This window comes from Dama dama, chromosome 26 (assembly GCF_033118175.1).
Source record: "Dama dama isolate Ldn47 chromosome 26, ASM3311817v1, whole genome shotgun sequence".
Classification (NCBI taxonomy): domain Eukaryota; kingdom Metazoa; phylum Chordata; class Mammalia; order Artiodactyla; family Cervidae; genus Dama; species Dama dama.
In genome coordinates, this window is record NC_083706.1 from 53,475,181 (window position 1) to 53,547,269 (window position 72,089).

Below are 72,089 nucleotides of genomic sequence, written 5' to 3' on the forward strand. Positions count from 1 at the left end.
GTGAGATGTCTGCAGGAACTTTGATAAGCTTTCAGATTATGCTGAAAGTCTGGAAGGCTATGTGCACACCCAGGGCTGCGCTCAGGCACAGAGCAGGGTGCCTGCTAAGGAGAGTCCTGAGTGGGATCTAAGCTCCCGCCTCGGGTCGATCCTGAGGTTGCACAGGCAGGAGGCTAAGCCTAAGGCAGAGGTGGAGACTCCAGGTTGCACCTGGAAGACCGGCCCCAGCACCCACTCAGAGCTGCCCAATGGAGAAAGGAAGACTTACTGGTTAGACGCCTTTAAGGGAATCTCTGTCTCACCATTAACTGACCACTAAGGCGACTGAGTAGAGACTTTAAGGGCCACACATGACAAACGATACAGATTTCTTTATTTCTTTAAAACCCTGTGCTTATTTATTGGGCTGGGGCAGGTCTCAGCTGTGACATGCGGGATCTTCAGTCTTGGATGCAGCATGCCGGATCTTTAGTTGTGGCACTCGGGATCTGGATCACTGATCAAGGAATGAACTTGGGCTCCTGACATCAAGAGCTTGGAGTCTTAGCCCCTGGACCACCAGGGAAGTCCCAAGAATACAGATTTAGACATTAGTTCACCAAGTCCCCTAGGACTATAACAACTACAACAAACAGCTAAAACAAAAAACTGGGGAGATGGTGAAATTTGATTTCCAAAGTTTTCACATTATATTATTTAAGCTACCCAGTTTTGAATAAAAAATATGAGGCATACAAGGACGCAGGAATGTGTGAACCACACATGCGTCTTGCACTGTCACGTCAGTCCTGTCCGACTCTTCGCAACTCCATGGACTGTAGCCTCCAGGCTCCTCTGTCCATGGGATTCTCCAGGCAAGAATACTGGAGTGGGTTGTCATGCCCTCCTCCAGGGGATCTTCCTGACCCAGGGATCTAACCTGCATCCTTTATGTCTTCTACAAGAAAAGCAACAATCAATAGAAAGTGTTCTTGAGGAAATGTATAAGGTGGACTTTATCAGCTATTTTAAATGTGCTCAAAATGCTACAGTAAAATAAGCCATGTCTAAAAATATTAAAGATAGTAGGAGATGATGTGTCAACAAATGGAGAATATAAATAATGACATAGCAATTATTTAAAAAAAAAAAACTAAATAGAATTTCTGGAGTTAAAATGTGTAATCACTGAAAGGAAACATTCACTATAGGGGCTCAAAAATTGATTGCTTCAGAGAGAAGAGAGAACCAACAAACTTAGTGATAGCTCAAAGGAGATTATCCAGTCTGATGAGCAGAAAGAAAAACAACAAAGCAGAATGAACCAAGCTAAGGGACCTACATAAAGGGAGCCCCAGAAGGAAAGGAAAGAGAGATACAGTGAAAAAGCATATTTGAGAAGTAATGGCATAATCTTCCCAAATTTAATGACAATATTAAACTTTACATTCAAGAAGCTCAATAAACTCCAAATAGAATGAATTAAAGAAATCTACATTTGGGAATTTCATAATTCAGCCTTTGAAAGTCAAAAATAGAATCATGAAAGTGGTAAGAGAGAAGTGACTCATTACAGACAAAGAAATGAGTATTTTACTCCACTTCTTAAAACTTAAAACTTCTGATGTGATTTATAATTTTACATTTGCCAAAGTCTACCTATGTTGCTTTCACTTAAATGTGGAATTTCTTCCTCACATAGATTTTCAGCAAGTAAGAGCCCCTGTTCCTACCTATGCAGCACAGAGAAGGTGGTCCTCACGTTTCTACTCAGATAATATAGTTCAGAAAGGAAACAAACTGATGTCGGGGTCCTCTGTGAAATACCATCCTATTTTGCATACACAGGGGTATGCAACGGCATTTTATATAAATGCTATTTCACCAATACCAATTACTTGTCAGATATTCCATTTCTTTATGGGCCTTATAAGATCATAGTGATTAAAATAGCAATTGGCTGGAGTTTTCATGATGCTGCCAAAAGTATAAATCTTGATAACCTAATGAATGCATTTGCAGAAAAAGGAGCCAGAAGAAGCTTATGATCATTTTAAGGAATCCGTTAATAAGTCTTTTTATATTACAAAAATTAAGACAGTTTATATTCATGTATTGCTATTACTCTCTTCTATTTTATAAATGACAACATATTTTCAAGGAAAAATTTTTACATTTTAACACCTCTAATTGCACTCTGCCCCCCCTGCTTTTTAAACAAGGAGCCTCAGATTTTATTTTCCTTGAGCCTTGCCCAACATATAGTTGACATTGTACATGAAGCCACGGTTTAGAACCTGGTTTTAAAATAGCTATTGTTGTTGGTTAGTTGCTAACTCATGTCCAACTCTTTTGTGAACCCATGGACTGTAGCCTGCCAGGCTCCACTTCATGGGATTTCTCAAGCAAGAATACTGGAGTGGGTTGCCATTTCCTTCTCTAGGGGATCTTCCCAACCCAAGGATTGAACATGGGTTTCCTGCATATCAGGTAGATAATAGGGCACCTCTTTTAACTTAATCTTACCTCTAAAGAAAGAAATAAATAAAAATGCTACACATGTCTAAATAGATTGGATCCTTATAGACTTGATACGATTTGACTTTTGGAAGAAAAGTCCTATTTGTGTTGTCTAGGTAGTAGCTGCAAATGCTGTAGGGAATGGCTCCTGGTGCTGGGAGGTCTCATCAGTCAAGGCCCTTAAGTTCTCAACCAGCTAGGATGCTGGCACTGCCCACAGGGAAAAGTTGGGAACTATGAACCTGGGGGCACTCCAGGCGTGTAGTGATGGAGACCAGTGAAGCTATCATTTCTAAATGTTCAGAACCGTGTTCAGCACTTCCCAATAAAAATGCATCTTATTGACACTAAATGCCAATAATGCAGATGAGAAAATTTATTTCCTGTTTTGTTTTTTCGTGGCCCAGCACTACCTCCGCTCTCCCTGCCATTCAGTACCTCCACATGGTGCAAACCACACCCCAAAAGATCCATTACACGGATTACGGATTTCTGTCTTTCAATCAAATATGAGGAATGAACTGAGACAACTTTGATAGGACACGTAATGTCACAAGGGCATTTCAGTGTGAACTGGTTAAGAGAACCTAATTTTCCTCATGCCCAACAGGGTCTTCACTGTTTCTGAAGCTTGTGCGAGGTGGAAGAACAGATCAAGGGCTTTTAATGCCATTCTATGCAATTTGCTATGTGTGAAAGTGAAAACGTTAGTCGCTCAGCCATGTCAGACTCTTTGCAACCCCACCAGGCTCCTCTGTCCATGGGATTCTCTAGGCAAGAATACTTGAGTGAGTAGCCATTCCCATCTCCAGGGGATCTTCCGGACCTAGGGATCAAACCTGGGTCTCCTGCATTGCAGGCAGATTCTTTAACCTCTGAGTCACCAGAGAAGCCCTATCTAAAGATGCTTTTCATTAACTATGACCTGATACAGCAAGGGTACACTAGAAACATATGCTTCCGAAGTGCTGGTGCCATCTGGTATACCAACTTTTCATGTAGTCAGCTGTTTCATTTTTCTTCTTGAATATAGCTGTTTGCTATTCTACTATTGTTATCCCAATAGACAAAGCTGTACATACTTATACACCATTATCTATAAAGCTAGGATTGGCCAGATATGGCAGCATAATCTTACAAAACTATCTAATGCTACCAGGATGGCATAGATGTCTACAATTATGACATTTACTACTTGTAAACATTTCCTTCAGAATCATACAGATTGTTCCAATCTTCAAACAGATGAGCAAAACAAATTGGAAGGGCAAACATGAAAAAATCAGTTATTTTCTCTGTGTGCGAAATTACTCTAGATTGTTAAAATTTAGCATCCATTTGCAATTTATTATAAAGACTATTTCTTTCCTCTTCTCTCCAGTAAGATGCATCTTATGGGTTTCTTTTTTTTTCCAATAAATTCAATGCATTTGGAAAAATACCCAGATGGTTTAATTTCTTTAGGGAAGTGTATGTCTCTAGAATAGCATTCACAGCTGCTAGAGAATATATTTCTCCATTGTGGCTACCACCTGATGTTCGTAACATAAAACTGGAACAAAAAGTAGAGAAGCAAAGAATTTTAAAAAATGAAATGGATTACAGAAAACCTAAGATGATCACTATGTTCTCTTAGAGAAAAGTAGAATAATCTAAGATTGAAGCACATCATTAGTGCCAAATCAATGCAACTGAGAAAGTGCCCAATAAACCTCAAATTCAATGGACTGAAGAGAGGGTGATTATGCATTTGCATTTAAAGAAGTGGTTTTTGAAGCTCTATTTTTTGGCCTTAAATAGCACTAGGCACTCTCCTACCAGCCAATGGAGTTGGAAAAATCTTCAAAAAATCAATGCACATAGAAGCCATTCATATTTTAACTTAAAGATTCACCAGGCACAGTAATTATGTAAAGATCTTAATTTTCTAGGTAGTCAACATTATTTAACACCTACTTTGTGTTTTATGTTGAACTTGATATGAAAGACGTGCAAAACAGGCATAGTAGCTGTTACCTACTATTGTCCCTTCTTTCTCCAATTTTTTGTGTGTCTGTGATAGAGAATTTTTCTGGACTGCACAGTCTTTCACTTCTTTGTATATGGAGAGAAATATATATTATATAATATAGAGAAAAATATATTCTCTAGCAGCTGTGAATGCTATGCTATATATATATGAATGCCGCTTATCATTCATTGGGCAATTCAAACACCCAGTATCCTACACAAGCATCTGTGGCCAGAAGTTATCTTTTTACTTTCTGAACCAACATTTTCTATGTTACTTCCCTGGTGGCTCAGCTGGTAAAGAATCTGCCTGCAATCGAGGAGACTTGGGTTTGATCCCTGGATTGGGAAGATCCCCTGGAGAAGGGAAAGGTTACCCACTCCAGTATTCTGGCCTGGCAAGGTCCATGAACTATATACAGTCCATGGGGTCGCAAAAAGCCAGACATGATTGAGTGACTTTCTCGTCACTTCACTTCAAGCAAGTATGTATCTATGAATCTATGTATGTATGTATGCATATATACCTACTTTCTGTTTGTCTGTCTGTCTTTAATATCATTCATTGCAAACCAGTTAGGTGAAAATTTCTTTCTCAGAGCCTTATAGAAAACACAGATACAGTACATAAGAAATAGTCTTAGAGCTTTTAACACTCGGAACACTATGAGGTTGGTAATATTATTACCCAGCCACATTTTACTTATGACTAACTTGAAGCACAGAGACATAAAGTGTCTTGCCCAAAGTAATTTAGTTGGTAAATGGTAAGCGGGAATTTAAATCTAGGCTATTAGACTCTGGGGTCCAAGTTCTCAATTTTAGTATGTTGTATTTTTTGACAGGATCTTCTTTCATTTCTACAACAATCCTGTAAAGAACAAAGCACAATCATACAATCTTTATTTAAAAGGTGAGGAAAATCAGGCTTATGGTCATGCATGCTAAAAAATTATACTGCCATATTTCACAGATACTGAGGGAAGACATGAGACTCCTAGGTTAGAAACAAAGGACTTTATTACTCTCAGGAATAGTATTAGCCAGAATATTGGTATTTTTATTTATATGCCAGTTTTCTGAGCCCCAATTCTAACAGAATGAAATGAAGAAAAAGGGGTGACTATTTCACATGCATTTTAAGAGGGGGACCCTGAGCTTAGGAATCGAAATCTTCTATAACAGGAAGTAAGCTTGTCTGTCCTTTGCCTCAGAGGAAGACATCATTTCTGTCTATAAACATCTGTGGAACGAAAGTACAGACCAGAGAAAGAAGTGCCTCTGCTCATAAGACATGAGAACATTTGAGACCCATAGAGAATTTATTCTCAACAAAGGTCACACAGCTAGTGAATAGAGGAATTCAAATTTGAACATGGGTTATAGAATTCTTTTATTTTCCCCAATGATTTAAAAGCCATTGACCTATTTTCTCCAGAATGTAGTCCTTTCATAAGAAGATGGAATCTGAAACATACTATAACAATTTTAAAATTCATAGTTATAAATAATAAATGAATAAATCTAGTTTTCCTTGTTTATAAAGGAATTAATAACAGTTTATGTGCTCTTATTCCACATTATAGTTGAAGAATTTAATATGATAATCAGGGTGGCTTAGCCATTTTCACTTTTAAAGCTGGTTCTTTTGGGTAATAATCAGATTCAGAATTCCACTCTTCCCACTGTTCTTCACTCCTCTCTGGAGGATAAGTTTTCAGTTGATTTATCTATTGTCCTTACATCTGGGAAGGGATGCTCTATCCATGAGTCATCCTTTTCCCTTGCTGACCTTCTCGCAGTGAATCTCAGCCCAACTATCCTTGTAGACATAAGCTAACAGTCCCTGAAGTCTTGCTGGGCATTCCCGCAGAGACCAAGACTCTGCTGTTGCTGTCCTTAGTTCTGACCTGACTTCCATCAGGACCTCTTTGAGTCTTCCAGCACTGACATTCTAGCCTCCTTTCATGGCTGAAGTGGCATGTGGGACTTGGGATTCCTTTTCAAGACTTGTAGTCTCCCCCAAATACATACTGCCAAATGTGAGAAATCCCTGCTCTGCTCAGATTTTCCATTAGTCTATCTGGATTTCTATTGGTGTATTCTAACACTCCTTCAACTCTGCTTTGTAGCCAGAACCTAGCAATTCCAGGAATTAAGGAACTGAAATCTTTCTCTAGAATCCAGACTGGGTCCTATCTCCCTCTTCTAGTTTATTGTGAAACTCTTATTCCTCTTTTAGTCAGAAGATGGTTGTTACTTTTTTAAAAACTCTGTGGCTTATGATGTAAATGCTCAGTGCAATTTTGTAAGAATTTTATTCTTGAAACCCATAGTTTTTTTTTTTTAATCTCAGCAAAAGTTTGGCTTTTCCAAATAAAAAACATGCTTTTAATATTATTCATTTGTCATTTATCATTTATTCACCTATTCATGTATCCAATTATTTGGTATAGATTTGCCAAAACTATGTTCGGTATTTCAATTATCTTCCTTGTTCAGTGTTTTATCTGTCTTCCCTCGAGTCATTATTTTAGAAAATACTCAACAATGCATCAGTAATAGGTGCTGAGAAAGGAGTAAACAGGGTAAAACAAATTAAAAAATGTTAATTATTAACCTAATACAGTATTTTTAAACACAAATTAAAGACCAAAAGTTTTAAATAAACATTCTAAAAAGAGACATTAAATAAGGTATTTAATATACTTAGCCATGAATGAATAGCAACAAAATTTTCTCTGGTCTTTTTCTCTTTTCTTTGAAAACATGCTGTTTTCCGTTTAGCCTGAACATTTATGCACTAGAGGTTTTCTCCCCTTTCTATGCTATTTAAAAAGCTAAGCACCAAGAACTGCTTCAAGGACATTTAAATCCTCCTTCCATGACTACTCAAGGTGAAAGAGATTGATTCTCCTGGGGTCTCCTTCACCACAGCTTTCCAGCCAGTATTGGGAAATACAGTGTGTGCCAGGAATGCACACAGTTTTGACTCCTTCAACACTTTGGATGTTCAGATGTGAAGCAGATTGCTGAACCCACAGCCTGGTCACCTCTGGACGTGCAGGACTCTCTGCTCACACAGAGGTGCCCTATAAACACTTCTCCCGTGTGGACCACGGAGTCAAAAGGTTGGGAAGGCTTCTTTGTTCCAGGTCTTATTCATAACACACAGTGTAATTGTGTGGTTACATTTTTCATAGCAACATTTATTAGTATCCCAGCTGCATTAAACATAGTAATGGCTCTGTCAGTATCTTTCGTGTGGAAAATTTCCAACAATACTTTTAATGGGAATGAGGTCTATTTGTGGATAAAAATAAGCCTCAAAAATTAAAAGGAAGACAGTCTATTTTCCAGACAAGTAACTATCTATCTATCTATATCTATATCTATATCTGGGATGCAACTACATTTCAATGTAGTCTGCTAGGCTAGATCTACTAGAAAATGTCTTGGTTGAAGTACAGAATCTCTGTTAAAAATGTTACTGAAATTTGGAAGCCTATTTATGAAAAGCCTTAGATACTAGACTAAAGGGTTTATTTTATTTGTTAATAAAGTCTAATTAACTGAGAGTCTTTTGCATAATTGTAGAACTATCTTAGTAGATGACTGTAAAGTATATAGGAAGGAGAGGTCAGTCGCAATTTGGAGATCTATATGATATATTCTGAGTGTTTGATGAAAGAAACCATGTCATATTCAACTTTCTATGACCAGATCTCTACATAGGACTACAGATATATAAATATAGATAGTGGCTATAGAGGTGAAAACATGAAAATGCAATGGAGGAATACTTGGCAACAGTCCAAGAATAAACAAACAAAAAAAAAAAAATAAGAGTAGACAGTAGTGTAAGTTTAAGAGACTGGAAAAGGGAAAATTATAATATAATTGAATGGCAAATAACTCAGCTTCAGCCTTGAGAGATGAATGTCTTTGGTGGGTGAGCAGGAAGAAAGCAAGGAATAGAGACAAGTAGGATAAATAAGAAGAGAAAACTTGAGTAATCTCTGGTATGTGTGTTAAAGAACCCACACTAGTAGTCATTTTGGAGAGAAAGCCCATAGAATAAAGTAAGAAAATTGCATTAAACTTCCTCTTTAAGAGCCCATTAATTATCTAACAGAGAGCAGTGAAAGGATAGAAGCACTTATTATTCTCTTTGACATTTCAAGGATGAATGACATTATATGGTGTAGCTGAAGAAGCATCAAGGCCAAGCAAAAGTTTTTCTCAAGAGGTGTTACCTCCATTAGTAAAATGGTTGAAAGGAAATAGTGATTCAGTTTTAAGAGAAGGAGAGATTCAGAGAAACATCAGTGGACCTTCTGAGTAGAAAGTTTATTAAAATGACCCTTTTGATTAGTTGGATGAATATGGAAAATAAGTAATATCTTGTTTTCAGGCTGGTTCTCATTGTAGAGTTTAAGTTTTTTGTCTTCTTCCCATTTGACGTGGTAGAAGGTTATAAGGATTAAGTGATTTTTTTTGTGAGTCTAGGTTATATATTCAATAATGATGAATATTTCTCTTTTATCATCGCTTATTCAATAGTGTTAAAATGCTTAGTAACTCACCCACATCCACTGGAAAAAAAAAGTAAAACTCAAGATATATCAATAAAACCATCTAGGACTTAAATAGAGGACTATATTAAAACTACAAACTTTGTATGCAAAAGTTATCTTGGCGTATCACAATAAGACAAATATCTGCATAGTACCTCAGGAATTGTACACAAACGCTAATAAATGTCTTCCAGGAGAGAAAAACCAAAGAACAAATTTTGTCAGTGACACACAGAATACCCTTTATTTATAGTTCTTTTTTTAAAAAATTCTAGATCATGCTGGTTGTGCATCTCCTCCGGTATATGGATTTTTTTGTATTTCATCAGTACCAGTGTGTCCTATGTAGATGTTCATTCAGCTATGTCAGTTTTCAAGTTGTTCACAAGGAAAAAACTATGAGCAAAGAATTCCTACATTTTTAAAAAATGTAAGTTAAATAGTCTTGTTTTGAAACTAAGCATGAAGCTAGAAGCTATGTAGTTATCTCCAAATCATAGGGCAACAGAGACTATTTATTCCTAAAAAGAAATAGCCTCATTTTTGTAGTTTGTGTTATGCTGTGATTCATCTATTTTTCAAGTTAATAATGGTACAAAGCTATTCAAAAGAATTCCAGATCAACATGAATAGTATTATAAATCCAGGCAGGAGTTCAGAGGTTCCTACAAGAGATATCTATAATTATTGCTTAGACTGCCAAGAGCACAATAAAAGAAACTACAAGTGAATAGCAGACATAAAACTCATATTAGCCTCATGGAATATACACAGATTAAATTCTGAAATTCAATTAATTCAAGGTTAAAGCTACATCCACATTTGAGAAAATTGTGAAGTGAGGCTCTTTCTTATTTTGTACATCATTGAACACTATACTGGACTGTTAAAATATTACACTTAGTATAACACACCATAGCCTGTGAAAGATATGAAAGCATGATTTTTGTTAATGCTTTATTATTTTTAAAAAGAGGAATCCTAAATATGAAATAGTCAATCTCTTAAAAATGTGCCGGGTGGAAAGCAAAAAAAAAAAAAAAAAAAATCACTGCAAGTCCCACCACCAGCAATAAACCTACTTCCACTTCAGCATCTCAATGGCTGTATACTATTCCATTTATATATTTGTACTGTTTTTCACTTAAACCAATTCCTGTTGATGGCATAGCTATATATAAATTTTTTGCTATTATGAAAATAGTCAAGGATAGCCTCTGCATATATCCCATTTGTGGTATTTTTTTCCTGAGATATCTCAAAATAGTGATGACTGAACTTTTTGTATCTAGGTGAATCTTTCAAAGTTTCTCACTGGAAAGATTTTACCCACTTAAAGTCTCTTCACTATACATGAGCATGTTCATTTCCATGAGAACTTTGACAAGGTGTGGCAAATTTTTAATCCTTTTTCACACAGAGTCTTTCTACTGTTTATTTTTTTTAATATTTTATTTTCCTGTTTGGATTTATTTTCAAACGCTTGCTGGTAGTTGTGTCTCTTAACAAGTTATCTTTAGCGTCAGCTCTTGGCGGAAGTCAATACCTACTGATGTTTAGTACAGGCAGCTTATTTATTGGAATCCAGATGTCTATGGTACTGATTCACTCATTCAGCAAGCTTTCATCAAGCAACTAGCACATGCCAAATACTGAATAGATACGAAGAATTCATCATAAAGTAGAAGAGAGCCCTAGCTGTTGTTTTCAGAGAACAAGAAAGGGGACAGAAGCAATAAAAGTAATAGCAAACAATAGGGATTGAAACATACATACTATTGGTACTGTGTACAAAATGGATAACTAGCAAGAACCTATGGTACCGAGAAGGGAACTCTACTCCAGGTTCCCTGGTGACCTTACTGGAAGGAAATGCAACACGGAGCAGATATAAGTGCACGGACAGTGATTCACTTTACTGTACAGAAGAAAGTAACACAACATTATAAAGCAACTGGACTCCAGTATAACTTGATTAAAAATTAAAATAAGAAACATTAAAATACCAGTTAACAAATTCTAGGTACTGGCGTGATTTGGAAGAGGCTAGGGCAATAGAGAAGGGGCGGTGTGTCAACAATGGATCGAGTTGTCATAAAATTAAAAGACTGAGGACGTGGAGCTCAAACATGACTCATGAGGAGGAATCAGTCCCTGAAGGTCTGGGAGAAGGTCACGACAGGCAGCAGGAATGCAGAGCTCTGTGGTCCTGGAGAAAAGCACAAGTCTTGTTCTTGTTGTGATGGGAAGACACTGCAGGCTTTTTGTCATTTCTTTCTTTAATATTTTTGAAGTAGTAGATATCTGTCTATTTTATGTTGTCAGTTGACACAGACATCCGTGTCCATGGTGTATCACTGGATGGTAATGTTCTTGGCTATGTCTGAACAGTGTTGTTTTAGCAATAGAAACAGAACAGAAATTAAATCTTACATGGGCTTGTTTACATGTTTTTGAAGACTTCTTTGAGTGGCCTTTTATTGTCAAATGAGGGAATGATGTGTGTAATAGAATGTTAAAATTGAAAGACATTTGACTTAGTTTCAGCAAACAAAAGAAAAATAAATGGATATCAGGTATGACTGCATTGCAGCATAATTAAACATAAGGAATTAGGTCATTTGTGGAGAATTTGGAAAAGAGGAGCCCCAACTAGTCTCTTCTTTGTTTAAACTTTTGACTCTAACTTATCATAAGTGAGTATTTACAGAGTTGGAGAAACCAGAAAAGAAAGCTCTTATTGCACAGAATTTCTTTTCTTCTTTCCTTCTTTCATAAATTGTTCTATTTATGTTATTGCTGTACTCAAATATAGTATTGAAAGTTAGATAATAAGACAAGCAAGAATGGCAAAGGGAATATTATATTTCTACCATGAAAAGATCACCACTATCTGTACCTTGATATATATATTGTATTACATATATTCTTCCTCATATGTATGCAATTTTTAGTTTATGTAAGATCATATTGCGTATTGTATTTTGTACTTCTTTTCAGTCACGCTCCAACTTTCCATTTTGATACACTTATTTCATTTAAAGTCTACACCATGCTCAAATGTCTTCATTTACCACAGAAATGTCTTTTATATCTGGCTTGTTCAAACTCTGTTGAACTACAGCACCCATTTTTTCTAGGTGTTAAATCTGTGTCAGTAGTTCCATCCTGTGTATGCTATTGTTTTTCAGTTGCTCAGTCACGTCTAACTCTTTGTGACCCCATGGACTGCAGCATGCCAGACTTTTCTGCCCTTCACTATCTCCCAGAACTTGCTGAGGCTCATGTCCCTGGAGTTGATAATGCCATCCAACCATCTCATCCTCTGTCACCCCCTTCTCCTCCTGCCCTCAATCTTTCCCAGCATCAGGGTCTTTTCCAATGAACTGGCTCTTCCCATCAGGTGGCCAAAGTATTGAAGCTTCAGTTTCAATATTATATATGTATATACATATATATATTTATATCATATATACACACATATATGTATGTAACATATATAATATATACAATAATATAATACATATATATACATAAAATATACATATATATATAATGGGATTATTTATACAATTTACATTGTAATAATACGATTATGATATAAAATATATGTATATATCACTAACTTGTTGAGGAGTATAGGCCTTTGCATAATGTGGTGAAAGAATCTCTTTTGATGGAGCTGTTTAAGCGTTGTGTCACAATCTCTCTCCTTAGGACACAGGGAGAAACGTGATTTCCTCATTCCTTTGCCCCGAGCCTGGAGAGGGCCAGTCCAGAGTCAATATGCATTTCTTGGAGTTTGTGGGCGCAGTGAAATGGCATCTGAATTATGCTTGGGAATATTCCAAAGTATGAGATTAACCAACTAGCCACCTTGTAACTGCAGAGGAAAGATGGCAGAAGTGAGTGTAGTTTGTGTTGTTTGTGGCTGTGGGTCCAAGGGGTAACTTGTCTCCATAGCAACTGTAGAACCTACGATGAGATTGAGGGGTGTCATGGGCTAAGGGGAGGGTCAGTCATAGGAGACGCAGTGTCCACACCGCGGGAAGCACAGTTGCATGTTTCCGGTAGATTTCCGAGGAGTCAACATCAAATGTTCACTTGTAGCACATCATAACATTATAGTCAGGTAATATTTTTCTGTACTTTACATTTCCTTTCCACCCCAATCCTGGTGGGAATGGCCAAGGTTTGAAAGAGGGAGGGAGCTGGCATTTCACGTTCATCTCTGCAGAGTGTCTGTCTGAATGAAACCAACCTGACTGGGCAAGAAGGAAGCTTTGCTGATAATGAAATTCAGAGTTTTCATTATTATAGATTAATTACAGGAATCATACAGCCTGTGTGACTTCAATTCTGAGAATGATTTGTTATCTAGCGGGTGACCAGAATTGCAAATGGACCTACTTGAGATTACTTCATCACGAAGGTTTAAAGGGCTGGTGAGAGGAATTAAAAATTTTCTTGTGGTTGTCCCCAACTATATACATCCCACTTGTTCAAAGCCTTACTTATGGACAATAGTTGCTTCATTCTTAGAAAAATAATGAGAAAATTGGATGTGTTCCATTAGATCTCTTGGCATCTTATATGGGTGTATCCCCTTGTGGTAAATGTCTCCTTGGAGAGTGAGCTTCTTAACTGAAACTATTAATTTTTATTGTCGTCATGCAAGCTGATATTTATACAGCACTCAACAGTTTATAAGGCAGTCTCATATTTGTTACATTTATTACCACACATTTACTGACTATGTGCTCTCCCACTTTCCTGAGTTACGACTCTATTAAACGGAATTCTCTGTGTTTTCAATGAACCTCATTATGTTGCCTTCAAAGTCACATGATTGTATGTTTCTGTCATCATGCCGTGTTCAACACTTTTGTGACCCGGTGGAGTGTAGCCCGCCAGGTTCCTCTGTCCATGGGATTTCCCAGGCAAGAGTACTGGAGCGGCTTGCTATTTCCTATTCCGGGGAGTCATCCTCATCCAGGATAGAACCTGTGTCTCTTCCGTCCCCTACACTGAGCCACCTGGGAAGCTCTGTGATTGTATAGCGTTTCCAAAATTAAAGCCACGTCATCACATATTTTTAGGAGTGAAAAAGAGGCCATCAGATCCTAGAATATTTCACCTGTGTATTTGGAAATCAGACTCTTCCATGAGATAGAGTTCTTTTGGTCATTAACAAAGAGGGAAAAATCACTAGAATAAAATAAAAAAAATGAAACAGACCAATATCAAAAGCTTTCATAAACCATAAGACGTTTTCTTAGGGAAACCTTCAGCTTCTTCTAGTCTGTTCAGCAGATCACACAAGCAGCACTCTGAAAATGAAGATCAATGAAATGAAGAAAGAAGGGAAATTGATAAGTAGCAGATTTCAGTAAGAAATATAGGAAGGAGGAGAAGGGGACGACAGGGGGCAGGAGGGGGCAGGAGGAGAGGAGAAGAGGATGGGATGGTTGAATGGCATCACCGAAGCAATCGACCTGAGTTTGAGTAGGCTCTGGGACTTGGTGATGGACAGGGAAGCCTGGCGTGCTGTAGTCCTTGGGGTCGCAAAGACTCAGACATGACTGAGTGACTGAACTGAGCGGAATATTCATAGAATAGCAGTTCACATTAGACATGTAAAAATTATGACATGATAAGAATTCTATAAGAAGTAAAGCAACACTCAAAAATTCTATCTTTAAAAAAATGACAAAGGATATGCTATTGTCAGTGTTAGTGACAGCTTACCTCTATTTCTTTGCACTGATCACTGAGGAAGGCTTTCTTATCTCTCCTTGCTATTCTTTGAACTCTTCATTCAGATAAATATATCTTTCCTTTTCTCCTTTGCCTTTCACTTCTCTTTTTTTCTCAGCTATTTGTAAGACCTCCTCAGACAAACATTTTGGCTGTTTGCATTTCTTTTTCTTGGTAATGGTTTTGATCACGGCCTCCTGTACAATGTCACAAGCCTCCATTCATAGTTCTTCAGGGACTCTGAAAAGATGTATCCATCTGAATGCAGAGATCCAAAGAATTTCCATGAGAGACAAGAAAGACTTTCTAAGCAATCAATTCAAAGAAATAGAGGAAAACAATAGAGTGGGAAAGACTAGAGATCTCTTCAGGAAAATTAAAGATCCCAAAGAATGTTTCATGCAAAGATGGGTACAATAAAGGGCAGAAATGAAGAACCTAACAGAAGCAGAAGATATTAAGAAGAGGTGGCAAGAATACCCAGAAGAACTGTACAAAAAAGATCTTCATGACCCAGATAACCACGAGGGTGTGATCACTCCCATAGAGTCAGACATCCTGGAATGTGAAGTCAAGTGGGCCTGAGGAAGCATCACAATGAACAACGCTAATGGAAGTGATGGAATTCCAATGAGTTATTTCAAATCCTAAAATAAGATGCTGTTGAAATGCTGCACTCAATACACCAGCAAATTTGGAAAACACAGCAGTGGCCACAGGATTGGAAAAGGTCAGTTTTCATTTCAATCCCAAAGAAAAGCAATGCCAAAGAATGTTCAAACTACTGCACAATTAGCACACACTAGCAAAGTAATGCTCAAAATTCTCTAAGCTAGGCTTCAACAGTCCATGTACTAAGAACTTCCAGATGTTCAAGCTGGATTTAGAAAAAGGAGAGGGACCAGAGATCAAATTGTCAACATCCATTGGAACATAGAAAAAACAAGATAATTCAAGGAAATCATATACTTCTGCTTTGTTGATGATGCCAAAGCCTTTGACTGTGTGAATCACAACAAATTGTGGAAAATTCTTCAAGAGATGGGAATACCAGGCCACCTTACCTGCCTCCTGAGAAATCTATATGTGGGTCAAGAAGCAACAGTTAGAATAGGACATGGAAAAACAGACTGGTTCAAAATTGGGAAAGGGGTATATCAAGGCTATATATTGTCACCCTGTTTATTTAACTTATATGCACAGTACATCATGATAAATGCTGGACTGGATGAAGCACAAGCTGGACTCAAGATTGCTGGGAGAAATATCTATAATCTCAGATAGGCAGATGACACCACCCTTATGGCAGAAAGCAAAGAAGAACTAAAGAGCCTCTTGATGAAAGTGAAAGAGGAGAGTGAAAAAGTTGGCTTGAAACTCAACATTCAGAAAACTAAGATCGTGGCATCTGGTCCTATCACTTCATGGCAAATAGATGGGGAAACAATGGAAAGACTAAAAGACTTTATTTTTTTGGGCTCCAAAATCACTGCAGATGGTGATTTCAGCCATGAAATTAAAAGGCACTTACTCCTTGAAAGAAAAGTTATGACCAACTTAGACAGCATATTATATAGCAAAGTATTGCCAACAAAGTTCCGTCTAATCAAAGCTGTGGTCTTTCCAGTAGTCATGCATGGATGTGAGAGTTGGACTATAAAGAAAGCTGAGTACCAAAGAATTGATGTTTTTGAACTGTGGTGTTGGAGAAGACTCTTGAGAGTCCCTTGGACTGCAAGGAGATCCAACCAGTCCTTCCTAAAGGAGGTCAGTCCTGAGTGTTCATTGGAAGGACTGATTTTGAAGCTGAAACTCCAATACTTTGGCCACCTGATGCAAAGAGCTGACTCACTGGAAAAGACCCTGACGCTGGGAAAGACTGAGGGCAGGAGGAGAAGGGGATGACAGAGGATGAGATGGTGGGATGGCATCACTGACTCAGTGGACATGAGTTTGAGTAAACTCTGGGAGTTGGTGATGGACAGGGAAGCCTGGCGTGCTGCGATTCATGGGGTCGGAAAGAGTCGGACCCGACTGAGCGACTGAACTGACTGAACTTAGTTTAAGAAAACTACATTCTTTCTCTTGACAAAGATACTGAATAGAAAGTGGAGAGTGTGCAGTGGTAGTTTCGGGTCAGAATGTTAGATATTTCAAGAGAGGAAGTATGACTTTTTTTCATTGCAACAGAAAAAATCACTTCAGACAAGTGGTCTTTAGCAACTCAATTGGGAGAGGCATAAGGCAAGAGCTATTGTGAAATACCATGTTTTTATTTAAAGACAGTCTGTGTCTATTAGGAGCTAATAGATACAACAAAGTTAGCTCTATATAGGATTTGAAAAACCTCTCTATTCAATGTCTGTTGGGAGAGTGGCAGGTGCTTCAACCAACAATGGCTGGTTTGAAGGGGTCAGGAGTAGAAAGCCCTTCCAGAGGCTTGGTGCTTATTGAAGCTAAGAGAGCACGTTAAGTGTTCAGATGCCTCTTCAAGCATTTATTTAAAAAAAAAATGCCTGTGATTGAACAGAGTTTCTTGGACTTATATCTCAGTCCTTTAGTCTCAGGTGTCAAAATCACGTAAAGCTCACCTATAAATGTCTCTTCAAGAAGTCAAGGCTATTTTCCATGTAAGTAATTGACAGTTTTCGGGAATACACGAACAGTTCCCATCGCTGCTGCACATACACTGTAGCTGAACACTGGGTTGATGGTAGTAGGAATCCGGATACCTAAAAGAGTGCATTTGTATCTATCAGTGTCTGACTAAAGTAGGCACTGAGCAGAAGATGGGGGACGGGATACTTAGAAAGTTTGGGATGGACATGTACACGCTGTCATATTTAAAATGGGTAACTAGCAAGGGCCTCCTGGACAGCGCAGGGGACTCTGCTCAATGCTATGTGTCAACCTTGACGGGAGGGGGTTTGAGTGAGGACGGATACCTGCGAATGTGTGGGTGGGTCCCTTTGATGTCCACATGAAGCTATCACAGCCTTGTTTGTTAATTGTCTGTACCCCGATACAAAATAAGAAAAAAGTTAAAAATGTCTCCCGTCTTTAGATTTTTACAAATCTATGCCAATCCAATAGCTACCAAAATGTTAAAAATCTAGATTACCTTTAAATTTTGTAACTAAGCTTCAGGTAATGATTTCATTATTTCACAATGCCAATGCTCTTCTAAACAAAAAGATGTTATAAATACATTTAGGAAATAATGGACCTCTTGTTTCTGGTCTCACTCATGCAACAGAGAAACTATGACAAACTATGAAGATATTTTCTACTTTCCAGCCTTTTGTGAAATATCTGTTCACTGAGATGATGTGTACAACAGGTTGTGTTTTCCAAAAATCTTTGTAAAAATACGCTGCATGTGTATCTAGAATTTTGCACTTCCTGAACAAAAGATGAGGTGTATTTCCTTCCCCTTAAAAGTAGGTTGAGCATCGTGACTGCCTTGAACATTAGAGGACACCAGAATCGACGCCAAGTGACTTTCGAGGCTAGGTCGTGAAAGTACCGTGCCCCTGACTCTCTTAGGATGTTGACCTTGGAAATCCAGCAGCCATGCTGTGAGGAAGCCTGAAGAATCCACGGGGGAGATCAGGTGAAAATATGAAAACAAATTAAATGTTCCCCAAAGTTTTAGAGCATGTATTGATGGGGTTAAAATAAAATAAAATGCAGAGCAGGCTTGACAGTCTCCCAAGGAGACAAATCCATTTGAACCACATGAGCAAAAATAAATATACATATTTCATGAACATAAACTAACTTAACTTACTTCATTTCTTGTAAATGCCTCTGGTAATCATACAGAAAAGTGAATTCGTCTTTCTCAAATGGTAGAAGATAATTATTTTTAAACAGTTCCCTGCTGTCTGGAAACTGCGCTGTGATAACCAATCCCTGCTAATGTTGAACAACACCCTCCTTTTACTTTACAAGCCATCTTGTAATGTCATGCCCTTCGTATCAGGAGTTTCCTATCAGTTTTGGATTTGAAAGCTCCCAGGTTGCAAACTTTCCTTTGTACACAGTAAACTCTTGCTAATTACTGTTTTATCCACCAGGTGGTTTAATTTGGGATTTTGACAATAGAAATAGAGACAGGTTATGCAGAAATCTCCACACACGGACCTTCAGATTCCACAAGGAAAAAATTTGGTCCGAGAAACAAAATTGCTTTTCTCTTCTGGTTCTTTACCGTCTTAAATTCAGTGTAAAATTCTTGCTCTATAAATTAAAACACTTATACAGACATGACTTTTTAATAATAATCTAATTTTATACACACCCAATAATTTTTTCTTAAATTGTTTCTTCCACTCTTCTACTGCCTAACCTTAACAACATTTGCATCTGAACTCTCCAAACCCTATATCTGTGTCTATGAGAATACAAATTACTGTTAAATAGAAAAATGTATTTATAGAACATAGCTCTAATCTACACATCTCTGTTTCTATTTTTATGTGAAAAAGTGAAAGTTTTAGTTACTCAGTGGTGTCTGACTCCACACTACTACCTGGACGGTAGCTCACCAGGCTTCTCTGTCCATGGAATTCTCCAGGCAAGAATACTGCAGTGGGTTGCCATCCCCTTCTCCAGGGGATCTTCTTGACCCAAGAATGGAACAGTTTCCTGCATTGCAGGTGGATTCTATAGGTATAGATAGATAGATAGACAGACAGACAGATAGACACCATAAAATGGAACAATATGTAATGATTTAAAATGTTGAGAAAATTCTGCATTTGTTTCCCAGAAAATGGTGGCTGTGTGCTACATATTTTCAAGTTAAAATAAAAGGCAGGCTATAAAACAGGATATCTAATATGGCTTTCTTTTTATGAGAGATAGGCAGATGGGGGTATATGTAGATATTTAAATATCTTAATAAAAAATAAATAAATATCTTAATAGATGCATATGAAAATCTGGAATAAGAGACATCAAACTATCAACAATAGTTCTAAGTGGTATTGTTACAAGTAATTTTGATTTATTTGTATTTCTTTTATCTTTGTATTCTAATTTCTCTTCCAAGTAGCAAGTCTTCTTAAAAATGTTCTAAAATGATACAACCCAAGATTTATTTCAAATGCTGCAAACATTTTCTTTGCTCATCCTTTTGCCCAATTCTGTGTCTCTGACGCCACAAAGCAAGAAGTGCAGCCCTCTTACCGTAACCGGAATCCGGTAATACGCTTTAAAAAATATGCTTCTCTCAAATGTCTATAAATACTTTTCGCAGGAGGCAGAGAACGGAAAGTGGAAGCCTCTTCTTGGCTAAACTGAAAAAGGACTGCAGATTCCTTCCTGCCTGGAAAATGTGCCCCGCTGGCCCTGACTCTGGAGGTCTTTCTGTGTATTTCCCGAGTGACGGTATCAGTGATGTCGCAACAGCGGTGGCTGTCGTTCAGTCCGTACACCTTAAACTTTATGGGGATTTAAAGAAAAATCTGATGCTCCCTTGAAGGTTTGCTACGTAACTGCTATGTTCATTGGTTTTGGTGTGTAAATATGTGTGATTTACTTATCTCCTGAAATCGTTACTTTCTAATATTTTCTAAAGAACACTGCAGAAGGAGACAAAAAATGAACAGTGAAGTCTTCCTCTGCTTTTAGGGGGACCATCATTTAGTATCAAAGACTTCCCATGGATATTTCTCAACCCCAAGTGGGATAATCAATGGAAAATACAACTTCTGTTCTGCCCTTTACCTTGGAGTCCTCTCCTCCGTTACCCAGAAGTTGCACACATAGGAAAAATGTGCGTTCCTCCCTAGATTTGTGAGGTATATCTCCAAGGTTGGTGCCATTTTAAGGAACAGATTTCTAAAGGGCAGGAATTTAATTAAATGTGTTCTGGAACAAAACGGGGCACCTTTTTTTCTGTTTCATTGGATTTATGGGGTCTATAGAAAGTCAACCAGTTGCCATCTCAAAAAGCCAGTGGATGTTGTGATCTCACTGGATGTAACTTTTTAGAATTTCTTTATGAATAAGATTACAATACCCAATAGCTACTAGAGAGCATTTGTTATGTCAGCATGGAGAAGATGTATTAAAACTGACACAGAATGAAGAATTTAAATGGAAAAACAGTAACTTTTAAATTTCCTTTTTCATAGAAAGATCTATGGGATTAAAACATAATGAAAATCATACTTAATTTACATTTTGCTTACATCTATTTGTGTCATTTAGCAAAACCATAACACAGGTATTTTATCTAAAACGTATAAACACATTTTTTCCTATATGATGAGTAAACAAAATCATAAACAGAGCTCATGCTATTTAAAATTACTGGTTCAGTATTTAAATTTTGAAATGGGAGTTCAAGAACAGCCAGGGCTTCTGGTCAAGAAATACTAATTTGAAGAGGAAAATAAATACCTCATATTCCAAGAAACACTTACTTTGCAGGCTTGACACTTTTTATTTCTTTAAACGTATTTATTTATGTTTTGGCCACATAGGGCAGCTTGCAGGATCCTGGTTCCCCGTTGTTATGGCTCAGTCACACAGCCGTGTCTGAGTCTCTGAGACCCCATGGACTGCAGCATGCCAGGCTCCCCTGTCCTTCACCGTCTCTCAGAGCTTGTTCAAACTCATGTTCATTGAGTCAGTGATGCCATCCAACCATCTCATCCTCTGTCATCCCCTTCTCCTCCTGCCTTCAATCTTTCCCAGCATCAGGGTCTTTTCTAATGAATTGGCTCTTCACATCAGGTGGCCAAAGTATTCAGCCTCAGCATCAGATGTTCCAATGAATATTCAGAATTGGTTTCCTTTAGGACTGACTGGTTTGATCTCCTTGCAGTTCAAGGGACTCTCAAGAGTCTTCTCCAACACCACAGTTCAAAAGCATCAGTTCTTTGGCATTCAGCCTTCTTTATGGTCCAACTCTCACATCCATACATGACTACTGGAAAAATCATAGCTTTGACTATGTGAACCTTTGTCTTTGCTTTTTAATACACTGTCTAGGTTTGTCATAGCTTTTCTTCTAAGGAGCAAGAGTCTTTTAATTTCATGGCTGCAGTCACCATCTGCAGTGATTTTGAAGCTCAAGAAAATAAAGTCCATCACTGCTTTCATTGTTTCTCCATCTATTTGCCATAATGTGATGGGACTGGATGCCATGATCTTAGTTTCTGAATGTTGAGTTTTAAGCCAACTTTTTAATCCCTGGGTCGGGAAGATTCCCTTGAGGAGCAAATGCAACTCACTCTAGTATTCTTGCCTGGGAAATTCTATAGCCAGAGGAACGTGGTGGGTTATAGTCCTTGAGGTCACAAAGAGTCAGACACAAGTGAGTGACTGAGTACACATGACCAAGCCTAAGTATTTTATTAAAATAAAGTTTTTTCTAAAAGTAATTAAGGAAACTTTTATTTCTGGAAATATGATGAAGAAAACATATTGGTTCATAACAGCTAAACATACAAAATTAAAAAAAAAAATTAAAATACAGATCTGAACTGATACAAATCCCCAGAGAAGACTTGTTGTACATACTGGAATTATCCAATAGAAAATATATAATAAATATTTAAACATTCAGAAGGGAATGAAAAGGGAATAAAAATAGAATAAAAAAATAAAATATTGTCTTAGGTGAGCAGGTGTATTTTATAAAGAAATAAATACAGGTCTTCGGAATAAATTGCACATGCATGAACATTACCTTAAATCAGAAACTCAGTGGATGGACTAAATAGCAGTTTAGACAAATCAGAAGAAAGACGATGTACTAGGCTGAAGATGTACTAGGCTCCAATACTTTGGCCTTCTGATGTGAAGAGCTGACTCATTTGAAAAGACCCTGAATGAGTCTGGGAAAAGATTGAAGGCAGGAGGAGAAGGGGACGACAGAGGATGAGATGGCTGGATGGCATCACCGATTCAATAGACATGAGTTTGAGTAAACTCCGGGAGTTTGAGTGAACTCCAGTGATGGAGAGGGAGGCCTGGCCTGCTGCAGTCCATGGGGTCTCAAAGTGTCGGACACGACTGAGCGACTGAACTGAACTGAACTAGGCTGAAGTAGTGAGTCTGAATAAGTCCTTTATAAAAAAGTAAGATGAAGCATAAAAAGATTTTAGTGACATAGAAGAATACAATTAAGTATATGTCTTATTCCAGATCTAGGAAAAAAGAGATAATAAGAGAAGGGCTGAACAAAACGATGAGACACAGGCTGATCATTTTTAATATGATAAAAGACAAAAGGTTCAAGTTGTGCACCTAAAACTATCATAATCAAACAGCTGAACTCCAAACAGAAAGAAAAGGAATTTAAAAATAGAGAAAAAAATAAATTGTCTGCCAAAAACCGGCCAGAAGACTGATAATGAAATACCGACAGTAGCAACAAAAGCCAAAAAGAATAGTGCTCTCTTCAGTATGATAACGGTGAAGAGATCTCAACTCAGAATTCTAAATTTAGCAAATCTAACTTTTAAGACACAACTGAGCGACTGCACTGAACTGAACTTTCAAGAGTAAAAAGTAATTTTAATTTCAAGCAAAAATTTAAAAAGTTATACTTACCGCTTTCTGATAAAATTCTAAAAGATATGTTTTAAGAGGAGGAAAATTATCCCAGAGGAAGGTCTGAGGCATAATAAAGAATTTTGGTCAGAGAAATATGAGGATAAGTATATTATTTGTAAAACAATAAGAATGCCATGTGTATGTCTGACTGCGTCTGTACCACCCAGGAAACAACATCATTTAAAATTTCAGGCTAAACTCACTCAGTTATGAGCATGAATACCAAAGTCTTTAAAATATTTTAATAAATAAAATCTAATAACATAATAAAAAGATAAATTCTATCTTCTGGATAGTTTATATTACCAAGGTAATTATCCTTCTGATTTTAATAAACTTTTCCTGTTATAAATCTCTTTTATACTCTATAGCCAATTAAATTTTATTTAATAAAAAAAAAGATAGCATTTTGACCAAGTTGGGTGAATTTTAGGAAAAATAGGTTGATTCAGCATTAGAAAATAATCAAATATATTAATGCAGTAAAAAAGTATTAGATATTTTTAAGCATCCACTAATGATTTAAAACAAGGCAAAAAAAAAAAAAATAGTTTAGAAATAGAAGAAAAAATTTATCCCTGTGTAAATCTTTCTTGCCACTACACCTTAGTTAATGGTAAAATATTAAACATATTTCCATATAACCAGGGACAAAACTGATTGCCTCTGACTACTGCATCTATTCAACACAGTTCAGAAAATTCCAGTAGGACAATAAAAGGAAAAAGAATTAACGGTTTAAGGTTTGCAAAATAAGAGGCGTTACTAAGACTACATCAGTGCTGTTAAGTAGAAGTATGATACAGGCCACGTACATAATTTAAAATTTCCTAGTAGTCACATTTTTAAAAGGTATGCAAATTAAGACATTACAGTATTTATGCAGAGATAGAGACGTAAAGCAGAAATAAATCAGAAACAGTTCAGAAACAGGTCCATACTTATGTGGAGATTAGCTGCATGTTAAAGAGTCCCTTGGACAGCAAAGAGATCAAACCAGTCAATCCTAAAGGAAATTAACCCTGAATAGTCAGGGAAGGACTGATGCGGAAGCTGAAACTTCGATACTTTGGCCACATGATTCAAACAGCCGACTTACTGACAAGACCCTGATGCTGGGAAAGATTGAAGGCAGGAGGAGAAGAAGGCAGCAGAGACTGAGGTGGTTGGATGGCATCACAGATTCAATGGACACGAATTTAGGTGAATTCTGGTAGATAGTGAGGGATGAGGAAGCCTGGCATGCTGCAGTCCATGAGGTCGCAAAGAGTCAGACACAGCTTAGCGAATGAACAACAGAGGCACTAATGGGGCTTTCCAGGTGGCTCAGTGGTAAAGAATCCGCCAACACAGGAGATGTGGTTTGATATCTGGGTTGGGAAGATTCCCTGGAGAAGGAAATGACAACCCACTCCAGTATTCCTGTCAAGGAAATCCTGTGGACAGAGGGGCCTGGTGGGTTACAGGCCATGGAGTCACAAAGAGTCAGGCACACTTAGGAACTAAACAGCCACAAGAGTCACTATTATACTTCAGGCAGAAAGGGGAGATATTCAGTAAATAATGCTGAAAATTAATTATCTATATGGGAAATGAAACTATGTTCTTACCTTATATGTTAAGCAAAAATAAATGACATGTAGTAACTTAAAATTTAAAGTCAGTATTTTCAAAATGTGAAACATAGCTTAAGGAAATCTTGATGAATATACAATAAAAAATACATCTTGAAAGCACTGAATATTAACGGAAAGATAATTCCATTGTATCACAGATACTTGTACATTGAAAGGTACCATGAAGAGAGTTAGAGAACAAGCCACAAGCTAACAGAAAATATTTACCTAACTATGACTGAAAAGATTTTTAAATCAGGAATATTTAAAGGGATTTCTATGGCTCAGAAAGAAAAAACAAATCACCCAGTTGAGGAAAGAGCAAATAACTTGTTGGCATCTCACAGGAGAAAAACAAATAAAGAGCAAAAATATGAGTATTTGTTCAACCTTTTTAGTAATCAGAAAAATGTAAATTAAAACCACAAGAAGATAACTTTTCATGCTCACCATATTGGCAAGCTTTACTTTACATTTTTCGCTTTCTTCTTTAGAATGTCTTTCTAACTTTGGCCATTTGTTCAGCTTATTAAATTACACAAAATCCTTTACTGAAATTTTTATTGGAGTAATGGATCAAGTTGGGGAGAAATGAAATTTTTTATGATAGGCTTTATATGCAATCATATGGTATGTCTATTTAATTAGGTATTCTTAAATGAATTTCAATTGAGTCTTAAAATTTCCTTGGAAAAAGACTTGCATTAAAAAAATTATTTCAGGTTACCTTAAAATTTTTATAGCTACTGTACATGGCACCTTTCCAATTATTAATTTTTCTATTTTATTAACAGGAAACTGAATTCTAATCATCTCCCTCTCCAGGAATTACAAATATGGCAGCAGCTACATGAATGAGTTTGACAGTTTCCAAACATCTGCATCTCCATTTGCTGATGTCTGAAACCCAGTCCTTCCTAAATACCCTCGAGTGTCTTCCACAGATCTCCTTAGGTTCTGAATTTGAGGGATCCTAAGTCAAGGACCCATCTCTTCAGTGGGCGTCTCCATCACTCGCTGGAGTGGGGTGTGTGGGCTCACACTCATTGGGAGCCCCTACCAGTGTCCGTGTGTGTGTGTGTGTGCACGCGCACATGTGTGTATGTGTGCACATGTGTGCACTCAGTTGCTAAGCTGTGTTCTCTTTGCGACCCCACAGACTGTAGCCCACCAGGCTCCTCTGTCTATGGGATTTTCCAGGGGAGAATGACCGCAGTGGGTGCCAGTTACTTCTCCAGATCTGTGTCCCTTTGACATCTCGTCTCTTGTCGTCCTCCTCGGCCATTACTCATATCCATGTGTTGCCTGGAGCCACTAACCAAGCTTTGACTCACTTTCTGAACACTTTTCCATGAGCTTCTATCCAGCGGGTATCTGACGTCCAGGCCTCTCACGAGCAGCTGTTGTGCCTGTTCCCACGGCTCCTGCCTCCTAACTGCTGATGTTGCTCATCTTCTGGTTTATGTGAAGCTGCCTTTACCTGAGGGTTCTGACAAAGCTCTTTGGGTCCTGCTTTGCTCCTCGCGTCCCCCGACTCATTCCGCCGTGATTTCTCCTGAGACCTAAAGGGGATTCCAGAAGGCAGAGGAAGGGTCTAAAGCATACAGCTCTTTCCTGTGTGTCTAAAGACTTTCCCCACAACATAGGCTCATGAATATCTTGAAAACAGCACTTCATTTAGATGGTTTTATATAACATGACAGGGCTTCCCTGGAGGCTCAGAAGGTAAAGAATCTATTTGCAATGCAGGAGACACGGGTTTGATCTCTGGGTTAGGAGGATCCCCTGGAGAAGGGAAAGGTTACCTACTCCAGTATTCTTGCCTGGAGAATTCCACGGACAGAGGAGCCTGGCAGACTGCAGTCCTTGGGGTCGCTGATGGTCAGACACTACTGTGTGACTAACACACATACGCACACACATACATAAACTGACATGAATTCCAAAGCTGTCACTTAGAAATAAATTCAGGGAACATGTGGATGTGGATGTTATAGGTTGGGGATGATGACACTCCTCCCTGGCTAATGAATTCATAACTTAAAGATAAACAGGATCATAACAGCTGCTCCATTAATGCCTGGAGCATATACACAATTACTGAAAATTTTAGAGCTTCTGGTAAATCGCATGACATTTTAGCTTAGACCTGAGGTCTAGCCAGGTCTCCTCCACCTCAAGGCTGCCCTCGAGTCATACTTGTGGGGAGAGCTGTGTCTGCAATTCGGGGTTCAGTCCGCTCACCTGGTCCCCTGAGAGGAACACAGGATGCCTCCTCTGATAAGATGGATGGAAGGTTGTCCCACGAGGAGAAGGGCCTTCTCTCAGGTCTTCACTGTAAGAGACCTAGAAGCAAATGGGGAGCTCAGCTCAAGATTCCAGAATGCACCTCAAAGGTCAAAGACCTCAAACTCACCGAGCATATGCCATGCCAGTTGTGAAAATACTAAAATATTTCCAAAGTGGTTTATTAGTCTAACTCAGCTCAGATGGTAAAGAATTTGCCTGCAATGCAGCAGACCCAGGTTTGATCCCTGGGTTGGGAAGATCCCCTGGAGAAGGGAATGGCAACCCACTCTAGTATTCTTGCCTGGGAAATCCCATGGACAGAGGAGCCTGGTGGGCTGCAATCCATGACATAACAAAGAGTTGGACACAACTGAGTGACTAACACTTTCACTTTTCCTTTTCCCTCCCAGATTTCCCCACGATCCAGGAAATAAGAGTTAATGTCAGGAAGGCCAGGGGCTTCCAGAATTCTGAGATCTGTTTTGTTCCTGACAGCAGGCATTGCAGAGGCCTGCTCCTCTTTCTACATCTCTACCTCAAGCTTCTCAGGAGGGTTATGAGACAGGTGACTTGTAAATATGTTCTCCCCTTCCGTATGTTGTCTTTTCATTTTATTTATGCTTTATTTTGCTGTGCAGAGGTGTTTAGTTTTTGGTTGTATTTTTCATAAAGAGAAGAAAAACAGTCCTTACATACAATTTCTTATCCAGAAAATAGTCTGTACTGGAAAGAAGTGTTACGTGCTTAATTATTTCCCTTTATTGATTTTCCCGATTGATGAGTTCTTGCCCTAAAAACCTGTGATAGGGAGCATTCTTGATGTTCAAATCATCTCAACTTCAACTGCTTGAAGTCAAACTCTGTCTTCTCCCTTTGCTCTCTGGCAAGACCCTATTAATCATTCATTCTTTTCTTATTTCTGAAGGAATGTGATGTCCGGGCTCATCTGTGTTTTCCTGACAAGAAATCAGACATTCCTTCAAATACTCCTGGTTCTCTCTAATGGAAAATGTCATCTGGAGATCATGATCAAGTGCTAGAAGTGTTTGAGTTGTCACTACCTATATGCCTTTTCAGTACACATTTTAACAGCAGATAACTCATGAGTTTATATAATATTAGTTTGTCCTGCTCTGGAATGTTTACTTATGTTTTGATTTTAGATTTTTATCTATTTTTATATGACCTGAAAAATCATTGTGTCTACTAATACTGCACACTTACCTATTTGTTTCATCATAAAATAATCATTTTAAGAATGGTAATGCTAATGTTACTACAAAATGAACACTGTTACATGAAATTTACAGGCATTGTATTCACTGAACCCCTAAATATGACAGTGAGAAATAGCAAGAACAAAAATATTTTTATAAAACCACAGTTTAATGATCAACAATTTAAATTAGGTCTTTATCTGGTTTTGAGCTCTCATTAAAATTTCAGTAATATTTTAGAGCTAATTTTTTATGTGTGTGCTCAGTTGTTCAGCCGTGTCTGACTGTTTGTGACCCTTTGGACTGTAGCCTGTCACACACCCCTGAGCATGGGATTTTCCAGGCAAGAATGCCAGAGTGGATCGGCATTTCCTTCTCTAGGGGATCCTCCCTACTCAGGGATGGAAACTGTGTCTCCTTTGTCTCCTGCATTGCAGGCAAATTCTTTACTGCTGAGTCGTTGGGGAAATCCCATTTTTTTCATAATAGATGCATTAACAAAAGCACTTGATAGAACTAACCATTCATTCTTGATAAACACTCTCAATAAATTAGAAATAGAAGGAACTTACTTTGCTTCATAAATGTCATATACAAAAATTCTTATAGCTAACATTAAACTTGTTGACAAGTCATTAAATAATTTCCCTTAAAGATTCTCTGGTAAAAGTGTCGAGTGACACATGCACAGGCTATTCTTTGCAGCATCTTTGTTTCTGTTATAGCAAAAGACAGAAGGAAAAATAACACAATTTCTTATAAAGAGGAAACTGTTGAAGTAAACAGCGTCAATCACGTGATGTGTTCTGTAGATATAAAAGATAAAACAAAAGACCTCCTTCCTATGTCCGATATATGGTTGCTCTCTAGTCCTCTCAAATCATTAAATTTTTTTATCCAGGTTTATAATTGTCATCTGCTGGAATATTAGTTCAACTGGAAGGCAGAAAGTGGAATTTTGTTCATTGCCAAATATATATTTGTATACATTAGTGAAAGTATTGTGTCAAAGGGTAAATGCCTATGCAATTTTAATAGATTTATTTTTATTTATTATAGTTATCTATTTATTCCATCAATACTTGTTTCTTCTCTAAAATTCAAGCTTCAACTGAACACAGATTATTTGTTTTTCCTCAATATTCTCTCCCCATTATATGGACAGAGTAAATATTTGCTATGACATTGTTATTAAAAGAGTGAGGGTTCTTATTATGATAGAAAGTATATCAAAAACAGTTGCAATAGTTTTGTATCCAGCTCATCACAAATAATTTTCATATTATCAATAAAGAAGTAAAATTTTGTTTTCCATTTCAATATATGGTTAGTTTTGATTTGAATTCTGTAAAAACTGTATAGTAAAGAATGGATTCATGTTTTTTTTTTTTTTCAACTAGAGTTTATTTTTCTGTAGCATTATTCATTGAAATATTTTTCCTTTCCTCATTTAATTGCCTTGGCATTTTGGAATTTCTGGGAGAAAACACAAGAAAATTTTAATGGCCTTGGATAAGACAAATATTTTTGCTCTTCCAAAGATATTGTTACAGAAATAAAAATGCAAGTGTCAGACTGGGAGAAATATTTGCAAAACACATATCTGGTGGGGGATTTGTATCTGGAACAGATTAAGAAGTTTTATAATTTAATAATCGGAAGACAAACTGTTACAAGAAACATAATTTGGCTGAACAGATTCCCCCTCTTGTCTGTGGTGCACATACCCTGCATGTTTCCCTCTGGGTGTAGGCAGAACCTGCGAATACAGTGGATTTCACTCTCATAATTAAGCTAATTATCAGCTGATTTTGAGTTAATCCGAAAGGGCTGTTGTCCTGCATGACCTTAGTTGCAGGAGCAGGAGGCCTGCTGGCCTGGAAGAAAGCAAACCATCCTGTGTGAATGGCCTCTGGTGGGGCCATAGAGCTAGATTTTGAGGCATCCTTAGAGCTCAGGGCAATCTCTGGGCAATAGCCAGCAAGAATGTGGAGATGTCAGTCCTACAACCACAAAGACCTGAATTCAGCCAACCACCTGAACGGGCTTGGAAGAAACACTAGCTCTATCTGATTCCACGGTATTGAAAACACCTAGACTCAGTCAATTGCATCCATTGAGAGCCAAAGTCTTGGCTGAGCCACGCAGGCTCCTGAGCACTGAGACCCGAGAGGTGACAAGCCTGTGCTGCTATAAGCCGTTCAGATTGTGCTCATTTGTTACACACAAGGAAACACTATTGTACAACCTCATCTTAAAATGTGAAAAATCCCCTTTTGCACGTGAGATGGATTTACTAATTCATGTCCAAAAATAGAGTATGAAAAAAGGGAAGTAGTAACTTTGTTATGACCTTAAGTGATCCAAGTTAATATCCAGTATTAATTCACATTGGTTTTATGCAGCCCTGATAGAGGATGATTAGAAGAGAGTCTGAATGGTATTTGTCTCTAAAGCCCACAATCCCAGCCTAGTGTTGAAGAATATATCAGACAAAATCATAACTCACAGACATTTTATAAACTACTTGGTATAGAATTCTTGAGATAATCTAGGTCATGAAAGAAAAGGGGAACTATTATAGATCAAAAGAAACTAGTGTATTTGTTGCTTAAATGAAATGTGATATCCTGGATTTAATTTTGTTGTTCAGTTGCTAAATTCTGTGGAGAGCCCAGGGACTATAACACTCCAGGCTCCCCTGTTCTTCACTGTCTCTCAGAGTTTCCTCAAATTTATGCCTATTGAGTCTATGATGCTAACTAACCATCTCATCCTCTACTGTCCTCTTCTCCTCCTACCCTTAATCTCCCCAAATCAGGGCCTTTTCCAATGAGTCACTCTGCATCAAGTGGCCAAAGTATTATTTATAATAGCCAAAAAGAGAAACAAACCAAATGTCGAGTTGCTAGTGAACATATTTTGGTATACCCACACAATGGAATAAGAATTCAGCAATAATAAAATCTTCCTGATGGGAGAGACTAACTGAGGGGTAAACTGGGTCTTGTTCAGATGGTCAATACCGAAATCAGATTGATTATATTCTTTGCAGCCAAAGATAGAGAAGCTCTATACAGTCAGCAAAAACAAGACTGTGAGCTGACTGTGGCTCAGATCATTAACTCGTTATTGCCAAATTCAGACTTAAATTGAAGAAAACAGGAAAAACCACTCAACCATTCAGGTATGACCTAAATCAAATCCCTTACAATTATACAATAGTAGTGACAAATAGATTCAAAAGATTAGATCTGATAGACAGAGTACCTGAAGAACTGTGGACAGAGGTTTGTGACATTGGACAGGAGACAGGAATCAAGACCATCCCCAAGAAAAAGAAATGCAAAAAGGCAAAATGCTTGTCTGACGAGGCCTTACAAATAGCTGAGAAAAGACAAGAAGATAACGGCAAAGGAGAAAAGGAAAGATATACCCATTTGAATGCAGAGGTCCAAAGAATAGCAAGGCTTCATGGAAGCCTTCCTCAGTGATCACTGCAGAGAAATAGAGGAAAACAATAGACTGGGAAAGACTAGAGATCTCTTCAAGGGAAAATCTCATGTAAAGATGAAAACAATAAAGGACAGAAATGGTATGGACCTAACAGAAGCAGAAGACATTAAGTAGAGGCTTCAGGAATACACAAAAGAACTATACAAAAAAGATCTTCACGACCCAGATAACAACGAAGGTATGATCATTCACCTAGAGCCAGACATCCTGGAATGTGAAGTCAAGTGGGCCTTAGGAAGCATCACTACAAGCAAAGCTAGTGGAGGTGATGGAATTCCAGTTGAGTTATTTCAATCCTAAAAGATGACGCTGTGAAAGTGCTGCACTCAATATGCCAGCAAATCTGGAAAACTCAGCAGTGGCCACAGGACCGGAAAAGGTCAGTTTTCATTCCAGTCCCAAAGAAAGGCAATGCCAAAGAATCCTCAAATGCACAATTGCACTCATCTCACATGATAGTAAAGTAATGCTCAAAATTCTCCAAGCCAGTCTTCAAAAATACATGAACTGTGAACCTCCAGATGTTCAAGCTGGATTTAGGAAAGGCATTGGAATCAGAGATCAAATCGCCAACATCTCGTGGATCATAGAAAAAACAAGAGAGTTCCAGAAAAACATCCTCTTCTGCTTTATTGACTATACCAAAGACTTTAACTGTGTGGATCACAACAAACTGTGGAAAATTCTTCAAGAGATGGAAATATCAGACCACCTGACCTGCCTCTTGAGAAATCTGTATGCAGGTCAGGAAGCAACAATTAGAACTGGACATGGAACAACAGACTGGGTCCAAATAGGAAAGGGAGTACATCAAGGCTATATATTGTCACCCTGTTTATTTAACTTATATGCAGAGTACATCATGAGAAATGCCAGGCAGATGAAGCACAAGCTGGAATCAAGATTGCCGGGAGAAATATCAATAACCTCAGATATGTAGATGACACCACCCTTATGGCGGAAATCGAAGAAGAACTAAAGAGTCTCTTGATGACAGTGAAAGAGGAGAGTGGAAATGTTGCTCAACATTCAGAAAACTAAGATCATGGCATCTGGTTCCATCACTTCATGGCAAATAGATGGGGAAACAATGGAAACAGTGAGAGACTTTATTTATTGTGTGTGTGTGTGCTCCCAAATACTGCAGATGGTGACTGCAGCCATAAAATTAAAAGATGCTTGCTCCTTGGAAGAAAAACTATGACCAACTTAGATAGCTTATTAAAAAGCAAAGACATTATTTTGCCAACAAAGTTCCATCTAGTCAAAGCTATGGTTTTTCCAGTAGTCATGTATGGATGTGAGAATTGGACTATAAATAAAGCTGAGTGCCAAAGAATTGATGCTTTTGAACTGTGATGTCAAAGAAGACTCTTGAGAGTCTCTTGAACTGCAAGGAGATCCAACCAGTCCATTCTAAAGGAAATCAGTCTGAATATTCATGGGGAAGACTGATGCTGAAGCTGAAACTCTAATACTTAGGCCTCCAGATGCAAAGAATGACTCATTTGAAAAGACTCTGATGCTGGGAAAGATTGAAGGTGAAGGAGAAGGGGACGACAGAGGATGAGACGGTTGGATGGCATCACTGACTCGATGGACGTGAGTTTGAGTAACCTCAAGGAGTGATGGACAGGGAAGCCTGGCGTCCTGCAGTCCATGGGGTTACAAAGAGCTGGACACGACTGAGCGAATGAATTGAACTGAACTGAATAATAAAAGGGTAAACTATTGATACATATATTAAACAATTATGCCGAGTGAAAGAACCCAGACTAAAAATAGTGCAAACTGTCTGATTTCACTTATTTAAACTCTAGAAAATGGAGACCAATCACTGAGGACAGGTAGTGGAATGGTGGTTATCTGCATATGGGGCAGAGTGGGTTAGTGGGGTGGGATTATGATGGGATAAGAGAAAATTATGAAGGTGATGGAGATGTGTATCTCAATTGTGATCATTTCACAAATTTATGCATAAGGCAGAACTCATCAAATTGTCTCATTAAATATGCACCATTAATAGTATATCTGTTACACTTGAATACAGTTGTAAACAGAAGAAGATATGATAAAAATAAAGTCATAACCTAGCTCCAGCCTATCTTAACCCCCCCTCTGCCCACAACTGTGTTTGAACTGTTCCAGACAACTGGCTCTTTGGAAGTGGCTGATGCATAGTGTAAAAATAGAGAACCGGTAAAAGCAATTTTGCTAAATTAATATGTTAATATTTTTTGTATCTATAGTCGAATTCTAAGCAAAAATCAGTAAAATTTGAGTGTGTATTTTTAAACTACTCTTGTTTTTAAAAATCTTTAAACTGCATTTTATCACAAGATATCCATTCCATCTTTATAGTACATTTTCTTTAGCTGTAAGTGAAACTCCCCACTAAACTGCCAGCTGCTAATAGGTTTCTCCAGACACTGCTATTACTAGCAAATTAACGTGACCAACACTTAAGGAGGAGGAGGGGGAGGGTTCATGTGAGGGAATCTTCTCTCATATCTTTAATAATGCATATTTGAAGAAAAGATTTCAGTCTTCTGATGTGTTAATCTAACATCTTCCCCTCCTACTCATCAGCATTAGAGTTATTAATAAAGTATTCAAGAATAAGGAAATAGGTGCAGCAATTGAAATTCACTGTTATATCCAAATAGAAGAAAGGGCAGTAAATGGCAGGCTGGCTTTGAAGAAAAAAAATGAGCAGGAGGTTTGAAAAGTGAGAAAGATCTAGGAAGACAGAAGCAGAAGAGAATAAACACAAACAAATCACATTCGGATACATAGGAAACTTTTCAATGTTTAAATTCAGAATCCAAGCTATGATTTCTTCTACCAGCTAAACTAGAATATAAGCAAAAGGAAAGAGATAAATTTGGTCAAGTAAATGAAATTAGAAGTTTCTTGGAGTGTTGGGAGCCAATGACAGTGCTATATTCCAGGTGTCTTTTACACATTTGTTTTGGTTTTATTTTTTTGTTTGTTTTACCTAAGCAATCCAGCCAGACAAATATGGTGACTGTCTTACAGATACAGTATTGATACTTAGAGAATTTAAATGAATTGCCCAAATTCAAAGAATTGTTATACATTAAAATCAAGACTCAAGCTAATCAATTTACTATATATTATACTGATTTATAAATTCTATGGCTGATGGACATTTGATTTGTTGATACTTTTTTTTTTTGCTGTTGTCATCATGACTTGTGTTGCTATGAATACAGGGACATATACACTCATCGTTCTGAGTACGTACTGTGGAAGCAGAACTGATGATAAGGCTAAGTGTGAAGCCGCTTTAGTAGGTGTTGCCAAACAGTGACCCTGGGCAGCTCTGGTAATTACATCTCTATCATCAGTGCATGCGGTTTCTGTTGCTCTGTATCCTAGCCAACCATTGGTGTTTTCTGTCTTTCCCTATGTAACAATTCTGTTCTTTTTTCATTCTTATCTCACATGGTATTAATTTTTTTTTCTATTGGGATTGGATACCTTTGTCTTATTGAGTGAGATTAGTCTTTATGTATTCTGGGTACAAGTTCTTACTGAATATATATATACCACAGATTTCATCTCAAAGTTTGCATCTCACCAGTGTACTCTTCCAAAGTCATATTTTAATGAACAACACTTTAGTGTTGTCTAAAACATCCCTTTTTGCCCTTTTGTGCTAGGAATATTTTGTCCTGTAAGATTTCACATATCCCACACTCATATAAATATACTGTCATCCTAGAAAAGCATTTCAAGAGCTTTATTGCTTTATTTTTTTATATATCAGGGTAAAATCATTCTGCAATTGATTTTGGTGTATTCTGTGAGGTAAGGATTAAGATTTATTTTTTTCCATATGACTGCACAAGTGTTCCAGGAAAACCTAATGAAAAGCCATGCCTTCCAAACTATAGTTCCATCTTCATCAAAATTCAAGAGTATGAGCTGCTTCTGGATTTCCTTTTACATTATATCGGTCTATTCATCTAATATTTGCATCAATAACATACTGTCTTGGTCATTGCCTTGTTATCTGATACCAAAAATCATGTTTGTTTGTTTTTTAATTAAGGTAATAGCTTTATTTTCCTTCTCAAGTTTATTGGTGCTTTGCATTTCATATAAATGTATGGTGCTGCAGGAGAGAATTCTTTTGATTGCTAACTTTATGTAAGTTCTGAAAATTGTTCTTATTACACCTCTCCCTGTGGCTCAGTGGTAAATAATCTGCCTGCAATGCTGGAGATGCAGGAGACCCGGGTTCGATCCCTGGGTCAGGAAGATCTTCTGGAGGAGAAAATCGCAACCCACTCCAGTATTCTTGCCTGGATAATCCCATGAACAGAGGGGTCTGGCAAGCTACAGTCCATAAGGTCCCGAAGAGTCAGACAGGACTGAGCACACATACACAGCATTTCTTTTTAATAAAGAGCTCAGAAGTTTTTCTCGTCCATCTCTGTGAAGATTTACCTACGCATACACAGACTGATACTCTGCTGAAGACTAATTAGGACTATTATATAGATATCTAGATATCTTCCTCTGCATGACTCCTTACTTTCTGAAATTAGCCTCAAGTCTTATAGGCTCTCCGTCTTTTCAAATTCTACTTTTTGTCCTCACATCTGTAAGATTGTCAGGCTCTGTTTGAGGTCCTCCTCCCTCTGCTGCATTTTGGAAATTGCTTCTTGGCAAAAAGCCCTGAGTGATGTTCTCTTTCTCCCAGGGATCAGTCAGAGTTGCCTGTTTTGTAAAGCCTGAAAAATAGCTGTGTCTGTAATTTGCTCAGTTTCTAGATGCTAATGATAGAAGGCTAATTCTGGATCATCTTACTATCTCTGGGCCAAAAGTAGAACTCTAAATGTATTTATTTTGAACTCACAAATATATCCCATATATATTTATTACCAGTTGTCCAATCTAATTTGCCTTAAAACTACTACTTCATGTTCTTAGACGTACACTAGCAACCAACAGAGACACTTTTGCAGCTTTAGTAAATTTTTTCTGGGGCATAGTGAATCAAACTTACACAATAAATGGTAGAAATGTGATGTTTACATGTTCCAAGCACTAATACAAGTAAATTCCTCCTTGGTAATTGGACAGGAAACAAGTTATGTTATCAGTTATTAGTTGTCCTGTAGGTAAAGGCAAATGCTTACTATCAAAATTTTTTTCCAGATAAACCTGTATCTTTCAACAAGACTAGCAACTATCTTGCAAGACGAGTAAATCAGCTACTTTAGGTTGTAACTATAAAGGCTAAAAAGTACCCATATTAGAAATAAAACCCATATACCTAATAGAAACACAATTCTACAATGTGTAATATTCCCTTGAAATAATCAGTTCAGCTAAATTGGAATTTCACTAGAATGCTAAAACTGGCTCTGAGCTTGCCTTGTATGTACTCAGTGAATTTTTGCATTTAAAACAAATTAAAACGTCAAGTAATCTTTGAGATATTGGCTCATTGTCACCCTAATGTATTAATCATTTTCCATGTGCCTATAAATTCAAATATTCAGTATTAAATTTAAAAAAATATTTTCTTATTCAATTGTTGTGACTTTTTTCAATGAACGTAACGATTTTCTATAAATAATACATTGAAATCTATCAAAGATATTTTTATGAGAAAAATCACTTTAAATGTATAGGTTGATCTAAGAGCTATTGTTTTAAGAAACAGGTATGTGGTAAGAACAGTGCAGTGCAATGCAGCCTATGTGCATTCAGTCATGTCCAACTCTTTTTGACCCCATGGACTGTAGCTCTCCAGGCTCCTGGGTTCATGGGATTTCCCAGGCAAGAATACTGGGGTGGATTGCCACTTTCTTCTCCAGGGATTGAACTCATGTTTCTTGTGTCTCCTGATTGACAGGTGGATTCTTCACCACTGGCGCCACCTGGATGCTGAAACAAACCAAGGGCTCTATATTTTGATGTTTTCTACCAGGTTGCATGGATATTTAACCACATTACAACCTAGTTTAGGAAAAATCTACATTCTTAAATAATATTGCAGAAGAGCTTAGTTAAAGAGTTGCAGTTCTTCAACTAGTCCTCAAAATACACATTGCGCTTATATGTTGCAGGAACATTGCCATTTTGAAAGAATCACAAAACAAAGTATACATTTCATTTCTGTTTTGTCTAGAATAAAGATGAAGGTTTCTTCCTGATCACTGAGCCTTTGCTATTTGCTTCTGACTTTATTCTCCAACTGACAGCAAGTGTAAATATGATGTCAGAGAGATGATAATAAGCATTTAATTAGAGCACTATCAAAGTACTAAAGTATTCAAGCAATGTGAATAGGCATGTTTTTATCATCTTTTAGATGCTTGTGATCATTTGGGAAATTTTACTTGTCATTATTAAATAACTAATTGTAGAGAAAATGATTATCTAGAGACTGTTAATAAAAAAATAGATTTGACTAAATGAGGTGATTCACTTGAAGATGATATTCATGTATGCCATATTTTTATATTCTCTCTGTATATCTACATTATGCATAGAAACAGAAAATTAAATTTGACTCTGAAAATGTGTGTGTGTGTGTGTGTGTGTGTGGGCTTTCCAAATGGCTCAGTGGTAAAGAATTTGCCAACCAATGCAGGAGATGTGAGTTTGATCCTTGCATTGAGAAGATCCCTTGGAGGAGGAAATGGCCATCCACTCCCGTATTCTTGCCTGGAAAATCCCTTGGAAAGAGGAGCCTGGTAGGCTGCCGTCCATGGGGCTACAAAAGACATGGACACAAACGTAGCGACCAAGCATAGCATATTGCGCGCGCACACACACACACACACACACACACACACACACACACACACACAACTATAATTTGTGCGTGCATGCTAAGTCGCTTCAGTTGTGTCTGACTCTTTGTGACCTCATGGACTTTAGCCCTCCAGGCTCCTTGTCCATGGGATTCTCCAGGCAAGAATACTGGAGTGGGTTGCCATTCCCTCCTCCAGAGGATCTTCCCAATGCAGGGTTTGAACTCACATCTCTTACGTCTTCTGCATTAGCAGGCAGGTTCTTTATCACTAGCGCCACCTGGGAAGCCCAACTATAGTTCGGTAGACCTCAACAGCACACAGAGATATTTGGGGCAACACTGGCATTTAACATAGAAGCTTAGAGCTCAAAAACGGCTCTGTGCAAACATTAATACAGCCTGCCATTTGCCAAGGGAAATACTTCTGTGAGGCTCATTAATTTAATTGGTCCCTGTCATCTAGTTAAAAAGGAAAGTGTAGAGCATTTTCTGACAAAACCAAAGATGGCTGAAAGTTCTATTAGGTTGTGCAGCACTTGAGAAATTTTGAAGTTAAGAAGGAAATTGAATTGAGAAAATGGAATTCAGCCCTTGGTACCACCTGCTCCTCTCCCTACCCCATCTCTTACGTGGTGAATCATACAGCTTTTAAATAAAACAGAACAGGAACTCTTAAATAGCAAATTGCTTTTGTTCAGTCACTAAGTCATGTCTGACTCTTCGTGACCCCATGAACACCTGCCAGGTGCTTGCTCAAACTCATGTCTATGAGTCAGTGATGCCATCCAACCATCTCATCCTCTGCTGCCCTCTTCTCCTCCTGCCTTCAATCTTTCCCCTCATCAGGGTGTTTTCCAATGAGTCAGTTCTCCACATCAGGGGGCCAAAATATTGGCTCTTCAGTTTCATCATCAGCCCTTCCAATGGCTATTCAGGGCTGATTTCCTAACCTGCCAGCCTCCTCTGACCACAGAAATTCCCAGGTAACAATACTAGAGTGGACTGGCATTTCCTTCTCCAGGAGATCTTCCTGACTCAGGGACGAAACTGTGTCTCCTGTTTGGCAGGTGGATTCTTTACCAATGAGCCACCAAGGAGACACTTAAATATCAAGATCTTGCACTATTCATATCTTCCTTTTAATTGCATGGAAGCATATTTTATATCTTGAAGTATAGCTGTGGTTTGTGTCAGATCCACTGTGATGTTCCTCTAACCTGTCTCCATCCTCCTAACTCAAGAATCAGCACGGGGGCCTCCCTCTCTCAGTGGGTCTTCTGAACACTCAGATGTCTTTTCTTCACTCACTGTGTTCTCAGTAGACATTGTATCCTCCCCACCCCTACATGGAAGAGCCTAGGAAAGCCTAATAAACCTTTTCCTCTCCTTCTGCCCCCACTCATTAAAGTCCTATGCACGTTGCAAACAGGTGTTTGGGTGCTTTGAGGAAGCTCACTTTGGAGTTGGCCTCTGGGGAAGAAGGGCTATAGCAGCTGTTCCGGGCAGCATTTGCCATCCTAACTGTAGGACGTGACCGTTCTTCCAAAGGAGCCTGAGGCCTTCTTACATCAGACTGACTCCTCGAGGTCCAGGCTCATGCCAGCGATTCACACCCACCTCCAGTGCCCAGAGTGTTGCCTTCACTTTCCATTCTGTTACTGAATCATCATCTTTTTTTTTTTTTTATCAAGATGTTCACCATTCCCTCCTAGAATAGGACTCAACAAACTACATCTGTGGCTCAAATCCTGATACCATCTAAGTACAGCCCAAAAGCTAAGACTATTTTTCATACTTATTAATGGTTGCAAGAGATGGAAAGAATAATTCATTACACATGAAAATGATATAACACTCAAATGTCAATGCCCATAAATATGGAAGGACAGCATTCTCATATGTTGACCTCAGTGGCTCCTTGCACGTCATAATGGCAGAGTTGAGTAGTTTTGATAAAGACTATTTGGCGCACCAGTCCCTAAAATGATTCCTTTCTGGTTTTCTCAGAGTTTTACCGAACCCTACCCAGAGGACTCGGTGGTAAGGAATCTGCCTGACAAGCAGGAAATGTGGGTTCATTCCTGGGTCCGGAAGATCCCAGGGATCTTCAGAAGATTCCTTCCAGAGAAGGAAATGGCAACCCACCCCAGTATTCTTGCCTGGGAAATCCCAGGGACAGAGGAGCCTGGTGGGCTCCAGTCTGTGGGGCCGCGGAATTGATACAACTTAACGACTAAACCACCACCACATCCTAGAATAGTTAGAACACAGGGATAGAGATTTTAGAGTATGTTATTTCAGGCCAGCCCTTTAGGAACTTAGGGGTTTGGTATGGTGAATAGAGTTCCCTAAGAAACACTTGGGATTGAAAGGGTGAAAGAGTGAGCCTGCCCATAAAGCTCGCGTTCCAAACTATTTTGATAGAAATGACAACTATAATTTGGGCTTCCCTGGTGGCTCAGGGGTAAAGAATCCACCTGCAATGCAGGAGATGCCGGAGATGTGGGTTTGATTCCAGGTTCGGGAAGAGCCTCTGGAGAAGGAAATGGCAACCCACTCCAGTATTCTTGCCTGGGAGACCCCACGGACAGCGGAGCCTGGCGGGCTACAGTCCATGGGGTTGCAGAGAGTTGGGCACAACTTAGAAACTAAACAACAACTGTAATTACTCCCTTACAGCTGCTTCTCTCCTCAGCCTCATCGTGTGGGTGATTATGGAGCCAAAACAGTGATCCGGCAGCTAACTTGCATGCCCTACTGTGACAGGTTATTAAACTTTCAGGGCTTTGTTTTCTGCATCTGTAAAATGAAATCTTTGAACTAAACAGTGTCTTTCATTTCTTTTTCTTGTTTTAAAAATTTTTATGAAGATGGTGCAATGAATATCCACCTTCAAAATTGTGAGTTTCAAGCTAGTTGCTGAATTCAAGTTGCAAACATGTGAAAAAGGATGGTTCTGTGTCAGTTAAGCAGGTCACACTGTGAAATTTTTGCTTTTGTCTCTAAAATGCCTCTTCCACCCCGAATCACCTGGCACAGTTTCACATGAAACGTTTCTCTCTGAGAGTACCAACATCCTAAAACTCAGCAAAGTGTAGACCAAATCCGTACAGTCCACGAACTTTGTATCTCTCCAGATGATTCCTGCTGTAGGGGACGGGTGATGCCACTGAACCTTTCCACTTACACAATCTGTCACAGATTCTATTAAGCCAAAGTTTGTATTCTCCTTTCTGAATCAGTTAAGACTTGTAGCAAAATTTGAACAACAACAACAAAAAATTGTGGTTAATTGCCCTCATTAAGGGAACACAGAGCGCTCCCTTGGGTCAGTAGAGCATTTCCTTTGCATTATAAATGCTTTACCCCCTAAGTGAAAATACAGGCTGTTCCACTGAAACATTCAAGCTGTACCCTTTTCCAGGCTGCCTGTGGATTTTCAAAATGTGGTAAACAACTGCTCTGGCTGAAAAGATGTGTTGAGTCCTCTTTTCGTAGATTGTCATCTGCAAGTTGCTCCTTCACTTTAAGAGGCCTTGTTGAAAATGTACCTGCATGGGTGGTTATCAAGTTCTTTTGGTCGAGCAAATGGTCTCTCTACTGTAAATTACATTTTCTCAGAAACTGGCTGTGCCCTATTTTTTCTCTTGCTTTCGGTCAAAAGTTGGCTTAGTTGTTCAGCTCCTTCTTTGTTGATTAACTGTAGACGTATGAGCTTGTCTTGAATTATTCAAACAGATCTCCCTTTTTTGTTATAAAACTTACCAGAGGTAGAAAAGTTCAATCCAACATCAAAGACCAACTGCTGACCCTTTAAGGATGCTCTCTCTGGGCTCCCTGTATTCACACTTCTCTGCAGGTGAGGCCGCACCTGCACCTTGAATTACTTGGGTGACTGGTCTATTTACTCTCTAGGAAAACCAATTGCACCAGCCTCCTGGACAATCTCTCCCATGATTTTACAGTCCATGCAACCAAGGAAAATTTAGCTTTCTCTGCCCATTTAGTAAAAGGTTACAGTTTTTCTTTTCTTACTCTATCCAAATTTTCTATCCAAACTGGGCAAGGCCATGGTTTTTATATCATGACTTGAACTGCTCTAAATAGAGACTCTTTACTCGGTTAAATATCAAATGTGAGATAAGTGTTGGTTGTCTCCATGCCTTTCTGCCAGACATCATTTTGAGGAACTGTTATGCTTGATAGCCATTATAAGGAATGTTAGAGGCTGGGGAATGTGTCTCTCTGCTATCAGTTAAGACAGAATGGCTTTGGATGGCCAGACATCTGCTTGCTGCTGTTCTTACTTTTCTTTCAATTTCTGGGCATTTCCTTAGAATGTTTCTGTCAAATCCCTAAGAAGAATACTGGAGTAGGTAGCCACTCCCTTCTCCAGGGGATCTTCCCAACTCAGAGATCAAGCTTGAGTCTCCTTCATTGTAGGCAGATTCTTTACCGTCTGAGCCATGAAGGGAGCCCCTTCACTTCACTATGCTTGATAACCATTGCAAGGAATGTAAGAACACAGGCAACCTTCCTCTCTACTAATAAGACAGAAGGGCTTTGGATGGCCAGCCATCTGCTTGGTGCTCTTCTTAAACCTTTCTTTTAATTTCCTGGAATTTCCTTAGAACGTTTCTGTCAAATCCCTAAGAAATGCTTTCTTAGTCATAGATAGAACTCATCTGTAAACAAAACCCAGAAAGAATTGATGAAGAATTCATTTCCCATCTGCTGTATAAATTTAGGACTTTAAATACTTGATACAGAGAATTCAGTTTTCTATGGACCACTAGGAACTCAAATGGTGTGATAAGGAGCCTGGACAAAAAGCTAGATTTCTAATTTCTCCCAGTAATGATGCTTCAACTGAACACTACTTATACATCCTCACTGCTCTCTCTTCAAATTCACCATGTGGTGGTTATGGACATGGAATGGAATTAATGTGAAAATAGTGGAGGAAATTTACTTGAAGCTGTTCTTGAAATTCTATCTTCCAAGCAGTCTGAGGCTATGTAGCCAACAAAATCACTTAAAACTGTACTCAAGAAAGCTCAATAATTGTCCAGATAACTGTCAAGGAAGACTCTCAGGCATGATGCAGGGAGGGGAACTCAGACTGAGCCCTGCCTACTTCCAACATAGGAAAGACAGAGCTAAGAGTTCAGAGAGATCAAGAAGGCGAGAGTTTTCAGGACGGACACGCAGAAAGCACCATAGGCAACACTCCAACAACCTTCACAGAACCACCCTCGAATATTCAGCAAAGTGCTAATCACCACACGTGTGTAAGAAAAGTGCTCAAGGCCCAGAGAAAGTCATCCTGAAAGATCAGAGGAATGAATATCCAGCACTTACAAAAGGCTGTGAATGTTGCCTGTGCCAACAGCCATGGAAATTCATAATTTTGGGGGCTTGAGTAAAGAACTAAGATCCTCTATTAGTAGAAGGGAATGATAAGCCCTATACTGAACTTAACTCCGATCCCACTAAACAAATTGTAAAGGAGTAAACAGTTCTCAAGATTATATATCATATGTTCAAAAACTTAGGTAGAAATATGGTAGATATGCAAAGATCAAAACTGAAGTTCTAGAGATAAAACTGCAATGTGTGAGTTGAAAAATACACTCGATGACATTAACAGTGGTTAGACACTGTTGGAGAAAGGCTTATTGCATTTTAGACAGAGGAATAGAAATTATTACATAACACAGAGACACAAACACACACATATATAATGGACTATTACGCAGCCATGAAAAGTGAAATCTTGCTATTTGTGACAAACTGGGTGAAACTGGAAGGTATTATCCTTAGTGAAATATATCAGACGGAGAAAGAAAAGTACTGTGTGTTTTCACATATATGTGAAATCTAAAAGACAAAACAAACAAATATAACTAAACAGACTCACAGGCAGCAGACTTGTAGTTACCAAAAGGGAGAGGGGAATGAGGAGGAGAAAAATGGGAGAAGGGGATTAGAGGTACAAAGTACTAGATGTAAAGTGAATAAATTACAAGATATAATGTATAGCAAAGGAAATATACTATTTTATAAAAATTTTGTATTCAGTATAGTCTTTTAAAATACCAAAGTACTATATTGCAAGCCTGAAACTAATGTAATATTGTAAATCAACTGTACCTCAACAAAAATGTCAAATACAGAAAAAATGCATTGTGGTAAAGCTATCAGCATTCAAAAGAAAATTTAAGAGGTGACAGTAGCATTAGAAAAAGTGAGTTTACCAACACAATGCTGCCAGTGATTTTAAAAGTCATTTCATAATGAAAAAGCAGTCAATTCAGGAAAAGTACAATGACACTAAACACATTTGGATCTAATAACAGAGCTTCAAAACACATGAAAAGCGTTTGATAAAACAGCAATGACAATGTTCAAATTAGCAATTGCATTCAGAATCTTCACTGCATTTCTCAATAATTGATAGAAGACATAGACCAAAAAAAACAGAAAGAAAATAGAGAAAAAGAACAATGCTGCCAATCTAGTTGAAATTCATACAAATCCACCCCAAAACAGTAGAATAGTATTCTAAAGCACATATTTATCAAAATACATGATATTCTGAACTATAAGACACATCTCAATAAACTTAAAAACATTTAAGTGATATAGGGTATTTTCTCTAACTGTAGTGATATTGTTAGAAATCAATAGCAGAAAAATCTTTAGAAAAATCATCAAATATTGAAAAACTAAAAAACAGATTTGAAATGACCCATGATCAAAGATGAATTTTTAAAAAGGTAATTTAAAGTCCTTTGAATTGAATAAGAATAAAAATATAGTATACGAAAATTTGTGGAAGTCCATTAAAGTACAGTTTATGCTAACATTCATAGCAATAAATACCTACATTAGTAATAATGAAAAGTGTCAGATCAATAACTTCAGCCTCTACCTTTATAAATTACAAAAAAGAGACTAAAAGTAGATAAGAAGAGGAAAGAATGAAATAAAGACAAGACCAACAATAGATAAAATACAACAGAAAAACAATAGAGAAAATCAATGAAACCTAAAGTTGCTTGTTTCAGAAAATCAATAAAATTGGTAAACTTCCAGCCAGCATGATTAAAGAGAAAAAAAAAAAAAAAAAACCAAAGAAGGCAAAGTTGCTATTATCAAGAATGAGAGAGGTGATACCAACAGGTTCTAAAACTATCTAATGAATAATAAGAAAATGTTTGAGCATCTTTATGGCAATAAATTTGAAGATTTGGATTCAATGCACAAATTCCTTGGAGTACATACATTAGCCAATTTCATTTAGGAAGAAATCGATTATTTAAATAGCTGTATATGTATTAAAAAAATGAATGCACAGTAAAAATCCTTCTTACAGTAAAGTTTATAGGCACAGATGGTTTCACTGGTAAATTCTATCCAATGTTAAAGAAAGAATAGCAATTCTGCATACATTTTTCCAGAAAATGTATGAATAAACAATGTTTCCAACTCATATTATGCTATCAATATGATCCTAATATGAAAATCAAGGTAAAAGCATTGCAAGAAAAGACAAGTTTGGATCAATGTCTGTCGTGAAGTTTTTAAAATTTTAGCAAAATAATCCATACATACATATTTGGAAAGATTAACATGCTATGACCAAGGAACTTAACCTAGACTCCAAGACTAATTCAATTCTTTCCAAATCAACCAATTTATTTCACCATATGTATTTGTTTCCTAATGCTGCATAATGCATTTAACACACTTAGTCACTTAAAACATCACCCATATACTAAAGTGTATTCAGCAGGTCAGAAGTCCAGCATAGAGCTCTACATGATTCTTAAAAAGACATTATTAACTGTAATTTCATTTGAATTTATAGTGGAAAATAAATGGAATTTCTTTGAAGCTTTATGTTTAAAGAGATTCAGTTGTCAGTAGCTATCACTTTTACCACATTTGTTTTTGTTTTTATTTTTCTTAATTTGTATTTCACTTTCTCTTTGGCTGAAAGTCAAATAAATAAATGTTTTTCTTTAAAATTTCTTATAGTATGATTAGACAATCATTTTCTCTAAAAATGCTCACGATTTCTTAAATGTTGTCTGTTATTGAAAGGATAACTTGACTGGCATAAATGTTCACTTATTTGTCTTTTTAAAATTTATTTATTTTTAATTGGAGGATAATTGCTTTGCAATACTGTGTTGGTTTCTGCCATACATCAACATGAGCCAGCCACAGTATACTTATGTCCCCTCCGTCATCTTGAGCCTCCCTCCCAACTCCCATCCCTTTGTTGTTGTCACAGAGCACCAGGTTTGGGTTTCCTGCATCACACAGCAAATTCCCACAGGCTGTCTGTTTTACATATGGTAATGCATGCTTCCAGGCAAAGCTCTCAATTCATCCCACCCTGTCCTTCCCCCTGTGTCCACAGCTCTGCTCTCCATTGCCGCCCTGAGTATATATAGGCTCATCAGTAACATCTTTCTAGGGTCCGTATGTATGCATTAGTATACAAAGTTTGTTTTTCTCTTTGTGACTTACTTAACCCTGTATAGTAGGCTCTAGATTCACCCACCTCATTAGAACGGACTCAAATGCATTCTTTTGTATGACTGGGTAATATTCCATGGCATACATGTACCACCAGTTCTTTACCCATTAATCTGTTGATGGACATCTAGGTTGATTGCTTGTCCTAGCTATTGTAAATAGTGCTGCAATGAATATTGGGATGTGTGTGTCTTTGATTACATTTTCTTACTAATAGAGTTCAGAAATTCCTTAAATTGTCTTCAGTTCAGTTCAGTCGCTCAGTCGTGTCTGACTTCACGACCGCATGGAATGCTGCATGCCAGTCCTCCCTGTCCATCACCAACTCCTGGAGTTTACCCAAACTCATGTCCATTGGGTCAGTGACACCATCCAGCCATCTCATCCTCTGTCATCCCCTTTTCCTCCTGCCTTCAATATTTCCCAGCATCAGGGTCTTTCCAAATGAGTCAGCTCTTTGCATCAGGTAGCCAAAGTATTGGAGTTTCAGCTTCAACATCAGTCCTTCCAATGAATATTCAGGACTGATTTCCTTTAAGACATATCTGGTTGGATCTCCTTGCAGTCCAAGGGACTTTCAAGAGCCTTCTCCAACACCGCATTTCAAAACCATCAATTCTTCGGCGCCCAGCTTTCTTTATAGTCCAACTCTCACATGCATACATGACTACTGGAAAAACCATAGCCTTGACTAGACAGACCTTTGTTGGCAAAGTAATGTCTCTGCTTTTGAATATACTGTCTAGGTTGGTCATAACTTTTCTTCCAAGGAGCAAGCATATTTTAATTTTATGGCTGAAGTCACCATCTGCAGTGATTTTGGAGCCCAAAAATATAGTCTGCCACTGTTTCCCCATCTATTTGTCATGAAATGATGGGACCGGATGCCATGATTTTACTTTTCTGAATGTTGAACTTTAAGCCAACTTTTTCACTCTCCTTTTTCACTTTCATCAAGAGGTTCTTTAGTTCTTCTTCACTTTCTGCCATAATGGTGGTGTCATCTGCATATGTGAAGTTATTGATATTTCTCCCAGCAATCTTGATTCCAATTTGTATTTCATCCAGCCTGACATTTCTCATGATGTACTCTGCATATAAATTAAATAAGCAGGGTGACAACATAGAGCCTTGACGTACTTCTTTTCCTATTTGGAACCAGTCTGTTGTTCCATGTCTAGTTCTAACTGTTGCTTCCTGACCTGCATACAGAGTTCTCAAGAGGCAGGTCAGGTGGTCTGATATTTCTGTCTCTTGAAGAATTTTCCACAGTTTGTTGTGATCCACACAAAGGCTTTGGCATAGTCAATAAAGCTGAGGCAGATGTTTTTCTGGAACTCTCTTGCTTTTTCGATGATCCAGCGGATGTTGGCAATTTGATCTCTTGTTCCTCTGCCTTTTTTAAAACCAGCTTGAACATCTGGAAGTTCACGGTTCATGTATTGTTGAAGCCTGGCTTAGAGAATTTTGAGCATTGCTTTACTAGTGTGTGAGATGAGTGCAATTGTGTGGTAGTTTGATCATTCTTTGGCATTGCCTTTCTTTACAATTGGAATGAAAACTGACCTTTTCCAGTCCTGTGGCCACTGCTGAGTCTTCCAAATTTGCTGGCATATTAAGTGCAGCACTTTCACAGCATCATCTTTTAGGATTTGAAATAGCTCAACTGGAATTCCATCACCTCCACTAGCTTTGCTCATGGTGATGCTTCCTAAGGCCTACTTGACTTCACATTCCAGAATGTCTGGCTCTAGGTGAGTGGTCACACCATCATGATTATCTGGGTCATAAAGATCTTTTTTTGTACAGTTCCTCTGTGTATTCTTTCCACCGCTTCTTAATATCTTCTGCTTCTGTCAGGTCCCTACCATTTCTGTCCTTTCTTGAGCCCTTTTTTGCATGAAATGTTCCCTTGGTATCTCTAATTTTCTTGAAGAGATCTCTAGTCTTTCCCATTCTATTGTTTTTCTCTGTTTCTTTGCATTGTTCACTGAGGAAGGCTTTCTTATCTCTCCTTGCTATTCTTCGGAACTCTGCATTCAAATGGGTATATGTTTCCTTTTCTCCTTTGCTTTGGATTGTCTTACTTATTTCTTTTTTTTCCCCCTGCATCATTCTTTCCTCTGTCTCCATCTTTTCCTCATCTATCTACAGATTTGTCTCTTTTTATACCAGGCATTTCCCATCATTACGTCCTGAACTACTTGTATGTACCATGCGTGAATTGCTCAATTTAGCATCCAATCTCCGTATTAGAAATCATTTTATATTTATGTTCTCTGCCATTCCATAGCACTTACTTCTTCTAACTTACCATATTCCTGGGCATGTTTATTGTGCTTTTCTTCTTATTTCTATAGCAGTTTTCAACTCTATAAAGATTTCATATAGTTTTTTCATTATTGCCTCATCTCTGCTGGTTTATTTTTCCTTCCCATATCTTACTTTCTCAAGGCCTTTTTCCTTTATGATGAACATGAATATTTTTTACAGTTTATTTAATATTGAAGAGATCTATTTGCTTCTTATTCTGTCTCCTTTGCTATTTTTTGTGTGAAATATGTTTTTATTTGTCCTTTTAATAAGTCACCTTCTCACACCAATGACTTTTTCATGCTCTATTTCATTAAGATCCATTGGTTGCATTTACATTTTCAAAGTCCGCTTTGCCCATGTTTAACATTGCAACTAATGTAATGATAATTTGGAAGTTAGCTATTTCTTGAGCAATTTCGATCTTGTGAAAGTTGCCAAATTTTATTATCTAGTATCAAAGAGCTCAGATGCATTAATATCACAAGTAGATTCATCAGAATGATCTTTGAATACTGAGAAGCTGTTGAGTTCTTAAGTGGTGGATATAATTTTTCCACAATTTTGAATTTTACATGAAAACTTGAACTGTGTCATTAGCTATAAATGCTGCCAGTTGTTTTCCTGTATGTAACAGGCTCACTTTTATCATTTTTTTTGACAAAATATGTCAAACACATGTCTGACTAATCATAGTTTGTCAGTCTTTCAAATAAAATTGATGTAGTGAAGAAAGCAAGTAGTCAAACAGTTCCTTTTGCAAATGAAATAATGACACAAGTGCTTCTCCTAAGGACAGCTATCCACCAGCATCGACCAGAAGTACTTAATGCAAAGGTCCCATATCCCATTTCCTTAGCTAATTACTTTTAAACAACATGTAAACAAGGGTTGAAATTTAACAAAATTAATCATTTTTACTGCTCCTGTGTGAATATTCTTGGAGGAGCATTGCTTCTTTTTCCATTGATGTTGTCATGAAAAATATAACTGAAGGTTCACTTTGGTGACATGACCTTGATTCATGCTAAGCCACCAGGAATTTTATCCACCACTGCTTTTTCATCGTCACTGCGAATGTTAATGGGACCCGAAGGCAACCGACACCTCAATACTGTTATAAAAGCAGTTTCGACCTTGTGCATCATTGAAAAGGCCTCAGAGAGCCCCAGAACTATAATGAATCTCTTTAAGAACTACTGGATTAGGTAAAGTTGAACAAGAAACAAATCAAATTGTTATCAATGATTGACTTGTGGTGGTGCTATTAGGAGTAAAAAGGAGTCAATCAATATATCTCTGTTTTTAAATTTTTCAACTCATATATTACTCTAAAAAGCTATTTTAAAAGCTCAATAAAGAGAAATAAGAAAAGCAATTATAATCATCATCAGTAATTTGTTCTAGGTCAAGACATAATTATATCTTAACTATTGTGATACCTGCTTTAAGGTAATCTCTATTTTAAAATAATTATCTCTAATCAATCAGTGCTTTAAGATAAGGGATTTATGACAATGCTTTCAATATATATATACTTTTTTACTTTGTATATTTCATTGGTTTTTACAGTATAAAACTCAACTAATGAATAAATTCAGCTTGTTGGCAAAATCAAAAATGTAATTTGAGTCTTCTAATCATTTGTATGTATGTAAATATACAGGTGAAATCTTAATTTAATCTTTTAGAAAGTCACATATTTAAAATTGCTTGCTCCACAGATAAGTTAATGACTTTCACCAAAGTATACAATAAGGTGAAAAAATGTAAAGCCCCCTATGAGTGTTAAATATATGTCATTATTCAACAGCCAGTTCCATTTTTAATGTTTTCCCTGAGCTGCACAAGCTAGTTGAATTGAATGGTTTAATCAGCACACTACTTCTTATTTTCTCATTTATGCATATTAACTGAGAATATAATTGCCCACATTATATGGAAACACTTTCATGTCCTGAGAGGGTCAATGGTATTATTTTGAGCTTATTTGGCTTGAAAAAACCTGGATTCTATCTGCTCTACATAAATTGATTCAATTTTAATTGCATTTACCATATTCCTTATAGATTTTTTTCAGTGTAATTAAACCAATTAAACTTATGACATACTTATTCACAGAAAGTGCCAAGAAAAAAAAATAATGAAGGAAAACTATATTTTTCACTCACTTGATAGCATCTTGAGCTTTTTCAGGACTGGATTAGACATCATTGCAATTAACTGAGTGTAATTAAAAGGAAAAGAGATGGCTTTACTCTGGTCACCCATTCACTAGTATGATTGGAAATGCTGAGACACTGTTGACTGAAAAGCAATTAATGGGATACTTTCATGACATTTATCTCAACAGACCCTTATCAGGCTTATGGTTCCAAGGACAAAGTTATGGACTTAATGAGTGTTTAGATGTTAATTTTGAGTAATATTATAAAGATGTGAAATTTTTAAAAAGTGTCCATTTCTGCTATGGAAGGATTGGGAATTTTCTAAAGTTCCCTGTAAATTTTCCCTGTAAATCTGTTGCAAAAATTCAACTTTGCTACTGTAATGTGGTAGAGAAGCCTCTCGAGAGTCCCTTGGACTGCAAGGAGATCACACCAGCTAATCCTAAAGGAAATCAACCGTAAGTATTCACTGGAAAGACTGATGTTGAAGCTGAAGCTCCAGTACTTTGGCTGCCTCAGGCGAAGAGCTGACTCATTGGAAAAGACCCTGATGCTGGGGAAGAGTGAAGGTTAAAGGAGAAGTTAGCAGCAAAGGATGCCATAGTTAGATAGCATCACTGACTCAATGGACATGAGTCTGAGTGAACCTGGAAGATAGTGAAGGACAGCGAAGCCTGGCGTGCTGCAGTCCACGGGGTCGCAAAGAGTCAGATGTGACTTAGTGGCTGAACAACAGCGACACTGTAATGTGAAAGCAGCCATCAGTTCAGTTCAGTTCAGTTCAGTCGCTCAGTCGTGTCCAACTCTGCAACCCCATGAATCGCAGCACGCCAGACCTCCCTGTCCATCACCAACTCCCGGAGCTTACTCAAACCCATGTCCATCGAGTCGGTGATGCCATCCAGCCATCTCATCCTCTGTCATCCCCTTCTCCTCTTGCCCCCAATCCCTCCCAGCATCAGAGTCTTTTCCAAGAAGCCACAGATGATGCATAAAGGGCAGTAATTCCCACAACAGAAACAAACAAAAACAGGCCGACAGCTCGTGACCGTGGTTTGCCCAATTGTACGTCCTCAAGTCCTAAACTCTAGAATAATGACTGTTATAAACTGCATTCTTATCAGAAAACATGTCAAAAGCAGAAAGCAGGCTCACTTTTTATATTAACAGTCATATCAGTTAAACATCACTGATAGGCCTTGGAATACAAAAATTATCAAAGGTTGGATGTATTTCTGGATCATCTAACACACAAAAAAAGCACTATCATACATGGATTTGTCTTTGAGTTTGTATATACTAAGCAGATTCATCAAAAATTCAAAAGAATGGCATATTGTTTTATTAATGCAAGTTCCCATGTCCAACACAGTGAGGCCAAACAAACTTATATGTCTGAGATTTGATCAGACAAAAGTTTATTGCAGGGTCATGGAGGGAAGCTGGTGGTTCATTCCCTGAAAAGACAAAAGAACAAAAATCAAAACCAACTTCCTGGAAGGGTATTGGCAAAGCACTTTTTTTTTTTTTTTTTAAGAGAAAATAATAACAAATGAAACAACTGGCAAAGGATTAATCTCCACCATATATAAGCCACTCAATACCAGAAAAATAAACAACCCAGTCAAAAATGAGCAGAAGACCTAAACAGACATTTATCCAAAGAAGACATACAGATGGCTAATAAGCACATGAGAAGATGCTCAACATTACGCATTATTAGAGGAATGTAAATCAAAGCAATGCACTTATAAAATCCAGGTGAGAGGCTGAGACATGTGCTTGTGATCAGCTTGTGATTGGTTCTTGTGATCAGCTTGTGATCCTCTGATTGGCTGGTAGAGACGTAGCAGTTGATATTATCAGGCCTTAGGCTCCAGAAGGCCTGGGACCCTGTGCTTAAGATCATCAAGTATTTATATCTTCCATTTGTTGGAGAGTGGGAGGTTCTTTTGACATTTCAGGACTCAGGAGATGCACATCAAATGCTATTATCCAGGTACCTCAGAGAGGAGCTGAAGCAGAGAGTATGGGGCAGGGGCTGTCCCGCTCCCTCCAAGGCCCCACTGGGTCCGACTCAGTTAGTTTTGTCCTCAGTTTAGAAATTCATACATACCATTATTCAGCTGCTAAGTCGTATCTGACTCTTTGCGACCCCATGGACCACAGCATGCCAGGCTTCCCTGTCCTTCACCACCTCTCAGAGTTTGCTTAAATTCATGTTCATTGAGTGCTAGTCAAAGACCATTAAAAAATTCTCTAATTATGTATCAGTGGTAACTTTGCTCAATATTTCCTGAGCAACTAGTGAAATGTTCACCAAGACATTATTTATCTGTCTTTACTTTAAGGGTTTGATGTGTGAGGCTACTGAGAAAAACAAAAGAAATAGAAAAATGGCCCTATTTCATGATTGTATTCTATAGGATTAAAGCTGGAAACTAAAACATTAGTAGAAGCATTTGCTCTTCCTGGCTTAAACCCTTTTCAGATCTGTTTTTGGAAGGTGGGAGAAAATTTTCCAAGAGGACCCATAATGAAGAAGAAAAGCTGGTCTAATTTAAATTCTAAGACCTTTGCTTTTCTCCAAGAAAGTCACTTGTCCATCGTTGATATGATAGTGTCTCCTGTCCTGCTGTCCTGATGGCCTCATGGGCTGGGCTAGTCCTATCTGTCATTTTACTCTTGGAATAAAACCTCAGAATCACCTGTTTTCTGTCAATGAAAAGTTCCAAGGGCAACGGATCTTCTTTTTTTTTTTTTTAACACTTTGAAGGAGGTCACATAGCTATTGACATAGATATATTTTAGGTTGCTTGCTCAGTACAGGAAATTTTGCTTTCCATGCTAGGAGTCACTGTGATATCCTTGTATTTGGAGAAAACTCCCATTTTAATCAAAATCTTAAACACACACACATTATTTTCACGTCAAATTAAGTAAAAGTAAAACACTCTCCAGGTCTTTTATACCTTTTTTTCTTGGGAACACAACTGTATGCTCATTATGCCCTCACCCTAAGATGTGATAATTAAGCTTCTAAAGCTGTTAGTCCCTGAAAAGGCATAAAAAAGCAAGCCAACAAGTGTGGAGTATACAGAGTTTTGAGGATATAAGCACACTTACTAGCTGTTTACAAGTCTCCACTTGTTGGATGGGTGAACAAAGTGATTGTAGATGCCTTGGTTCTTTCATAACTTGAACACTCAACTTATTAATAACTCACAATGACAGGTCACCCAAAAAGGGTCATGCAATTATTGGTATCATTTCACAGGTTCAGTTGTTAACATAATTAGGGGTAATGCAAATCTGAGCATTTTTCCAGATCATAATAATGCACAACAATATAAGGAGAAATAAAAGTCATACTTTTCTTAAATCTGTAGCCTAGCACTCATTAAAGCAGGAGGCATGGAAGCGTTTATCATGTGCCAGGCACTGGGTGAAGGGCTTCAAACAGATAACATCACTGAATCTTTCCTAGCCCCCATTTTTCAGATCAGAAACTGAAGTCAGTGGAGGTTGTCTCCCATCCTTGTTCACACAGCCAGTTAGTGGAATTTCAGGATCTGTACTTAGGTCCACGTGATTCTGGTCATTGCACCATATTGCAAACACACCTATATTAAAATTTTGAAAATGAATACACCGTTTAGGGCTCCAGGAGTATCCTTTCTGGGAATATTTACTTGGGTACTTTTCTTGGGGGGAAATGAAAAAGAAGACTGACTCACTGCAGAGCAGAACACAGATGGCACCCCGTTTATTGATGAGGAGTGTCGCTCTGCGTTCAAAGATGCTGCTATTAGGGACCCGCATAGCTTTCCCTCTCCCTTTCCATGGCAGGCCCCGAGCCATTTTGTAAGATGGGGCTCAGAACTTGCTTTCATCCCTTCCTCCCTTGTGGTAGGTTTCCTGCCAAAGAAAGGACACCTGATGGAGCCTGATAGAAATTCCGCTCCACACTGGGGCGTCTGAAACCGCACTTCAAGGAGAGCCTCTTTTCACAGGATTCATGTTGTAATAGACATATTTCAGGGCTGGGAACGGTTGTGCAGACTGAGGAACAGTGAAAGCAAAAGGAACAGGCACACAGAGGATGAAGCTGAGAGTGGGGAGAAGAATGCAGAGTCCCTGACAGCTTTTATTCCCCCCCAGATTCTCCAGAAACCTCACTGCATTCTTGCCTTCGTTTCTGAACCAGAGTGTAATGTCATGATCAAATCCCCACCTGGGCTTAAATGAACTTGAATTTTCTATTTGTTTCAAAGAAAGAGTTCTAACTCATGTGCCAGCTAATTTACAAAGTGTCCCAGTTAAGACAAGCCTGCAGTGGACATTGCATGGCCTTCAGTCTTGACCCACAATCTATTTAACTTGCTCTGGGCCAGCATCCTTACCCACTCTCTTCAAGGATTCTTCTGCAGTTTCACAGTTCTGCCCAAGAATTCTTGACACAGTCAAAGTCCGGGAAGTATTTTTCTAATGTTTTGAAAGTTATGGGAATTCTGATTAATGTACATTCCTGGTAAGAGTTATGCTTCTGAGAGGTGGTGCTGCCAGCATGTTTTTCCTATAATAAGATTCCCAGAATGACTTTTATATAAATCTAGCTATCCCTTTAAATAATGAGGTAGAATTTGCATGTGAACCTTTATTCAATAAATCACCTTTGATGATGGGTATTTTCAATGCTAGTATGATAGTTTCTAATGCAAAACTTAAGCACTTTATTTTTTATTGTTTTTTAATGTTATGAATCCTCTGAAAGGATATTTTGTTGACGGTTCCACTGTGGCTTATTCTCTTTATTCCTGAACAAATAAATCAAATTTTATCTGCATTAGTAACCTCTCTCTTGGAAATATTTAAGAATGAGTAATGACACAGTATGACTCAATGAACCAAGCTATAACTGATGATTCTCCAATCTGGAGAAAACATACAAGCATATAATAGAATTTGTGGGACTCTGGAAAGAACATGTCATAGTGACAAGAAAGCCTGAAGGTGTTAAATTTTGGAAGGCAACAGCTCATTAATTTATCAGGTATGGCTTATGAGCCAGAAACTATTCTTGGAGCTGAGAATACAAATATTAACAGAAAAAGAGTTCTCAGTCTATGTGAGAAGAGTCCAAATTGGAGTCCAAGCTTATCTTAAAAGCTTCAGAGGTTTTCTATTTGCTGCTTCGGTGGTCATCCCAGGGAGATAAGCTCCATTCTTTTACCTTTTCCACATTTAGTTCCTTATTTTTTCATCACTTTATCAAATAGGATATTTTCTGGCTGAAACAGGGAGTATTTTTAATAATCCATTTTATCTTCACTATGGGCTTATTTTTATAGCTGTTTGGAAATTTGTTTTTTTTTAATGTTTGTCCTAGGGTAAAAATGAAAAAGTTTAATTAACAACATTCTATGTTTAAATAGTTACAGATGGCTACACTTGCCACGCAAACACCTTACAATGGTAAAGTTATCCTTTCTCCCTTTCGTCTTTTTTGTTATTGTTGCCATATTTTACTATCCATGTTTTTGACCAAGAATTCATTTGCAGCCAACTTTGTTTTAGATAGTAAATACATTTTAACAGCTAACTAATTAAATAAACAGAATGCATTGTATTACCTTCACTCAACCATTTTTGGGAATCATCTCTTCTTTTTTGTAGATCAAAGTTTATGTTGGTATAAAACTTCTTCAGCCTCAAGAAATTTCTTTAACATGTCTTGCAGTGAAGTTTTTAATTTATTAATTCTCTGATTTTTCTTGTCCAGAAAAGTCTTTACCTCCCCTTTTCTTTTTCAACTGCAATCAGCTAAGTATAGAATTCTGAATTGACAATTACATTTTTCTTTCAGCTCTTTAAAGATGCCATACAGTTTTTTTTTTTCTGGCTTGTGTACTTAATGATGGAATGTCTGCTTTACTTTTTTTTTTTTTTTAAGCAGGATTTTTTTTAATACTTGAAGTATTTACTTGAATTTACAATGTTGTATTAATTTCTGCTGTACAGTACAGTGATTCAGTTATACATATATATTCTTTTTTTTAATATATTTTCTGTTATGCCTTTTCACAGGATGTTGACTATAGTTCCCTGTGCTATATAGAACCTTGTTGTTTATCCATTCTATATATAACAGTTTGTATATGCTAATCCCAAACTCCCAATCCAGCCTGCCCCCACCCCCAGTAGGATTTTTTTTTTTTTTTGAGAGTTAAACTTTTTTTTTTTTTTATTAGTTGGAGGCCAATCACTTCACAACATTTCAGTGGGTTTTGTCATACATTGATATGAATCAGCCATGGATTTACATGTATTTCCCATCCCGATCCCCGCTCCCACCTCCCTCTCCACCCGATTCCTCTGGGTCTTCCCAGTGCACCAGGCCGGAGCACTTGTCTCATGCATCCCACCTGGGCTGGTGATCTGTTTCACCATAGATAGTATATATGCTGTTCTTTTGAAATATCCCACCCTCACATTCTCCCACAGAGTTCAAAAGTCTGTTCTGTATTTCTGTGTCTCTTTTTCTGTTTTGCATATAGGGTTATCGTTACCATCTTTCTAAATTCCATATATATGTGTTAGTATGCTGTAATGTTCTTTATCTTTCTGGCTTACTTCACTCTGCATAAGGGGCTCCAGCTTCATCCATCTCATTAGGACTGGTTCAAATGAATTCTTTTTAATGGCTGAGTAATATTCCATGGTGTATATGTACCACAGCTTCCTTATCCATTCGTCTGCTGATGGGCATCTAGGTTGCTTCCATGTCCTGGCTATTATAAACAGTGCTGCGATGAACATTGGGGTGCACGTGTCTCTTTCAGATCTGGTTTCCTCAGTGTGTATGCCCAGAAGTGGGATTGCTGGGTCATATGGCAGGAACCTTCTCCAGAATAGATCACATCCTGGGCCATAAATCTGGTCTTGGAAAATTCAAAAAAATTGAAATCATTCCAGTCATCTTTTCTGACCACAGTGCAGTAAGATTAGATCTCAATTACAGGAAAAAAATTGTTAAAACTTCAAACATATGGAGGCTAAATAACACGCTTCTGAATAACCAACAAATCATAGAAGAAATCAAAATATGTATAGAAATGAATGAAAATGAAAACACAACAACCCAAATCCTATGGGACACTGTAAAAGCAGTGCTAAGGGGAAGGTTCATAGCATTACAGGCTTACATCAAGAAACAAGAAAAAAACCAAATACATAACCTAACTCTACACCTAAAGCAATTAGAGAAGGAAGAAATGAAGAACCCCAGGGTTAGCAGAAGGAAAGAAATCTTAAAAATCAGGGCAGAAATAAATGCAAAAGAAACTAAAGAGACCATAGCAAAAATCAACAAAGCTAAAAGCTGGTTTTTTGAAAAAATAAACAAAATTGACAAACCATTAGCAAGACTCATTAAGAAACAAAGAGAGAAGAACCAAATTAACAAAATTAGAAATGAAAATGGAGAGATCACAACAGACAACACTGAAATACAAAGGATCATAAGAGACTACTACCAGCAGCTCTATGCCAATAAAATGGACAACTTGGATGAAATGGACAAATTCTTAGAAAAGTATAACTTTCCAAAACTGAACCAGGAAGAAATAGAAGATCTTAACAGACCCATCACAAGCAAGGAAATCGAAACTGTAATCAAAAATCTTCCAGCAAACAAAAGCCCAGGACCAGATGGCTTCACAGCTGAATTCTACCAAAAATTTAGAGAAGAGCTAACACCTATCTTACTCAAACTCTTCCAGAAAATTGCAGATGAAGGCAAGCTTCCAAACTCATTCTATGAGGCCACCATCACCCTAATTCCAAAACCAGACAAAGATGCCACAAAAAAAGAAAACTACAGGCCAATATCACTGATGAACATAGATGCAAAAATCCTTAACAAAATTCTAGCAAACAGAATCCAACAACATATTAAAAAAATCATACACCATGACCAAGTGGGCTTTATCCCAGGAATGCAAGGATTCTTTAATATCCACAAATCAATCAATGCTTTACTTTTTAACTTTAACCACTGTAATGTGCTAACTTTGACAAACTTAGAAATTTGAATATTAATGTTCAGATACTTTTCTTTCTATTTATCTGGCTTGATGTTACTTAAATTTCTAGAATTTTTTTTATACTTTTATTGTATTTGGAAATTCTCAGCTGTTAACTCCTCACATATTTCTTCTGGCCCATTCAGTCTTTCTTCTGTGTCTGGGATTGCAAGCATGCGTAAATTATAACTTTGGATGTTGTCCCACCACTATGGATGCTCTGATGCTCTGTTTACCTCTTCCCTGAACTGCCCCCGCCCCAACACTCACACATACATTTCTTTTCCATTGGTGTTGCAATTTGGGCACTTTCTATTGAACAATCTTTAAATTCACCGATCCTCTTCTCATTGTGTCATAGCTACTGATGAACTTGTCAAAAGCACTCTTCATCTCTAGTTATCATGTTTTTCATTCCCTCTGTGGTAGGCAAAATAACATTCCTTGAGAATATCCATGTTCTAATCTCTAGAATTTATAAAGGTGCAGTGTTATATGATGACTCATTCTGTTCAAGCTGTTATAACACATTACCATAAACTCAGAAACAACAGACATGTATCTCAAGCTTTAGAGCCTGTAAAATGCAAGATTAAGGGACTGGCAGATCCAGTGTCTAGTGCAGCCATTATTTTTTAGTTCATAGGTGGCCATCTCGCTGTGTCCACACCTCTTAAGGAGGAAGGCAGCTCTCAGGTTTCATCTTTATTAGGGCACTAACGCCATGCACCCTCCTGATATAATTATTACCCAAAGCCCCCCCTCCCCTTCCACAACCATCACTTTGGGGATTGTTATGCCCGATGTCCGAATCCCCGAGCGGGAAGAGAGAAGGCCTCCAAGACAATGCAACTCGCAAAAAGGGAAGTTTATTGCTGACTTGAGTCAGGGCTCCTGCCGCAACCAATGCAGTGGTGCAGGGTCAGAGAGCCCTGAGCCCAAGCTGTTACACAAATTTATAGGGTGAGCACACGCCATTGGTAGTTGGTTTAAGCGGATTGGTTACAAGTTTGCAAAGCAATTTCATTGGTCAAAACTTTCACACACGCGGGAACTTTGGGGGGCGGGGGGCGGGGGGCGGGTTCCCACCCTGTTCCTAATTTACTAATTGGCAAACAGCGGTCAGTGTTAAGCGAAAGCTGATTGATTGTACCAGGTGGCCTGATAATCTTACCACCCAGAAGTAGGAAGGCCTGCTCCTAATCTAAGCTGCCTGCCATGGCGTTACCTCTGCTTGCCTCACAGGATTAGAATTTGAACATATGGATCTAGGGTGGAGGGGGCACAGATATTCATTTGGCAAATGGACATTGTTTACAGATGGAATTAAAGTTACTAATGAACTTTAATTTAGAGTTTAAAATAGAAAGATTATTCTGGATTATCTTGAAGGACCAAAGGGCCCTTCCGTGTGGGAAAGGGAGTTAGAAGAGTCATTGTCAGAGCAATGTAGCGTTAGACTCAGTTGACCAACTGCTGACTTTGAAAACAAAGGTTGTAGCGCCAGGGAATACAGTCCATCTCCGCAAGCTGCAAAGGGCAGGGCCATGAATTCTCCCCCTAGAGTCTCCAGAATCGAACGCAGCTCTTCTGATATCTTGGTTTTTGCTCAGTGTACTCACTGTGGACTTTAGATTCAGACCTGTAAGGTAATAATTTTTTGTTGTCTTAAGCCACCAATTTCTCAATAATTTGTTGCAGTGCTACACTTGTACACATTACTGTTCCACTTGATTCTTTTTGTTCCTACTTGCTTCATAAAATTTCCATATGTTCATACATGTTGTCTACCTTTTCCACTATGACTGTGCTTTTCATAGTTGTTTTGAATTCCTTACTGATAGTTTCACAGCTGCATCTTTCATACCTGTGTCTGATTCTGCTAACTGATTTACCTATTGGACGTTTTTACTTTTGGATCCTATGATTTCTGATTGATGTTCACAGTATATGTGGGAGTGTGTTTTAGATTATGGTGAGTGCTATTTGTGCCTAGAAGTAGAAATATTTATATTTCAGTTATATCATTATTGGTGGTGATGGGGGATTGAATAAATCTAGTCAGAGTTGATCTGCACGTGGAATTTTCTTTTTTTTCTTTTCAAAGACTGCCTTTGGTATACTTTAACTTCAAATTTCCCCAACATTACCTTGAGCTTAAATCCTGGATCATTTTCCAGAGAGTTTTACCTCAATGTTCCTCTTCAACCACAGTTTTAGATCTCATCTTTGAACTTATACTTCAGACAGGCTCTAGTTTCTTACTCCTTCCCCTCCTTCAGCATCAGAAAATTTCAGTTACTTGGCGATTGGCATGGGCTTCCCAGGTGGCTCATGGTAAAGTGTCCATCTGCCAATACAGAAGACATGAGAGATGCAGTTCAGTTCCAAGATTGGAAAGATCTTCTGGAGGAGGCAACGGCAACATACTACAGTATTCTTGGCTGGAGAATCCCATGGAAAGAGGAGCCTGGCAGGCTACAGTCTTGAGGTCGCAAAGAATCGGACACCACTGGGGTGACTTAGCATGCATGCAGCCTTGGTGATGAACACAGGGGATTCTCTTTTCCTGGTTCAGCCTCTGTCTTACCTCCTGTGTCCCTGGGTTTTAGGAACTGAGCTTTCTGTGTGATCCAGCTTTTTTCCCAGTGGTGGAGGATCTCTAACTGTCTGGTATCAAGATGACTTTCCTGTACTTCTCCAAGGTGAGAGAACATTTTCTTTTGCCCTTCCACAGGTCACTGTAAGTTTTCTCCTATATGTCATCTATGGTTGATGGTGTTTATTTCTTTTCCCATAGGGGCAGAAACTTATGATTATTAGGGGAGAACTACTGTGCTTTTTTTTTTTTTTTTTTTTAATGTAGAAGCCCTGTGTAGACTTTCTTGCTTTATGTCTTAGAATCTTACAAATTTGGGAGGCCTTTATCATCAGCATGTGTGCTTACTCTTTCACGGCTGCTATTCCAAGGTCGTGTACTTAATGTCTTCTAAGGTGATCCATGTGCTTCAAGGGTTGTGTGTTTGCTCAACTTTTGAGCTTCCACCCGTGAGACTCTCCAAACTTTTATTACTTTCCTCTTCTGTCCTCCAAGTACTTGCTGTTTGTTCGGTCTTAGCCCAACTCATGAGAGTTCTAAGTAAAGGCAAATGTGCTCCGATTTTGTACATCTCCTGGAAACTAATGCCATTTTTCACTATCAGGTGTCCAACCTCTGTCTCAATTCGTGCTTTTCTTTCTTACGCCTTCTTGCCAGCTCTGATCACCTTAGATGCTTTCGATGGCATTGTTGTATTGTTTGTAATTTCTGTTTTCTCTTTCTCCTAATTGGTTGAACATGTCTTTTCTGGTTTGCTCTTGCTGACTTGTCTCCTTCTCTTACATGTTTTCCTGTGCAAAGGTAGGAAATAAAATAAATTCTCTTGCATTATTCCTATTAGAAGTTACTAAATATTTTCCTAATTATCTTGTCAGTTATGAAATTAAGAGTTGTATATAGTGACTGATGGTTCTGTAGTTCTCAAAACTGATATCATCAAGCAACCTTTTAATCAATATTCTCTTTGGACCTTATGGTATAAAATATGCTATTGCTAAACAGACTACATTTATGAAGCAATTACTCAATGTCAAAGAGACATTTATAATTTCCAATTTAAGTTGCTAATTAGCATAAACATCATGAGTTATTCTCACTGAATTGATATAGTAGTAGACAAAACAAAGAAAGAAGATATTTTAATTAGTCTACACAATTTAATGTTGGTAAGTTTGGATTCTCTCTTTGGCTCTTTAAAAGATTGAAAACATATTTAGGATGCCAATTATAAACAACATGGAAGGATTCTGAGTACAACCAGGAAAAAATGTTGTGAATCTTTGAGAAATAACGTTTGAACTTTCTTTTTATTTATGGAACTTTAATTTTGTTAAAATTAAAAGTTTTGTCCAACTTTTTGCGACCCAATGGACTGCAGCATGCCAGGGCTACCTGCCCCTCACCATCTTCCAAAGTTTGCAAAGGTTCATGTCCATTGCATCAGTGATGTCATCCAGCCATCTCGCCCTCTGATGTCCTCTCCTCCTTCTACCCTCAATCCTTCCCAGAATCAGGGGCTTTTCCAAAGAGTTGACTGTTTACATCAGGTTACTAAAATACTGGAGCTTCAGCTTCAGCATCCATCCTTCACAATGAGTATTCAGGTTTGATTTCCCTTTAAATTCAGGTTTGATCTCCTTGCTGTTCAAGGGACTCTCAGGAGTATTCTCCAGCACCACAGTTTGAAGCCATCAAGTCCTTGAAGTTCCGCCTTTTTTACAGTCCAGCTTGCAGTTTATTTAAAAATGTTTACCCAATTTTGCATAACAAAAATGACACTCTGAATTTCCATATAGTGACTTTATGATTATGAAGTTAAAGTGGCAAGTAAAGCTTCTGACAACTGAGCTACTGAATAAAAGCTTCTGACAGGTTGATAGTCTAGGTTTCCGTGCTACCGGAAATGTCCTGCCTTTTGGAAACTAGAAGCATACTTCTCCTTTGACAACATCTTTCTTACATATGAAAGTGAAAATGAAAGTGTCAGTCACTCAGTCGTGTCCGACTCTTTACGAACCCCTGGGTTACAGCCTGCCAGGCTCCTCTATCCATGGAATTCTCCAGGCAAGAATATTGGAGTGGGTTGCCACTTAATTCTCCAGGAGATCTTCCCAACTCAGGGATCAAACCCACATCTTCTGCATCCCAGGCAGATTCTGAGCCATCAGGATCCTCTTACATGAGAAGATTATAATAAAATAATTGGGTTTTCTGTGTATAATTTATTATCACATAAGCAAAACATATAATAGTGTACAAAAAACAAAATAAAATTTGTACAATATTTATCCAAAATGAATAATGAAACATTACCAATACAGTTGAAAACACATACCCTTCCAAAATTGAATCTTTCTCCTTGTCCTGGGTAAACTAGAACCCTGTTTTTAGGCTCTTAATTTTGTTCCACTGGTTTGTTTGTCTGTATCTGTGCCTATAGTATATTATTCTATTGTCTATATTTTTGTTAAACGTAGGTGCTGGACATTTCAATTATCTAGAACCTATTATACAGAGTGAAGTGATTCAGAAAGAGAAAGATAAATACCATCTTCTAACACATATATATGGAATCTAGAAAAATGGTACTGAAGAATTTATTTACAGGTCAACAATGGAGAAACAGACATAGAGAATAGAATTATGGGCTTGGGGAGAGGGGAGGGGGGTGAGATGCATGGAAAGAGTAACGTGGAAACTTACATTCAGTCAGTTCAGTTCAGTCGCTCAGTTGTGTCTGACTGTTTGCGACCCCATGAATCGCAGCAAACCAGGCCTCCCTGTCCATCACCAGCTCCCGGAGTTTACTCAAACTCATGTCCATCGAGTCAGTGATGCCATCCAGCCATCTCATCCTCTGTCATCCCCTTCTCCTCCTGCCCTCAATCCCTCCATCAGGGTCTTTTCCAATGAGTCAGCTCTTTGCACAAGGTGGCCAAAGTATTGGAGTTTCAGCTTCAGCATCAGTCCTTCCAATGAACACCCAGGACTGATCTCCTTTAGGATGGACTGGTTGGATCTCCTTGCAGTCCAAGGATCTCTCAAGAGTCTTCTCCAACACCACAGTTCAAAAGCATCAATTTTTTGGCGCTCAGCTTTCTTTATAGTCCAACTCTCACATCCATACATGACCACTGGAAAAACCATAGCCTTGACCAGACGGACCTTTGTTGGCAAAGTAATGTCTCTGCTTTTTAATATGCTGTCTAGGTTGGTCATAACTTTCCTTCCAAGGAGTAAGCGTCTTTTAATATCATGGCTGCAGTCACTATCCGCAGTGATTTTGGAGCCCAAAAAAATAAAGTCTGACACTGCTTCCACTGTTTCCCCATCTATTTCCCATGAGGTGATGGGACCAGATGCCGTGATCTTAGTTTTCTGAATGTTGAGTTTTAAGTCAACTTTTTCACCCTGCTCTTTCACTTTCATCAAGAGGCTCTTTAGTTCTTCACTTTCTGCTATAATGGTGGTGTCATCTGCATATCTGAGGTTATTGATATTTCTCCCGGCAATCTTGATTCCAGCTTGTGCTTCTTCCAGCCCAGCGTTTCTCATGATGTACTCCGCACATAAGTTAAATAAGCAGGGTGACAATATACAGCCTTGACGTACTCCTTTTCCTATTTGGAACCAGTCTGTTGTTCCATGTCCGGTTCTAACTGTTGCCTCCTGACCTGCATATAGGTTTCTCAAAAGGCAGGTCAGGTGGTCTGGTATTCCCATCTCTTTGAGAATTTTCCACAGTTTATTGTGATCCACACAGTCAAAGGCTTTGGCATAGTCAATGAAGCAGAAATAGATGTTTTTCTGGAACTCTCTTGCTTTTTCAATGATCCAGCAGATGTTGGCAATTTGATCTCTGGTTCCTCTGCCTTTTCTAAAACCAGCTTGATCTTTTCTTTTCTCCTTTGCTTTTCACTTCTCTTCTTTTCACAGCTATTTGTAAGTCCTCCTCAGACAACCATTTTGCCTTTTTGCATTTCTTTTCCATAGGGATGCTCTTGATCCTTGTCTTCTGTACAATGTCACGAACCTCTGTCTGTAGTTCATCAGGCACTCTGTCTATCAGATCTAGTCCCTTAAATTCCTTTTTAAGGAAACTTACATGATCATGTGTTAAATAGATAGCCAAGGGGAATTTGCTGTGTGGCGCAGGAAACTCAAACAGGGGCTCTGTATCAACCTAGAGGGGTGGGATGGGGAGGGAGATGGGAGGGAGGTTCAGAGGGGAAGGGATGTATGTATACCTATGGCTGATTCATGCTGAGGTTTGCCAGAAAACAACAAAATTCTGTAAAGCAATTATCCTTCAACAAAAAATTAATTAATTAAAAAATTATCTAAATGGTCTTCTTTCCCCAAATATCAGTTATTTTTGGTACTTACATTATTATTTTAGTATAGGCTTAGCTTAATAAATTTTATTGGAAATCTTTTGTGATTATGTTTGGAACTACACTGATCTTACAGTTTCCAGAAAATTGACACCTTTATGATATGATATTAAGATACTGTAGACATGACATGTTAGGTCTATTTGCTGATGATTTCTTCCTTTGTCCTTAGTTAAGCTATATATTATTATTTTTTCTTAAAGATGTGTGCCTTTTTTAGACATTTCTAGATACAAATATTTTATTGCTACTGTAAACAGTATTTGTTTTTTAATTGCAATCATTTAAAAATATATATTGTATAGTAATATAATTGGTTTTATATTATGTTCATATTCAGAGACCTTGTTAAATTCCTTCATTAAATATTAAAAAAAAGAAAAACAGGTTCAAAAGATCATGGGCTTTTAAAACCATGAAAAGTCACTAAGTCATGTCGGAGTCTTTGCGACCCCATGGAACACTGGAGTGGGTAGCCTTTCCCTTCTCCAGAGGATCTTCCCAACCCAGCATTTGAACCCGGGTCTCCCAAGTTGAAGACAGATTTTTCTGGCCACCAGGGAAGGCCAAAAAGTACTGGAGTGGTAGCCAATCCTTTCTTCAGAGGATCTTCTTGACCCAGGAATCAAACCGGGGTCTCCTCCATTGCAGGAATATTCTTTACCAGCTTAGCTACCAGGGAAGTCATAAGTAAGTAAAAGGTTACCAGTTTAGTAAAGATACAGTTTTTGGGTTTAAAACCATCACTATTTAACTAAGAGATTTTATAATGAATGAATGGCTTTCTGTTGATTAATTTTTCCAAGTTCATCTAGGTTATGATGCATGTAGTTTCTTTCCCCTTTTAATCTTATAAATGAAAAAGTAAATTAGAATATTTTAAAATATAAAAACAGCTAGCCTTCCTAAAATAAATTCAGCTTAGCAATAATGTATGTAATATTCAGTACTTTACTGGATTTTACCAGCTAATATTGTTTTCAGTATTTAGATGCATAAGAAAATGAAATTTGCATGTAATATTGCTTTTAACTGCCTTCTATCAATTGTATTACTAAAACTATTCCAGATTCTTTAAATTGCTTAGGAAATACATTTTTCCCTATCCTCAGATAATTTGTATAATATTGAAATTTGTATAAGATTCAAGGCAGGAGGAGAAGGGGATGACAGAGGATGAGGTGGTTTGACGGCATCACTGACTTGATGGACGTGACTTTGAGCAAGCTCTGGGAGTTGGTGATGGACAGGGAAGCCTGGTGTAATGCAGTCCAGGGGATTGCAAAGAGTTGGACACGACTGAGTGACTAAACTGAACTAGTTGAAATTTTATTATCTGTGAAATTTTGGTGGACCTTACTTGTAAAACTAGATTTTATGTTTTTACTTTAATGAATGAACTTTTGGATAATAAGTTAATTTCTTAAAAAAATGATTACAATTTTGGTTGGTTTTATCTTTTTTACATATTGGTTTTGTTACATTTCTCAGAAATATATCCGTAGTTATAAAATCCATTATCATACATATTTTGGTAATATTCACTTGTTCTCAAAGGTAACTCATTTTGTCTGTAATTGTGTCACCTTAAATTTTTTAATGTTATGTTTGCTTTCTATTTTTTTAGGAAAAAGTAATCTTGGCAGATACTGAGTATTAACTCATCCTTACCTACAGTAAACTTTTGTCTTTTTGTTCACTCTTTTACTTTTGCTTTCAATTTTTTTCCCCTTAATTCTAATGTTCTTTATCCAAACATTTTTTAGTTGGATGATTACCTCATATATTTTATATTATTTTTCCTCTTTTACTATAATCATTAAAAAAATATATAATTGTAAATAGCATTTTATAAACACTTTAAAATACCAATATAATTTTATTATACAAACCTTGGAGCTAGTATTGCTTTATCATTATTGCTATCTACATATATATTTTCAAATTTTTATTAATGTTACATTTTAATCTGAGTTATTTAATGAAAAACCATTTCATATTTTTGGAGAGTTGTTTCTTAATTCAATATTAACTTCCCTGTGTTGAGAAAGTGTGATTTGTTCATTTTATATTTATGGCTATTTAAGATATCTAAATATTTAAAATTAATTTTAATCATATTGTGTTATACTTTGTATTTGTCTTATTTCCCCAATTTTGATCCTACTTTTTTTGGTCTTATTTTTATTATGATTTTTTTTTATTTCAGTTTTTCTTTTCTTCTGGAAATTTTATTGCTAATCCCATTTCTTCATTGTGTGTTCTTAGCTTTCTATCGTGCATACCGAATGGCTAACATTAATCATTGTATCTTTCTCTTCCCAAGCAATCTATGGATCTTAGAACACTACTCCCATTCTGTCTATCTTGCTTCAAAGTTGCTTTCCAACATTTCAGAGCAATGTTTTTAATTCCAAAAATCAAACATTGTTATTCTTACTGTAGTTAATTGTTTTCAATTTAAATCCTATTTACTAATTTCCTTATCACAGTTTTTCCTCCCATTCTTAGATCTTTGTTCTAATATCCTTTTCTTTCTTTCTAAAACATCTCTCTAAAAGTTCCTTTTATGTCCACCTATAGCAGTAAACCTACTCAGTCTTCACCCAAAAAATGTCTTTTCTTTATTTGGTTTTTGAATGATTATTTTAACTCTGTGTACAGTTTTTAGGCTTGTAATAATTTTCTCCAGTGGTTTGAACCTATTATCTTGTTGTCTTCTGGATTCTGCTCTGCTGTTGGGAAATCAGTGGTTACAGTTAATTGTTAGGTTTTCCCTGATAACTCAGATGATAAAGAATCCACCTGCAATGCAGGAGACCCAGGATCAATCCCTAGGTCAGGGAAGGTCCCCCAGAAGAAGGGAATGGCTACCCACTCCAGTATTCTTGCCTGGAGAATCCCATGAACAGAGGATACAGCCAATTGGGTCACAAAGAGTTGGACATGGCTGAGTGTTTATAGTGGTGCAGTGCATGCAATATGCCCAGTCCTTTAACCCTCCCTCAATTACTGAGAAAGAGTTGGTCTTCAATTATGCTAATAGATTTTTCTATTTCTCCTTTTAGTTCTGTCAACTTTTGCTTTACATATTTTGACTCTATTATTTGATGCATTTGTATTAAGATTGTTACATCTTTTTGGTGCCTTGGTCTCTATGTCATTAAGGATGGTCCCGTTTTATCTTTGGTAATATTTCTTTTTCTAAGGTTTACCTTGCTTGAAGCTAATACAGCCTCCCCAGCTTCCTACTACTTAGAATTTGAATGATATGTCTTTCTCCATCCTTTTACTTTTAATTTATGTATCTTTCTACTTAAAGTAGATTTCTTATAAAAAATCTTGTTGGGTATTTCTTTTATATCCAATATTATTATGTTTCCTTGTACTTAGAGACTCTAGACCTTCTATGTTAATAGAATTATTGATAATGGCTGGGAATTTGTTTTCTATTTCTTCTAAATATATGTTTCTTCTGCACATGTTTTCCACATTTTTGAACTAACTGAACGCATTTTACTATTCACTTTCATCTCAACTATTGATTTATCCATATACCTTTTTTTTTTTCATTATTTTTCATTTGTTGATCCCTATGGTTTATAGTATATATCATTAACTTGAAGCAGGCTACATACACATATACCTCCTCATGTAGATCATAATCCAAATGTACACATTGCCATTTCTAATTTCTTAATTTTACTTTTGCCATACTTTCTTAATTTTACATATTGTAAAAACAGCAAAGTCTTGCTGCTATTTAGATACTCATTTTTGTTTTAAAGAGATTACAAATAAGTAAAATGTCTTTTATGTTTACCAACATGTTTATTACTTCTCACACTCTTAAACATTTTTTTTTTCTATAAGGTCACATTCTTTCTGAGGAAGTATATCATAAAGGTTTTATAAAGTTGATTTGCTTTCAATGATATCATTCAAGTTTTGATTTTCTGGAAAAGGCTTTTCCTTCACTTTTGAAATATATCTTCACATGATATGATGGAAGATTATAGGTTTTCAGGTTTTTCATTCAGAACTTTGAATGTGCAACTCTTTTGTCTTCTTATTTGCATAGTTCCTGATGCCAAACCTGCTATTATATTCATCTCTATTTCTCCTTATCTACATTTTTTCCTTTTATCTCTGATGTTGTCAAAATTTTCTCCCCATCTTCAATTTCTAGTAGTTTGACCTGATAAGCTTGATGTTTTTAAAATTCTCCTAGAGGTTCTTGAGATTTTGGGTTCTGTGGTTTGTTTCTTTTTATTAGTTCTGTTAATATTTCTGGCCTTTCTGTCTTCAATATTTCATCTTCTACTGTCTCCCTCTTCTCCTTCTGAAATTCCAATTAAGTGTGTATTACACCTTTGGACAGGGATTTTAGATTGTTTTTCTTATTTCTTCTTTCTCTCTGTTTCAGTTGGAAAAATTCCATTGATCTTCATCAGATTTTGCCTCTGCTGTGCCTTGGTTTTGGGCATGCCTGTTGAGTTCTTTATCTTGGCATTTGGTTTCTTTGTTTGCTTGTGTGTGTGTGTCTGTGTGTGTGGTGTGTCTGTGTGTGTGTCTCTTGTGTGTGTGTCTGTGTGGTTTGTGTGTTGTGTGTGTGTGTCTGTGTGTGATGTGTGTGTGCTGTGTGTCTGTGTATGTTGTGTGTGCATGTGTCTGTGTGTGTCTGTGTGTGATGTGTGTGTGTGTCTGTGTGTTGTGTGTGGTGTGTCTGTGTATGTGTGTCTGCGTGTGTGCTGTTTGTGTGTGTGTGTGTCTGTATGTCTGTGTGTGTCTGTGTATGTTGTGTGTGTGTGTGTGTCTGTGTGTGCTGTGTGTGTGTGCTGTGTATGTTGTGTGTGTGTGTCTGTGTGTGTGGTGTGTGTGTGCGTGTGTGTCTGTGTGTGTGTTGTGTGTCTGTGTGTCTGTGCTGTTTGTGTGTGTCTGTGTGTTGTGTGTGTGTGTGTCTATGTGTGTCTGTGTCTGTGTGTGTGTGTCTGTGTGTGTGTGTCTGTGTCTGTGTGTGTCTGTGTATCTGTGTGTGTGGTGTGTGTCTGTGTGTGCGTGTATGTCTGTGTGCATGCACATGTATGCTTCTGTGCATCCCTGGTCACTGTCGAGCGCCTCCTTTTG